General features: G+C 33.3%; 6 protein-coding genes and 1 pseudogene across 7 annotated transcripts; 4 read left to right on the plus strand and 3 right to left on the minus strand.

Annotated features, from left to right (window-relative positions):
* The window catches only part of LOC132727710 (uncharacterized), a 2123-nt pseudogene extending 1047 nt beyond the window's left edge, over window positions 1-1076 (plus strand).
* Window positions 1077-12879: 11803 nt separating this feature from the next.
* On the plus strand, window positions 12880-14586 carry LOC132727709 (uncharacterized). Its single transcript, XM_060713278.1, has one exon. The coding sequence runs from the start codon at window positions 13955-13957 to the stop codon at window positions 14444-14446; it is 492 nt and encodes a 163-aa protein (XP_060569261.1). The 5' UTR covers window positions 12880-13954; the 3' UTR covers window positions 14447-14586.
* A 17616-nt stretch (window positions 14587-32202) lies between these two features.
* On the plus strand, window positions 32203-38767 carry LOC132727704 (uncharacterized). Its single transcript, XM_060713272.1, has 7 exons — window positions 32203-32553; window positions 33367-33379; window positions 34064-34134; window positions 34827-34871; window positions 35501-35657; window positions 36182-36304; window positions 37186-38767. The coding sequence occupies exons 1-7, from the start codon at window positions 32330-32332 to the stop codon at window positions 37213-37215; spliced, it is 663 nt and encodes a 220-aa protein (XP_060569255.1). The 5' UTR covers window positions 32203-32329; the 3' UTR covers window positions 37216-38767.
* Window positions 38768-43251: 4484 nt separating this feature from the next.
* LOC132727707 (uncharacterized) lies at window positions 43252-50094 on the plus strand. Its single transcript, XM_060713275.1, has 5 exons — window positions 43252-43376; window positions 44180-44212; window positions 44502-44607; window positions 45437-45564; window positions 49904-50094. Exons 1-5 carry the CDS (start codon window positions 43328-43330, stop codon window positions 50005-50007), a joined length of 420 nt encoding a protein of 139 aa, XP_060569258.1. The 5' UTR covers window positions 43252-43327; the 3' UTR covers window positions 50008-50094.
* An 872-nt stretch (window positions 50095-50966) lies between these two features.
* On the minus strand, window positions 50967-55503 carry LOC132727708 (uncharacterized). Of its 2 annotated transcripts, none has more exons than XM_060713277.1 (3): window positions 55273-55503; window positions 52569-52625; window positions 50967-52000 (listed from the first exon to the last, which is right to left on the minus strand). In XM_060713277.1, the coding sequence occupies exon 3, from the start codon at window positions 51974-51976 to the stop codon at window positions 51032-51034; it is 945 nt and encodes a 314-aa protein (XP_060569260.1). In that variant the 5' UTR covers window positions 51977-52000; window positions 52569-52625; window positions 55273-55503; the 3' UTR covers window positions 50967-51031. The 2 variants fall into 2 exon arrangements, with proteins under 2 accessions (XP_060569260.1, XP_060569259.1); XM_060713276.1 differs by having other exon boundaries at window positions 50967-52003; window positions 55273-55502.
* A 3205-nt stretch (window positions 55504-58708) lies between these two features.
* On the minus strand, window positions 58709-60427 carry LOC132727705 (uncharacterized). The gene has a single exon (XM_060713273.1). The coding sequence runs from the start codon at window positions 60425-60427 to the stop codon at window positions 58709-58711; it is 1719 nt and encodes a 572-aa protein (XP_060569256.1).
* A 5974-nt stretch (window positions 60428-66401) lies between these two features.
* Window positions 66402-68847, minus strand: LOC132727706 (uncharacterized). Its single transcript, XM_060713274.1, has one exon. It carries the CDS (start codon window positions 68737-68739, stop codon window positions 67009-67011), a length of 1731 nt encoding a protein of 576 aa, XP_060569257.1. The 5' UTR covers window positions 68740-68847; the 3' UTR covers window positions 66402-67008.
* Window positions 68848-72089: the final 3242 nt, after the last annotated feature.

Raw genomic sequence — 72089 nt, forward strand, 5'->3', positions numbered from 1 at the left:
ACAGCCCCTATAAATCAGTCAACAATTGTCGATTGGTTATAAAACTATGTGTCCATTTATATATATATTTATATACCTTCTATCGCAGAATGATTTGTTTTGTGCAAATTAATTACTGTACAATGAACTGTTCACTTACTCATATGCAATACAGTGTTCAATTATTTCTAATGTACCGCTTATGGGCAACCAAAGAACAATGTCTTATGGGCATCTCCACAATACTTAAATACTGCTGTGGCATGTTGAAGAACAAACATTAATCACATCATAATTATTTATTTTCAGGAACACATGATAGTTTTCGGTCACTAGCAGACAGGTTTGGGGTATCAACATCTACCGCACACACATGCTGTGGGAATATCGCACGGAAAATAAGTTTGCATTTAGTGAAGCGATTTATAAAGTGGCCACGGAATGAAGCCCTGGACTCGGTAACTAAGGGATTTTTGGAAAAATGCAAGCTTCCGGGTGTAGTTGGTGCAATAGATGCATTACTGTCATGTTCGAATTACAGCTCCTCAAATTAATCCAGAATCCTATTACAACCGAAAGAAATTTCATTCAGTTAATCTTCAAGCAGTAAGCGATAATCGTCTCTTGTTTCTCGATATATTTGTTGGCTGGCCTGGCAGCAGTCACGATGCACGAGTTTTCAAAAACTCGCCACTCTTTTTAGAAATGCTATACCCTGCAACAAGTATATACTTGGAGACGCAGCATACCCACTACTACCTTGGCTGATGACACCATTTAAAAATTACGGAACTCTATCAAGAGAAAAGCAAAACTACAACAAGCAGCACAGCAGGGGCAGACAGGTTGTAGAACGTGCATTTGGCCAACTGAAAGGAAGATTTAGACGTTTGACACTGTTTTATGTACACAAAATAGAGCTGATAGTTTACTGTATAGTAGCTGTATGCGTTCTCCATAATGTCTGCATCCTTAACGACGATGAAATAAATGATTTCTGTGAAGAACCCGATATAAATGTGTATGATGAACTAAATGAAGACAGAGAAAGTGGAGTCCTATTTAGAGATGACCTTGTCCGATATCTTTCGCAGTGACCATTTACCATTTTACTAGAACTATAGAGTAAATTCTTATTAATATACTTTGAACGAATGTGTGAAATAATTAAATCAATTGGTTTATAGCAATACGCTTAATGTATATCCACCTGTCGTATTCTGATATGTATTATCTGATATTCAATATTAAAGTTCTCGTAACTAAATTTTAATGGTTTAATAAAATTTATCTTTTGCTCAAATAAAGAATCATCATTGTTACGAAAGCATTTTAGTAACACAAACACGCACGCAAGCGCGCACACACAGAAACCCCCCTCTCTCTTAAGTGTATTTATATTCCTTAATTTTCTCAACGAAAAAAACATTAGGAGAGAGATGACCTTGTAGTAAAGATGTCTGCTTCTCAATTAGTTGATCGAGGGTTAAAGCCCTACCGAGGTCACAACCATGTTTCTTTTGACACGGTCACACCAGTACCGGATAGTTCCAGGAAGTGGATTCAATATGTTCAGATAAACTCCGAGCTTCCTTTACAAGCAAACTGGATATGTGGATTAATAAAAAACATACTAACACGTTTTATTACGCCTTTTTAAACTATTTCAATTATATAGGTGGGAGGTTTCCTAACCATCATTCCTGGAGAGTAACACAAGTACTACAATCATATCTTGTACATCAAGGCATCTCTCAGGAATCGAAACCATGCCAGAGAAGACGTCAGCGACTCTAATAACTAGACCCCTGAGTCAGTATAGATCATACATGATCAGTATCTCAACAACTTTACCAGAAATACTTCAGCAGGACTTTCACAAATCCCGCATAAAGTGTGGAGCGACAGACAGGGATGTGTTAGATTATAGATGTATTCCATGCCAGAACCTGCAATTTCGGGAGCAAGATCCTTTAGTCTTTTATACAAAGAATATTGCAAGGGTTGAAACAGAATTTATTAAGAAGTTATAGAACATTACAATAAAACATGATTGTAAAAATGAAATAATTCAGGAAGGCATTGTTATGCAATGAACAAAGCTGAAAACAATGGGACCATTGGCCCCAGGTCACTCAACTGAGTACAGAATTATAATGGTGTAAACAAAACCAGGCCAAAACGTAGATCTAAGCTCTAGACCAAATACTTTCCAACAATAAGATTTTTGAAGTTTTTCCTATATTAGTCTATGTAAAATCAATTGACTTCCCAGGCGAGGCCAATATAGACCCTTGGGCCATAATTTGTATAATGTTGGTAGAGGTCCACTAGAGAATGCTACACACCAAATATCTAAGCTCTAGGTGAAATAGTTCAGACAAGATTTTTCCTATTGGTTGCCATAACGACCAGAATTTTCAATGGAATTTATTTTTTTTTAGGATCATTTCTGTAAAGTTTGTTTACAATTGGCCACGTGGTTCAGGAGGAGATGTTGTTTTAACAAATTGTTGATGACGGACGACGAACACTGAGCCATCACAATACATCACCATGAGCACGTTGTGCTCAGGTGAGCTAAAAATATAGCAATTAAAGCAGCACGCCTTAAGATTTATTTCAATGTTCATATAAATATAGTGTTAGTGTTCAGTAAAAATGTTTATCAAAAGTACAAATGACAAAGGCCAACTTACACAGAAATTACCTTAAATGTATCAAAAATACTTATTTAGGCCTTATTTTTGCAAATAAAGCTGAAAATTAGGGTGATATAGAAAAATTTACTTTTTACTTACTACAAGTAAAGTATTAGAGGCCTTGCAACAAATTCAAGACAATTTAAAGAAAAATGTCACTTGTCCCGATTACTTTTCAGCAAATGAAACCTTCCTTGAACAAAAATAAGTAAAAATAACGCATTCTAACAAGGGATACTCAAAATGTATTTACATAGAACCTTTCCAATATCCACACAGATTTTCTAAATTACGACTCTGCATTACATTTCACCTCATCTTCAAACTGTGATAATTTACAATTATCAATACATTTCTTCAGAGGCTTGATTGTTCATATTTTGATATTTAATGAAAAACAGAAGCCTTCCTGGCAAAACAATTATTTACACAAAAACTCTTGTAATATGTGTTATACATATATTAAAAAAGCAAATAAACAAAATTCAAACATTTACTTTTTAACCTTTCCAATAGTTACCGTGATTTTCTATATGGGACACTAAACCTTCATTACAAACTGTAGTAGATTTACAACTTATCAATAAGTTTCTTCAATAAATTGTTTTGTTCACTGTTCATTTTTTCGATTACAGACAGCATTCTCTGGTCTCTTTCCTCCATCAATTCCTTCAACACATTTACCATGCTTTTTCTGCGTAGACGCTTGGATTCAAAGGCTGGTGAAGAAACATCTGAACTCTCACCAGTTTCGTTGGCATCAAGATCAGTGCCTTCTACTTTATCCCCTAATCCAAATGTGCAAAGTTTTTACTTTCTATTTTTACTTTTTATTACCGGTTTTACTGCCGGGTCGTCCCCAATAAGAGCATGCATCTCTTTTTCATATTTTAAATGAGCACTTTCCACTTCCCGATTTCTTATTTTTATCTACATATGCTTTGTTTGACCGTTTCATATATTTGTAACTGTCTATGCATTGTGTAACAGTAACATTGAAACCATGTGTTATGAGAACTTCCGCAATACCTGTCCATACTTTTGTTTTGTTTTTAGCCCCTTTCAGTTTTTCCATATTCGCAGCAGTAGTATCAAGTAGTAATTTAGTCTCAGAATCATTCCATTCATGACGTTCTACATTGCTGGTGACTAAAACAGTAAATAAACTTCATTTGTGGGGTGTAATAAAACATAGGACAGCTGAAGAAAATACAGAAGGAATTATGTATAACTAGGAAAGCATTAAAGTTTAAGTAAACGTATACAGTTTTAAGTGAATTAATGTTTCCAGAGGTATAGGAAGCAAACGAAAACAAAACAAGAGAGATCAGTGATCCAAAGTGTCACCTGATGATAGCTTGAGGGGTGATTGGACAGTTTGTTGGATAGGTATCTTGGCTGTATGACACAACAATCATTAACGGGCAAAAACGCCTTTTCATCCATAGGCCATAATTCAGCTAAAGATAATTTCAACCAAAAAAAAACAGTTAAATAAGTGCAGTACCTGAGGTACCAATCAATCCAGTAACATTTCATTCACATTGTGTAAGAAATATTAGTAAGTAGTCCAGAAAAAATGAAAAAATCATTAAAGGGCCATAACTCTGTCAAAAATCATTAAACTTAAAAATGCAGATACTATGCACAACCTATTTCCATTCTCGTCAACAAACGCGGCTTAGGTTTCCGTCGATTCCGCCATATTGAATCTGCAAGTGGCAATATATTCGGATAGAATTACCCACTTTCCCGGCTTCTTGAGGTGGGTAGAATTTTGGTCACACGAGTAACATTACCCGGGTAACACGAGTTGTACTAGAGCATTACCCGTGTTAACCCGTGTTAACTCGAGTAGGTATGCCGAATAGTATCTCAAAAATGAGCATCGGTAAAAAATATATGTGAATTTCCGCTGCACCAGATGTGAAGCATAACACCAGACGTGATAGTAAAAATAGGTCAATTGCAGGGTATGTGCTCATCTTTTTAAACATTTATATAAAATTGTTTGTCGTGTTGGACTTTCTTTAGGAATTCTGTTTTTCTCTATTTTATGTACTACTAGTATTATCTGGAACATCTCTGATAAGCTTTACACTTTCTCAGTGATTGGGTAGAGTAGACCCTGGTGAACACCACGCCGCCCCGCTTATCACTAAAACTTTTACGCCTGAAATCACTGACTTTATCTCCATTTTTAAAAAAAAAATCTGAAATTATTCTTATTTCAATTCAGGGCACATTATGCTTCAGAAACTGTGATGGCTGATTTGTAGCACTTTTGTGCGTCGTGTTGGCGCAAGCAACAACAGGACAAAGCGCCAAAACGGCGCGAAGTCGGACTTTTGACTTGTCGACATGACGCCAAACGGCGCGTTGTCGTGCGATGAGTTGTCGCGATGTCACCTTGTCCCTCGCTTCAAATCGATGGATTGGCTCAGAAGCCAAGCGACAGGGCTACAGCGTGCCGTTTGCATGGTTTGGCGTGCTTCGCTAGCGACAGGACGATAAGACGACAGCGAGATAACGCGCCGTTTGGTGCTTTTTCGTGCAAGACGGAAATGCGATAACGATATAGGTTGCGTTGTCGCTATCGACAACGCAACGCGCAATGTACCAAATCAGCCACCATAAGAAACAAATGAATTTCTACTTCTTTAGAAAAGGCAAACATGAATTTTATAATATTTAAAAAAATGATTTTATAGAATGTTGATGCTTGTAACGTGCAAAAAGTAGCGATGAATATGAAATACTTTGTCATAAATGTAGCTATATATAGATGTTAACAAAGTTATAGTTTTCTTCTTCTTATTTTTGTTAATACAAAATATTAACTGTTTTAACTGTTAAAAGCAACAAATGGAAAAAAAGGTTCTGAAACTTTTTGGATACAATTATTTAAGTACATGTACACCAAAAGCATTTTTGATGCATAATGGACCTTTAAGCAATATGTTTTGTATACCAGTATTACAAAAAGTTAAAACAAAAACAGGGTCATAGCTGTATCTAAGTATAATGAAATTCAAAATGTCTGATACTTATGATTTAATTAATAATGTATTCCAATAAAAATTTGGCTTACCCATTCGTCAAGTTTAACTTTCGAAGCTTGGTATCTTTTTTCAATTGCCGATATGAATCTGTCTGAAAAGTAAAAAGGTTTCTTGATAATAAAGAAGAATAAGGCAATAAGAGATATTATAATTAGATCTAGGCTGTAGCCTAACGTCAAAAGTGTCGAGACTCAGTTTAAGTCGCCCTGGGGTCATATAACAATAACATATAACTCTAGATATTGCATTATTTTGCTAAATATTGTTAAGTATACTGAAGTGTATCTCAAAATACCGGATTTTGGAGGCCATCTTGGCGGCCATTTTGAATTTTCGCCGCCTTTTTGATTTTTGGGCCGGGGTCTTACTCCAAAACAGCTAGACAGACTTCAAACTAAGGTTATCCCTAGTGGTTTGCTTTTAGAATCAATAGGACGATATATGAGCCGTGCCACGACAAAACCAACATAATGGGTTTGCGACCAGCATGCATCCGCGCAGTCTGATCAGGATCCATGGTGTTCGCTAACAAACACTATAACAAGTAGAGAAACTGATAGCGAACAGCATGGATCCTGATCAAACTGCGTGGATGCGCAGGCTGGTCTGGATCCATGTGGGTCGCAAACCCATTATGTTGGTTTTGTCATGGCGCGGCTCATATGTACTTTGACTCAACTAGTTAGAGTGCATCAGAGGGTTAAATAAAAGAATCGTTCAGATAATTCGACAAGCAAACCACTTTGTATGTTAAAAGTCAGATATCTTACCCATCATATTTCATCGAGACCCGAAGCTCAAAATAAATTTTGTTCCCAAAGTTCAAAATGGCCACCGAGATGGCGGCTGAATTTTATTAAAATTCACATACTTGTATATCTATGTTAAAACTACCAAAAAAAGGATATTCTTTTTTTTTTTAAATATAAATATTGTTTATGGACCGTTTTTCTTTAAACAAGAAATGTTTTTTTTCTAAGTCGGTAAATAACGCTGATTATTGAAATGTTATTCAAATTAGTTCTTATGCATTAAGGTGACAACAGACACTTTCCGTGGTACTCACATAAATATCATTTAAACCAAGTTATTTTAGTAATAATTGTTATTTATTTAATCTTTTTGCATTAAATGCCGTTGATCATCATAAAAAATAACATATTTGAAAAAAATGCCTTTGTAAATGATTGATTTTGAATAAAAATCCTAAAATTTTAAATCGTCATATCAAAGTCATTATTTATTCTTTTTTTCATTAAACTTTTGGAAAATAACCATACTTATATTATCTGGGGAAATGTGTCTCAAATTTTTTTATCTTTTCTCAAAAAAATATTACGTAACGTCAAACATTTTATGCGACTTTTTTCACCATACATATTACGTAATTAAAGATAATTAAGTCGCTGATTGAGCAAACAAAAATCCTTGACATAGTTCCCTCCGTAAATGAATTTCCTTTCATGTGCTTTAAACCGCATGTTAATTGCTTGATTATTAAAAAAGTTATGCCGATTCAAAGTTAGTCCGACCCGCATCAAACGAAGTGTCATAAATCGGCTGTTCTCTCTTGGACCCCTACGTTTCACGCTAAATAATTGCATAATACACAAATATCGCACCAGAGAGGGTCACAAGTTGCGGTAACATACTCTAACAACATTTTATGACCCAGTGACATCTGACCAGTTAAAAAGCTTCTGATTAATATCAGTTTATAGCCGAAATTTCTTCAATTCTTAACGTGATCTACTGTCCGTCTGGTATCTGTCGCACATGTCACGTGACTATCGGTAAAATTTGAGGCACTCGGTGGGGGGAAATGGAACGTATTTGCGCGCCGCTAGCGGGGTATTTAATTGTTTCACTTTTATAGTTTATTGTTATTATCATCAGCATTATTATTATATAATACCAGTGTCACTCTGTCTGTTTATTCGTGTATGAATTTCCGTTAAAATATAAATTAAAATAACAAAAAGACTGGGCTTCTGACAGTCTTTTAAAGTCCATGGTAGATGTACAAATAAGAACGGGATATTATATATTTTTCCTCCAAATTGATATAAATGCTTCACATATTTTAAAAGAAATAAAAGGTATCACTCGATCATTATGATCTGACCTTCTTGACTTCTATTAACATGAATATCATCTATGCACGACATAGAGATCCAGTTTCTACTGGGATATATACAATAAATTCCATACATTAGTACTGTGTTCGATTTACTGGCGAACAATTTATTAAAAGCATTCACTGATAATATATTTTATTATCATTTTTTATTGATTCATAGAGAAATAATCATACTTTGACAACCTAAAATGGTTTAGAAATTTGTCAGAGACACCTAACCATAAGTCATATAGGCGTTCACATAAAAAAATTTTTGTCTGTTTTTGTTGTTGTTTTATTTGACATTGTTAGAAAACGAGGTTGAATGTAAAGCAAGCCCTTGAATCCGTACAAAAGTCCATAAACACAATATTATATCTATCAGATTAACGGGACAGACAAATTATTTTCACACATTATGGATATTTTAGCAACTATATTTTTAATCAACCCCGTGGTCGTGCGATTTGCCGCTATGCTTAATTATTTAAGTTTCATATATTATGTTACGTTTATTGGCCGACAATTTCTTATTTTATAAAAAAGGCTAAATAAAAGGTAGTCGATATTCATAAAATATGTACGGTATAAAATTTGCACGATACATGAATTTCGAGTATGGACCGGTAATTCACGCATATATGGAACTACCGATTTCCCTCATTGATGCCTCAACAGGGGGCGGAGCGTTATCGGTAATTGACAGGTTACGCGAATAACAGATAAAAATGGTACAGGTACCGTTTTAATACGTTTAAAAACACATTTTTGGACTAACTGCTTCCAAAATTAAATCACGAATGTGTTCAGAAAAGGTTGATAAATCTACTAAGCAAAAAATCTCATTTTAGGTATTTTCAGTGATAATTGACTCCGTTGTCACCTTAACCTTGTTTAGTAATCATCATTTGTTATTTGCCCATCGTTCATTTGTAAACCTTGTGGCCGAGGGGAGCCTTTAATGGCTGAGGCTCATAACTTATCCCTGCATGACCGTATAGAGGCAATTAAATGGGGTCTATATGCAGTTTTAAGCTCTGACGGGTGAGATGGTTTTGGACCCTTGATGTTGCTATCCGAGGAATACCAAAATTATCATTCCTGGCCATATAACCCACACAAAAAAACAAAACAATGTAAACCTACCCATCCAACCCTTTCCGGAGAAGAGAGCAAGAGAAATGCGTCGTGTTTTAATGATTCAGAAGTCCCTTACATTGTAGAAAATTGTTAAACCGGGGGATTGGCAAAGAATTTACCATTTGATTGTCATTTGTCGAGCAAACATTTTATCAGGGCTTTTCTAGTCCACAATGTCAATGGTAGGATACTACGTCATCGCGCACCTGCTAAATGCTCCAACTTGGACCATTTTTTCGTCGACTCGAAGGTAAAATACAATTTTATTATAAGAAAACGTAAGAGTATTAAAAATCATGTAGCGCACCAAAGAATGGCTATAGTACTTGAGATAATTGTAAAAAACATTTATAGATTTATTGTCTGGTTTATTGCTGAAAACGGGATAAGTGTTTTTCTCTGAATGCTCCCACTCGGATTTCTCCCGAAACATATATGAAATAAGGTTGAAAACCTTCTTTAAAATTATTTTTAACGTACCGGAACATAAACAGAGTCATGTATACCCATTATTCTATATTAGTTTCAAATGTTTCTATTCAAAAGTCAGTTTTTCTTAATTCTTTTAATAAAAATGGAAAATGCTCCCACTCGGACTCAACTTCAGAGATGCTCCCACTCGGACCTAAATAGATACAAATTTTGAAAGCACATTGTTGTCTTAAGATATTTTTTTCAAAATATCTTTATATTCACGTTCATATATTCATATAAGTAGTATAGGCGCCTCTTTACCCCCACGACTGCGCATGCGCGGCGCCATATTGGATTCTATTTTTAGAATGACATTATCGTTCTATTTTTAGAATGACATTATCTGTCTATTTTTAGAATGACATCATCGTTTTATTTTTAATCTCCCGGAAGTATACGGAGCTGACTTGTATACCCGATTTAGGGCGTGAATCGCGGACATTGAGGGTCAGGTCCTCGGCCCAAGACAGGGAGATAAAATTAGTATCCAAGCATTTTAAAATTGAATGGCAAAAATAATGATTCACTTTGTTTTTATATTTCCCACACTGCGTACAGTGTACTTGACAACTGATTTAATTATTACTTTTAATCAATGTTCTCTATAATACACGTTTAATTTAACTCAAAAAACTAACATTTTAAATGTATTTTTTCATATTTTAAATATCACCCTTAATACATAATTTATTTTATACATTTTCAAATAAGGTTATTAACATATTTATTTTAAGTATTTCTTTATAAACATTTAATAAAAATATTACCTCTTTACTCCTTAAGCTCCAGCAACGAAATGACTCCAATAATAAAAATACTATCCTTTAATGCGCATGTTTGGATCTGATGACGTCACCAATGCAATGAAACAAGCTCAAACATGTCGCGCGTCTATTTATTTAAGGCCGACTGGGCGGACAATTCAAAGTAAACATGTCAAATTTGATTCTTTTAAAGTCGCCGCACTGTCTGGCGTGTGTTTATTTAGGGACGGATACATTAACAATGGTCTATTCAAGTGCCAAGGCTAGCTTGTTTACATTATTTGGCGTGTGTTGATTTAAGAGCAGATGTGCGGACAAAGGCCCATTCAACTGTCAAAATTAATCCCATTGAAGTTACCACGAGGTTTGGCGTCCTGTTTATTTTAGAGCAGATGTGCGGACAATGGTCCATTCAACTGTCAAAATTAATCCCTTAAAAGTAGCCGCGATGTTTGCGTCTTGTTTATTTAGGGAAGAATACTTTAATAATGGTCTATTCATGTGCCAAGGCTAGCTTGTTTACATTATTTGGCATGTGTTGATTTAAGTTCGAAAGAGTTAACAAAGGTCCATTTAACTGTTAAAATGAATCTCTTTAAAGCAGCCGTTCAGTTTGGCGGGTGTTGATTTAAGTTCGGAAGAGTTAACAATATCCTATTCAACTGTAAAGTTATTCCTGTTCGTGTAACCACAGTATTTCATGAACCGTTGAAATTATGCACAATGATTTCTTTAAATGACAAAGATCGTGTTTAATCAAGACAAACAATGGTACATGTGATGTATGTAAATTTAATGAATAAAAATACTAAACTATTGCCAATGAAAAAAAGGTTAAAACAAACATCAGTATAAATAAAATTCTAATGAGTTCTAATGAATGCTGTTTAATATCTACAATTTATTTTTTGATTGATTCAAGCTTACATTTTTTTATCCCCAACATATATTGAGATCATGGATACATGGATAACTTTTCAATAGTAAACGAAGTAAGGAGAAATATAACCAAAACAGTTTAAATTTGTTTCTTTCAAAAACTATGTAATTCTTTTACTTCTTGCTTTTCCCCTACATCTTTTATATTACTTCCAGATTTTGACGCACAAAACTGCATGTTTCTCATTACTTGGTTTTCTACAAGGGTCATTATCATACTGCATGTAGTTAAAAACTTATATCCATGATCTTTATATATGTGGGAGTAAGAAAACGAGCCAATTCGTGTAAAAACGTTCCAATAACATCACTTTCAGATGCGTGCTCATTCTCATAAATTACAATGTCTGTCCCCTGTTGGTAACCTTTCACTTGTATCCCATCTACTAAACCGTTGCCTCTTTTCAAATCAATGTTGATGCATTTGTACTCCACACGTTATGTTCCAACAGGGTCATTAGAATAGCCATAATCTGTTACAGAAATAGAAAACAGAAACCTCTTTTTTTTAAATTGTTCAGTTTAGAAAATGCAAAATATTCATAAATTTAATACCACAACACATTCAAACATAAACTTACGTATTAAACATACATTACTTACTTTTTTATTGAAATTGCCATTCTACCCCTTACGAAACGGTGCATGTGTTCGGTTTCAAAGCATTTGCCAAATCGAACTCTCATTGTCACTTGATCTGCCGGATTATAGGACATTATCTCTAATGGCTTAACTACGCGTGTTTTACTGCCATTTCGTATTGTCACACGACATTCTCCTGTAAGAAAAAAAATGTTAAAGACATGTCATTTATTTATTAAGTTTTATTCACATTTGGTAAAGGGTTATGGAGATATGATATAAATAAATTATGTTACAGACAAGACGGACATACTCAAATCGGTGCAATAATGACAACAACTGCTACAGGTGTAAAAAAATGAATTTATATTTACAACTTGAAAAAAAAAAACAGCGAAATTTTGTATATTTCAAAAAGAATGAACTAATTCAAAGAATACATACATAAATATATCTATATACAACTCACCAAAGTGATATGATCCCGTACCATCCATTACCAATAAATTTAAAACATCACCGAACTTCATCGTAAAACAAATTATATTTGTCATACAGCTTAACATGAATGCTGCAACTTGACCACATATATAATCCAAACTCATTGTTAAAATGAAAAAAAAATGTAAATAATATGAATTAAACGTACTGTTAACTAAGGGTCTCAAACAAGACTGGACAAGTTCTTACAAGTTTATACATGAAATTAACATTTTAGGGTTTACTTATTTTTGTCATTGTTCATCAGCAAACAACCTTAGCCGGCCGAGGTGTTATTATTTACTTTCTGGCCAGAAAAGGTGTTAGTATTTACTTTTCGAGGGTCCCGGTCAGCGAAATGTTTACTTAATGCAAACAGACTACTGAAATAAGGATTAAAATTTGTAGAAAATGTTGCAACTTATAGAATTATGACTTATACCTAATACTCTTTTATTTTTTAGTCTACAAAATGCTGTTATTTACACTTTGAATGAAATTGTATTCCCTTGCTTATATTTTTGAGCAATTTCATTCAATGAAATTAAGCTACAAACCGGTTTTTTCCTCTTTAGGGCAACCGTTTACGATATGATTTTTTAATTTTTTACTACCAATTGAAAGAACATTTCAGTACCATTCATTTACACCCCCATTTGTTGATTTGATTTTTATCTGTTTTCCACTTATGACGTAATTGCGATTTTTTAAATCAATTTTCTAAAATCATTCTAGAGTCTTGGGACTGATAACATTCGAAAGATTTTGTAACCGCAATTTTGCAAATATATACTTTTATGGGTGCATCTTTTACCATTTCTTAGATACTGGGGTTTAGAATTTAGTACTTTACCGAAAGAGTTTTGTCCGTTTTATTGAAAGTTATTTCCCTTGTTTGTAGTGATTAAAACTTTGAACCGCCAAAACTTAGTCATTTCTTTACTGATTTTCATCATCTTTGTGTCTAATCATATTAATTTTTCCTCAGCAATCCATTAAAGGGTATATTGAACGCATTTATTTATCATGGTGATTGGAAATGACGTATTTTGCAGTTTTAGCTACGTTTAAGCCTGTTCGTAACACGTATTAAGCTTAATTTGTGATTGGTTAACTTGAAATCCGCTCTGATTGGCTAACCAAACATGACGTTACTGATTGGTTTATATTTATAAAAGACCTTCTAGGGACGAACACTTATTCATTTTATGAACAACTTCATCATGAAACCTACGTTTACACTTTCGGCACATACCGTCGAAAAACACTTGGATGTATATAACTGGAGTGCCTCTGTGTTTTTTAATGAATATGTCATGTACAGTGCTATTCAAACGTGTTTACATAATCCTGACACAGAGAAAAAGCATGGCAAACGTTTTGAACTGACTAAAACTTTCAGTTACGATATTTGGGGCATACCAATAAACCAAGCAATAAGATCAAAGTGATATTTACGAAGACAAAAAAGGTAATTTTTGTAATAACTGCTTATCCAGTTGTCTAATGATTTGATTGATAAGACATGTTTGGACATGATTTTCTATAATAAGATCATGACGAAAGTGATCAACCAATCATGTAAAAGATTGCATCATACAACAGCCAATCAGATGCAAGAGAAAGTGGACCAATCAGAAGAGACTTTGATCTATAAAAAGACGGTGTAACGATTACCAAGGTCATTAGAGTTCTGACACTCGAACAAGAAACATGGCAAGCTACAGATGCAAGTACAGTCTCGGTAATGAACGTTACGTGCAAGTGAATGAATGGAAAGGTGAGCTGAGAGTAGACTTAAGGGAATGGCAAGGAGATAAACCGACGAAGAAGGGCATCAGCTTAACGTTGATGAGATGGAAAAATGTTGTGGACGCAGTGGAATTTGTGGATCAATCTCTAGGAAATAAACAAGTGTACAATGCTCATCTTGGAGGAAACGTGTACATGTCGATTAAAGCTGGGTGTGTTTGCGTTGATATTCGACAATACTGGAAGCCCAAGGACGATGTTGTGCCAACTAAGAAAGGATTGTGCCTTAGACCAGCAGAGTACGTGAAATTGAAAGAAGTAATACCTGACATCGGTAAAAATCTACCAGAATTGGACTCTGTGGTGCCCTGTTACCTACAAAGCGATCATATGAATCAGATGGGAGCGTTACAGTGTTCAGAATGCAACCCAAACGATTTCATGAATTGGTAAAGGCACGTGATCGTGTTCTAAAAACATTAACCAATGACAAACCGTTTCTAAAAATAACCACCAATCACTAACATTGAATACGTTTATTAGGAAAATTTACACACACACTTCATCAGAAGACACCAAACGAATAGCATGGACCAGAGCGATTCTATCATGACTAACCGATTTAACAAGCCAGACATGATGTTTTATGAAGATCGACTACACACGTTTGAACATTGGTCCAAACAAATTAGACCCAGTAAAGAAGCATTGACTAAAGCCGGGTTTTACTATACTGGCACTGCGGACAAAGTGATTTGTTTTGCTTGTGGTGTGAATCTGGCGTCATGGGAACCCACGGACGAACCTTGGAGGGAACACGAAAAATGGTCACCAGCTTGCATCTACTTGAAAATGACTGGTTACGATAAACTACCAACGGATGTCCAAGATAAACCCTGGTTTAATTCCAACAGCGTTACTGGAGCCAATTTGTTTCTTGGACGTCGCTGATGATAATGTGTGCATTCATATGTGTGATGCTATCAATGATTAAGGATTTAGAATGGTGGCTGAGATGTAGACAGTTACGTGTTGAAGCTAGAGAAGGTGCAGATAGACTAGTAGATATTTTAGATACGTATATAGAACAAAATAGATCTTCATTATATGCTACCATGTTGTAATATTTTTGTAAGAATATATATATATTTATATATGTGTATATGAAAATAAAAATGTCAAACTGGAAACAGTATTTGTCTTCTTTGTATTTTAATTCCAAAAACCCTGCTAGTTTCTCCGGTCCAGAAAAACTCTATCAGTATGTAAAAGCCGATGGCCAATACAGCATCGGTAGACACAGAATACGAAAATGGCTACAAGATCAAGAATCGTATTCCCTTACTAGGGGCGCTAAACGCCATTTTAAGCGTTTTAGGATCATTGTTGAAGACATTGACTGTTATGGGACATGGACTTGATGGACATGACTAATATTGCCAAACAAAATGACAACTATAAATACGTGTTAGTAGCCGTAGACATTTTCTCCCGATACGGTCATGTCCAGCCACTAAAAAGCAAACGGGGAACAGATGTTATAGATGCCCTAAATAAAATGATGTTGGGTGCTAGACAGCCAAGTACAGTACGCACGGATATGGGTATGGAGTTTAGAAGTAAAATAGTTCAGAAATACTTCCAGACACAAAATATCCATCATTACTATGCGTAAAACACAGAAACTAAAGCGAACTACGGGGAACGCCTAATAAAAACGATAAAGCACCGGCTCTATCGATACATGATGAAACAGCGATACAAAGACATTATATTCTTACATAATTATATTCAATAATATACATTTATCACACCACACGTGTCAAATAACAGAAAAAGTAATGACACAAATTGAAAAAACAAAAACATAAATAGAAACGCTAGTGACAAAAACTGAAACGCTAGTGTCAAAAACTAAAACGCTACTGACAAAAAACTGAATCGCTAGTGACAAAAACTGAAACGCTAGTGACCGTGGATTCCCATGACACCAGATTCACACCACAAGCAAAACAAGTCACTTTGTCCGCAGTGCCAGTAAAGTAAAACCCGGCTTTAGTCAATACTTCTTTACTGGGTCTAATTTGTTTGGACCAATGTTCAAACGTGTGTAGTCGATCTTCATAAAACATCATGTCTGGCTTGTTAAATCGGTTGGTCATGATAGAATCGCTCTGATTCATGCTATTCGTTTGATGTCTTCTGATGAAGTGAGAACATCGTGTGTAAATTATCATAATAAACGTATTCAATGTTAGTGATTGGTGGTTATTTTTAGAAACGGTTTGTCATTGTTTTTAGAACACGATCACGTGCCTTTACCAATTCATTAAATCGTTTGGGTTGCATTCTGAACACTGTAACACTCCCATCTGATTCATATGATCGCTTTGTAGGTAACAGGGCACCACAGAGTCCAATTCTGGTAGATTTTTACCGATGTCAGGTATTACTTCTTTCAATTTCACGTACTCTGCTGGACTAAGGCACAATCCTTTCTTAGTTGGCAAAACATCGTCCTTGGGCTTCCAGTATTTTCGAATATCAAAGCAAACACACCCAGCTTTAATCGACATGTACACGTTTCCTCCAAGATGAGCATTGTACACTTGTTTATTTCCTAGAGATTGATCCACAAATTCCACTGCGTCCACAACATTTTTCCATCTCATCAACGTTAAGCTGATGCCTTTCTTCGTCGGTTTATCTCCTTGCCATTCCCTTAAGTCTACTCTCAGCTCACCTTTCCATTCATTCACTTGCACGTAACGTTCATTACCGAGACTGTACTTGCATCTGTAGCTTGCCATGTTTCTTGTTCGAGTGTCAGAACTCTAATGACCTTGGTAATCGTTACACCGTCTTTTTATAGATCAAAGTCTCTTCTGATTGGTCCACTTTCTCGTGCATCTGATTGGCTGTTGTATGATGCAATCTTTTACATGATTGTTTGATCACTTTCGTCATGATCTTATTATAGAAAATCATGTCCAAACATGTCTTATCAATCAAATCATTAGACAACTGGATAAGCAGTTATTACAAAAATTACCTTTTTTGTCTTGGTAAATATCACTTTGATCTTATTGCTTGGTTTATTGGTATGCCCCAAAAGTCCAATATCGTAACTGAAAGTTTTAGTCAGTTCAAAACGTTTGCCATGCTTTTTTCTGTGTCAGGATTATGTAAACACGTTTGGATAGCAATGTACATGACAATATTCATTAACAAAACAAGAGCACTCCAGTTTTAATTTATCAACATCCGGTATGTGCCGAAAGTATAAAGTAAGTTTCATGATGAAGTTGATTCATTAAATAATGAATAAGTGTTTCGTCCCCTAGAATGTCTTTTATAAATATAACCAATCAGTATACGTCATGTCTTGGTTAGCCAATCAGAGCGGATTTCAAGTTAACCAATCACATAAATTATGCTTAATACGGGTTACGAACGCCTTAAACGTAGCTAAAACTGCAAAATACAAACATCAATCACAATCACCATGATAAATTAAATGCTTTCAATTATACCCTTCAATGGATTGCTGAGGAAAATTAATAGATTTAGACACAAATATGGTTTATGCTACAAATCGGTGATAGAAATAATCCAAAGTTAGGTGAGTTTTCCACTCTATATATTATCGATCTACAATTACAAGGGAAATATACCTTTCAATAAACGCACAAACTCTTTCGGTAAAGTCGTAAATTCTAAACCCCAGGTAGCTAAGAAATGCCGCGTAAAACGATTGCACCCATAAAAGAGATATTTGCAAAATGCCTCTCTCAGGTTTACCAAAATCTTTTCGAAGTTTATATCAGATCCCCAAGACTCTTAGATAATAATAGAAACTTTGACATTTAAAATGTAATTCGCCTAAAATGACGTCATATTTAGTGAAGACAGTATATAAATCAAATCATTACAAGAATGGGGAGTTGTAAAATCGAAATCGATTTACTGAAACTTGTTTTTCTTGCATATTGGATTATAGTAAAAAATTAAAAAATCATATCGTAAACGGTTGCCCTAAAGAGGAAAAAACCGGTTTGTAGCTTAATTTCATTGGATGAAATAGCTCAAAAATATAAGCAAGGGAATACAATTTCATTTCAAAGTGTAAATAACAGCATTTTGTAGACTAAAAAATAAAAGAGTATTAGGTATATAAGTCATAATTCTATAAGTTGCAACAAATGTTTTTACAAATTTTAATCCTTATTTCAGTAGTCTGTTTGCATTAAGTAAACATTTTCGCTGACCGGGACCCTCGAAAAGTAAATACTAACACCTTTTCTGGCCAGAAAGTAAATAATAACACCTCGGCCGGCTAAGGTTGTTTGCTGATGAACAATGACTAAAATAAGTAAACCCTAAAATGTTAATTTCATGTATAAACTTGTAAGACTTGTCCTAAGTTAAGAACCCCAGTACGTTATTTACATATCTATAATTATCGATAATTCTATTTTTTTTAAGTAAATCATGCTTAAAATTGAGTTTGATTTCATATAGAACTAAATGCCCCAAGCCATACGTTATTTTTTAGCCTGTTTTATGACAAAATAAACGTTATACGAGTTGTGATAACAGTCTCTGAAATTTTAATAATTATAATGTAGGTTAATTTATATATGGTCAACTAGTAATTTCAATACTACTCCACTAATTTGAGTGTATTCGTATATACCAATTATAACTGTGTAATCACTACTCCATAATGATACAACTGAGATCTATTCTATTTGATCAATTCACTACAAAATATTTATACCTTGCATTTATTTTACTCAAGATGCTTAGTGGTATAATATAACTGATATATCTCCCTAGTTTTTTTACGTCCAATTATAGCAGTTGTTGTCAATGGACTATTACACCCTAATAGTGATGCATGTCGACGTTCTCTCAAATTATAAACAGTCTACATGTACTATAAATCATATCATCCTACTATAACCTTTATACCAAAACAGAGTATGAATATATATAACTGTAATGAATATAATGACATGTTCTTTAACATTTTTTTTTCTTTTTTCTTACGAGCTGAAGAATGATTAGCTCTATATCGAACAAACGATTGAATGCCGCGTAAAACACGCGTAGTTAACCATTAGAGATAATATCCTATAAATCCGAGATCAAGTGACATAGAGTTCCGAAAGTTGTCCCAATCGTTTAAAAACCCGAAACAACAATGCCACCCCAAAATATCTTTTAAAGCTAGGTTAGTTCTCGTAAAAGGATACACTCCCAGCAAGATTAAGATATAATGGCCAATTTCAACTATCTTCATGTTAATTTTTTGAAAAATAATGTACTTAAAGTAAATTAAATATTTGTTCAGGTAAAGATATTATAGCATAAAGACATTAACAAATTGCTAAATCTAGGCAATACTACTAATTCATTAGGAATACCAAACAGAGCAAATTGGCAGCGAGACATTATAATGCCCGAAAGTGATTTTTTTTTAGTAAGATGAATACATTTGCAATAGAACTATTAAAAAAACATAGTGTACATCCTTCAAAAAGCAATCCTCCAAAGTTTAATATTGTGCCCAAAATGACTTAAGTTATGCTCCAGAAACTGTTTTCATAAGAAATAATATGTAGAGTAAGTAATGATGTTTAAACCGTAAGTTTATGTTTTGAATGTTGGTTATAAAGTTAATTTAGAGTACTCATGACCTTTGCACTCTCTAGAACTCTGATACTAACACTTCTGTATATAAAAAAAAGAAGGTTATGGCTGTTTTCTATCCTACTTCTGTAACCCAGATTACTCCATATTATATTTGACATATTAATCCAAACTACCTCTGTTGGAACATAACGTGTTGGGAAGCGAGTATCAAAATGCTGAAATACAATCTAATTGTGAGTTTCCAAAAAGAATGCAAAAAACGGTTTAGCTCTAAATGTTTAGCTGCAATACGAGAGAAAGTCACCAACAGAGTTGGACCAAATATGGTGAATTATAATATGAGCACGCATCTAGATAGAGGTAACGTTATTGAACGTATTGGTACCCGGCAATTGATCCGCTCGATTTCTTTACTCCCACAGGTATATAAAGATCATGGACATAAGTTTTTATACTACATGCAGTTATGATTAATACCCTTATAAAATAACCACAAAAAAGCCCAAGTAAAAATGCATGTATAACATGCAGTTTTGTGTCGTCCAAGATCTCAGAAATATAAAAAGAGTCGAGAAGAGTAAATGTAAAAGATGGTAGTCGGGAAAAAAAGACAAAATAAGCTAAAAAGAATTCACATACGTTATTGTGAGAGACACACAATTTAAAACTGTCTTCGATATTGTATAATTTCTTCCAAATACTTCGTATTGACTATTAATAAAATATACATAGTGCCCATAATAATATCACTCATAGGTCTGATATTAATATGTTCGGGTATACAAAAAATGTACGCATGAGAAAATTCCAAAATCTAATATAACATAAATTTTGAAATATTGAGATACTAAATCTATGGTCATTACACTTTGTATCATTCATCACACAATAAATACAGTATATATTTACATTTTTCTTACATAGTTTGGTTTATTAATCCTTTTCTCATGAAAATCTTGCCCAACCTATGTTTATGTATTTTTCATTCAGTAAATTTATCTATAATCTACACATGTACACGACTTGATTTGCTCTTAATTTATTAATACGAAACGATGCACTCGTCATATTTAATAACAATCTTATATTGATGATCGTATCCATCTTCTAACGGTTCCCTGATGAAACTTACTGTGTTACCACAAACAGGCAATAAACTACAGTGAATTATAGGATTATTGTTGAACTCTTCCGAACTTAAATCAACACCCGCCAAACTGAACGGCTGCTTTAAAGAGATTCATTTTAACAGTTAAATGGACCTTTGTTAACTCTTTCAAACTTAAATCAACACATGCCAAATAATGTAAACAAGCTAGCCTTGGCACATGAATTGACCATTATTAAAGTATTCTTCCCTAAATAAACAAGACGCCAAACATCGCGGCTACTTTAAAGGGATTAATTTTGACAGTTGAATGGACCATTGTCCGCACATCTGCTCTAAAATAAACAGGACGCCAAACCTCGTGGTAACTTCAATGGGATTAATTTTGACAGTGGCGCCTATACTACTCATATAATCAGTAATAATTCAATGAAACAGCATTTTTAAAATATGATTCTAATATTTAAATTAGTCTTGTAAATATGTCATCTGAGAGGATTAGTATAAGGGAAAAAAGTTGTGTTGAAACAATTCTTCGTTTAAAAGAGTCGCTTAGATAAGAAACACAATGTTTATACATTTTAAAAATGTAATAACGTTTTGTTTTGCAGAAAGTATTTGTATTTGTGACCAGTATGGGAAAAGGTATAAACCACATTGCTACGTAAGGAAGCACATGGCAGGACATCTTGGCACGGCAAAGCTGGGGCAAATATTTTAGATACCAACAGTGGATATATCTCATTGAGGAGGAATACTTTAGAAAACACAAGAACAATAGTTCTTTGAAGTACAGTGGAACCTGTCTAATCCGAACTCATCCGGACCAGAAGAAAAGTTCGGATTAAAAAGGTTTCCGGATTAGAAGTTTTTTTTTACATGTTTGTTCATGTTATTGGCAGAATAGTTTAAGGAAAGAAAACTGGAATGCATTTGAATTTTCAATATCAATATTTTATTTTTTCAATCTCTTATCGTTCATTAGACATAAGAATTATGTTTATTAAACATGTGAATACAAAAATAAATAAATAAAAAAAGATAAATAAGCAAAGATATAATATCCTCCAGGGTAAGTTAATCTAGGTTGTTAAACAGAAGGCTGAGACATAATTAAATATTCGTACCAGCATTTGTCAATTGTTGTTTACTCTTACCCGATTCAGTGATTATCCGAATTCACTGACAGTTTCCATTAAATTCCATTACCTAATCAAATGTCATTAAATTTGTTACAAAAGATTAAAAGATATTTCTGTTGCATCATATCTAAATATTTATTGAAGGTGGCGGAAAAACAATCAATTAAGCAATTAGGCAACTTAAGTGTAATTTTCACACCTTCGCAGATAATACGTTTCACCCATTAATCAAGAGAAATTACTCTTATCAGTTTGGTGTATGTTTACACCTGCAAGATGTGCGATTTTTTTGTTATTTTAAATGTAGGTGTGACATTTGGCAAAATATATTCAGATCACAGAGGTTAATTTTAGAGTAATATAAGAACAAAAATCGAAAAACTCGTCCGGAATTCGGAGTAGACAAGTTCCGGATCCGAAAGGTTTTTTACTATTGAAAATAGAACAAAAAAAATTGGGACCGGACACTTTGTTCGGATAAGAAAGGATTCCGGATTAGAAGGGTTCGGATTAGCAAGGCTCCACTGTAATTGTCTTTTGTTCAGTGTTTTTTCGTTAATTTTTGGACAATGTGTCATAAAGGATCAATTCATCTGAAATTTCACTGGGGAATAGATTTCAATAAAGTAAAATACCGCAAACAAGAATGACAACTCTCCAGTTTTGGAGTTATTGCTCTCTGTATTCACTATGATAAGTTTGCAAGGACCATACCTCTAAAGTTATTGTGATATAAACTTAAAACTTTATATCGAACATGTTTAATAGAAGTGAATAGCAGAGCATAAGGACCAGACGTGTTCACTTAATGCTTCTTTGTTGTTTTTTTTTCATTGGAGTGTTATTTTTGTCATGATTTATTATGTCTAGGCTATAACTTTTCAATAATTTTCACGAGTATCATTACTTGGAATTTTTTCACGTATGTAATGGTTACTTCTCCTTTGAATGTACTTCCTCTTTATGGCGGGGATTTTGCTGTCTGTGATTCCTTCTTGTATTATCGTTATTATTTTAACGTCATTCAAATATCCTGAAATCATTTTTCTATGATTTTATTCATAAATATAATGCTCAAATGAAGTTTTATCAATATTGTAGGTTCCGAAAAGCATTATTTGTAAAGATAATACCGAATTTACATTTCATAAAGGGAGGTAATTAGAAATATATTTGCTATTAAGTGTAAGTTGAATCTTTCAAAAAGAAATGAATGCATTATGCATACATGTATATTTTAAAAATGATTACATATAATGTGGACAAGCATTTGCAGTACGTTTTTTACATATTCCTTTATGTTTGAAAATTGTTTTAGTACCATAAATATTAATACTACATTTAATTTATAAACAATTTCAATTGGTAACAGCCTGAAATATAACTTACATGATCTTTAATTACCAAAATATGGTAAAGACTGTGATAAAGAAAAAACTATGATCTTTGTTTTCTTTCTTTCTTTTTTTATTTAGGTAAAAATACGTACACATGATAACTTTCATACTTAAAATTGTCAAAGTTGTTAATAATTATGACACCGTAGTATGGCAGTACATTGACTTTTTAACCAGTTCATGACAAAAATGATTTACATGTTGTTCTTTAATAAACAATTCAAATCAACCGATAGATATTGACTTCTTCTATATTTTTTAACAAACACGCAAACCATTAATTGGGTTTTAAATTATTAACAAGATATTAAAGTCAGCAATTATTGAATAAATGCTGGCCTCTAATATGTGCACGAGTCCAACAGAATCTTATTACGGTATGGTACTAAACAATGTATAATGACTTCTTTGTAAAACACCACAATTTTTTACATCTAAACAAAACTTTATTCTTGAGATCCAAACTGCCCATTTAAAGTCTTATAGTCCTAGCTTGTTGTTGGCAATAATTTTGAATTATCCCTTCGGATACAACACAAGCCAAGTGCACCTTTTTGTATAGTGATCCTGTCAGTTGAAACTTTGCCATGGCACCTTGTTCCTGCCCAACGACGTCATTCTACAGAATCAAAGAAGTGATCTCTGTAAAAAGAATGAAAAGTTAATGTTGCCAAACACAGTAGTTATTGACAAAATGGTGTTAAAATTGTGAGAATAATCCATAAAAGCTAACACAGCAATGTGCTTTCAACATGTATAAATTTAGGTCCGAGTGGGAGCATCTCTGAAATCTAGTCCGAGTGGGAGCATTTTCCATTTTTATAAAAAAAAACCTTTAAAAGACTGACTTTTGAATAGAAATATTTAAAACCAATAAAGAATAATGAATATACATGACTCGGTTTATGTTCCTATACGTTAAAAATGATTTTAAAGAAGGTTTTCAACCTTATTTCATACATGTTTCGGGAGAAGTCCGAGTGGGAGCATTCAGAGAAAAACACTTATCCCGTTTTCAGGCATAAACCAGGCAATAAATCTATAAATGTTTTTTTACAATTATCTCAAGTACTATAGCTATTCTTTGGTGCGCTACATGATTTTTTGATACTCTTACGTTTTCTTATAATAAAATTGTATTTTACCTTCGAGTCGACGAAAAAATGGTCCAAGTGGGAGCATTTAGCAGGTGCGCGATGACGTAGTATCCTACCATTGAGTATACCGGCCACGGACTTTAATTGTAATTTAAATCCGTGATACCGGCGAAATAGCTAGATAGCTTATGGAGGAGCGGGTATTTCTAACGGCGGATTTCCGTCATTAGAAATTTACATTGAATTATATAGTAACGGCGGAAGGGTCCCATACCGCTTTCCATAATCTGTACCTGAAAAATACAAATGAAATGTTAAACTCGAATTCAGAAAATAGAATTTAATAAAACGTGTTTATAGTCGTAGAACTACAACAGTACGTTTACAAAGTAACACGTTTAAAATGACAAAAGTAAATTCACAAAGTTAAACGATTTAGTCGTGCATGACGCCCGCCCCTCTCTGAGTACTTACGATCTTCTATTACGGAAATGTACGGACAGGTAAAATACCCGTCGCCTCTCTCCTAATTCTCATTTATGTATAGGAATACACGGCGTCCATTCTAAGATTTTTTTATTTCTATAAAAAGTCAAATACTTTTGGTATCAAATGAAAGATTACTCCACCAGCTTTATATGAGTGCCTCAGAAATAAAAATGAATTAAATAGATGCATGTATTGAAATGTTTGTTTCAAAATTTATCATTTTTACCTCTGAGAATTGGTAAGAAAAACACGGCGTTCCCTCCAAACTTTTTTTATTTCGTAATCAATTTTGATTATTTTGGATTGATATAAAAGTGTGCTTCATACGATTTATGAAAAATGATTATATAATGCCTAAAAATAAAAATGAATTAAATCAAAATGAATTAATTTTTCGTTTTAAAGTTTATCATGTTACTTTCTGTAAAATTGAGAAAATAATAATCCATAAAGAACGCTCAAAACGACAATGTTGCAGGCTCGGTTCGATTGAGCCTGTTCATGGACGGTAATGGAAAATTCAAGTTACCGTCCACGCCCCCTAGCACCGGCTTAAGCAAAATTCAACATTTAACATGAACTAGTACAATTTTGGATTTTGAAACATCAGCAGATGTGTTAATATGGCGATCATAATGGAACCTTCAATGTGACACGTAAGTGCCATTCCATTAAAAACGGCATATGGTCCCCAAGTAAGAAAACAAAACACACTCAATTCAGTAAGAGAAACATGGCGTCCCCTACTTACTTTTTATTTCTTGGTCAATTTTGATATTTTTAGACTCAAGTAAAAGAATCCTTCATGAACTTTCTAGTGATACATGTACCTTAAAAATGAAAATTAATTACGTAGAAGTATTAAACTTATCGTTGTTTATTTTTTCTCTCTTAAAGCCACACTCATATATTCGGCAAGAAAATCACGTCGCTTCCTTTAGATACTTTATTCAAAAAAGAAAATGAATATTGAATGAAAGTTAAGACCACAAGTTTTGAACAAGTATATTAAAATCTGGAAACAAAGTGATCCCTCGGAAGCATTAATCACAACAAAATTACATAAGAAGTTCAGGCTCGATTTGATTGAGTCTGTACATGAGGGATAATGAACAAGTGCAACATCCCTCACGCCCCCTAGCACCGGCTTGAGCGGTACTCAATTCTCAACACTTAATAGCGCTGGCATCAATGATCCCGAAGGACCAGAAAAATATAACAACACTGAAGTGAAGTACGGGCTGCCACACGGCACTTGACACCTGCAGTTGTGAAGTATACAAATCTTGAAACAAATTATCCCTCGGAAGCTGAAACCACAACAAAATTACATAAGAAATGCAGACTCGGTTTGATTGAGTCTGTACATGAGGGATAATAAAAGTGCAAAAAGTTTTTATTTATACTGAAAAAACCCTTATTAAAGAGTGTACATATGTGCTATGGATAAGTATTTGATTTCGGAAAGGAAATCTCGGTGACCACTTTAAAATCCTATTTTTGCAAATACTTGCATAGCTTTTGTTGAAAATGAAATTTGTGCCAATACATTTTTCAATGATACCAATAAAAATATTGGATGGTCTTTAGATTATCAATAAAATTACTCCCTTAAAGTTGGTCATTGTTTCCCCTAAAAAATTCCAAATCGCCGATGTTTCTCAGGAAAACACGATGTTAAATAATAAGTTAATGCATGGGTTATCTTCATCATAAATGGTAAAATCAGCAATTTTCAAGTGATGTTGCTAGTGACAAAACTTTTGTAACAAATTTAACAAATATATGTTGCATGTATGGAAAATTCGGTATGTGGTCCCATTCGGAACTGCCTCGGCTATTATCTTTAATATTAATCTCGGAAACAATATGGATTGAAAGTAGTTGTACCACGTTGTTTCAGATGTAAACAGAAACAGAGATGATGTAAAACAAATGTATATATTTGACATCTAATGCCTGTTCCGGTACTCTTTTGCTTGAAAATATGTCTGACAACAAATTGTAATTTAAATATGACCACTGATGTTCAATTTCAAACAAATCCGACGAAATGTCAACAGGTTGGTTTTTTGAACTTTCGGTTTCTACAACCATAATAATAAATATATAAATAATGAATTGTTTGCTTTTGTACATATGATATCACTTATTTTAGGTGAACCTTTACATCATATATTGGAAATAAACTTGTAAACAACTCCCAGCTTTAAATTACTATTTGTTTACATGTTTAGTTTCTTAGCGTAGGTTAGACCGAAATACCGCATCCGTTCTGTGTATTCATACTTTTGTGTTCGAGGTCCTTATCCGAAGACTGACGGAAAGGGCCGAGTAGTTGCGATTGATGTGGTCCTTCAATTTTATTTAGAAATATGGGAGAGGCGCCGTTTTATACCTGTCCGCAATAGATGTTCGTAAATACTCCGAGAGGGGCGGGGCGTTATGCTTGACTTAAAATCGTTTAACATTGTGAATCTACTTTTGTCGTTTTAAACATGTTACTGTGTTAACGTACGCTTGTAGTTCTACAACTGGTAACATGTTTTCTTAAACTCTATTTTCTGTATTTAAGATTTACATTTCATTCGTATATTTTAGATCTATAAGTGTGCAAACATGCATATGTATTGCATGCTATGGAAGGTACGAACTTGAAAATTTGTTGTCGGTTTAGATGTTAGGTCAGTTGTTACGATCTAAATGTAAACTTGTTATATAAAGGCGGGAACCTTCAATCAAAAGTTTGAATTAAGAGGCATATCATGTGCTATGCACGGGTAAAATAAAAAAATGGTAGGCATAAAAGTTTGCATTTTCAAAAGTCATTTTTAAAAGGAAAACTTTACATGTCTGGAATTTTGGCAACGAACGCCCTCCATAATTTTCATGTACTGCAACTTCACAATAAGCTACAAAAAATCGACAGGTCTTGCCACGCCCATTACCTCGACATATTTTTTCGGGCTGAAATGAACCTGTGGCTTGATTATATATGCATCATACATATTTAATATGTTCATATACATATCATCTTCGAACAAATGACAGTATATTGTCAAAAATAAATGAAAAATTCATAAAAAACACCCTACTTTCGGTTTTGCAGCGGCACGGGCTACCTCTCTTCATTTGAATTTTTATATCACAGGTACCCTCTCATTTTTTAACACATAGGTACCTTCAAAGCACGACATATGATTTTATTTGCGTTAATCGTTAAGTATGCATGTAATATTTCTTACTCCTATGTAAATATTTTATATTCAGCGATTAACGCAAATAAAAGCATATGTTGTGCTTTGAGGGTACCTATGTGTTAAAAAATGAGAGGGTACCTGTAATGGTATGTAATGGTATGTAATGGTATGTAATGGTCATAAATTGTCTTTTTTGTTGTGTTTGTGTGACTGACAAATGACCGAATTCTCCTTAACAACAAACAAAAAAGATTACAGGGAAAGGCCACGCTGACAATCTCCCCTAGGTCAAAGGAACGCAATTCACTACCATGTTACATATCAAGTTAGAAAGTTAGAGCAAGTTCATATGGCAACTTAAATCTGTTATGTTTAACAGACGCTTTGCAAAATGTAGCACTGTGGAATTTATACTCACAGGTTCGTCAGCTGGCTCTATTGGCGGCAGTACTGGCTTTTTGAACATTGATGTCTCAATAACAAAAGATTCACCATGAGGAGCTTTCCAATGTTGATATTAGACTATAAGTAAAAACATTATTCAGAGTTCAACAATACTTCCTGCATTATATCGTAATAAATATTAATGACTTACAAATGTTTTCGGAATACGTCATCGAATATCCATAATGATCATCCGGGGTTACAAGGACGCTTTTTAACTCCAATGAGTTTTTTACATGGCTAGACTTGTATCTTCTTTTCGAGATTTTATTCCATTTAATGTAGGTCTATAGTCTATACCAGCAACTTGTATGCATATTTTCAGATTATTCGCTAACTTCGTTTTTGGGGAATAATCATTTTTATTGGACAAAATGACATAAAAAGAAAAGATCTGAAAAACGCTTTTAACTAAAATTTTTGCAAAGAATCGTACTAAATTTCATATTACTTTTTTTTATCTTTTTCATACTTTTTTTCGGTTTAAAATACCCTAGATTGTCTGTGTAAGATTTTCAAAATGCATATTTTTATGCGTTTTGGGATTAGTGGAACTCTTTTTAATGGTATATATGGATTTTCTTGTGGTAGATGCTTATTTGGTCTAAAAGGTAAAACTATTAGAATGGAATCGATAGGGTGAGCGTCTAGGTATAATATCTACAGGAAGTGCATGCAACAATTTAAACGACTTCGCAAAAAATACTTAGAGCTTTTTAATATTTTCAAAAAGCAACAATAAAGTAAGTGGTTCAGTAATTGGCAATAATTCAAATATCACACGGAGCTTTGATTTCATTAGGAATAACGCGGGTTCGTACTCGGTCATGCGCCCTTTTTTCATATACCGTGAATTTAAAGTGGATTGTTCTACATGGGCACAGAATGTTAATAGACTTCTTAAGTGATTTAGTATGAGAATATATGTGATGAATAATAATATTTTGTTCTGGAATACTTCATTATCTACATATTGATATAAAATGTCATATCGGATTATGTTACCAACACTTACCAACAACATCTATATATGTTTCTGTCGTGGTTTGTTTTCACACGGAAGTGAATACCATCAACATAATTATTTTATGTTAAAACAGATCTTCTATTTTAGTTACCTCAATATATCCTTCAATGTTAAACTCCCATAGGCCGATTATTTGTTTTGATTGAATATCACCCTTCTAGGATAAATTCTCCGGGGAATATTTATTATGTCACCCAGGGGGAACATAACTCTTGCATCACTCGATCCATATTTAGAAAATTTTTAAGTTATTATTGAACTGCTTTTGATAAGTTTTTTGTTTTGAGCAAAATTAAACTGTTAAAATAATGATGTGTATCTATTTATTTCCTTGACTGCATACTTTATAAATATTGTAGAGCTCTGGGTGTAATAAAATAAATAACACACAGCTTAATATACTAGTTTTCGGGTTGACAATTTCCTCTATCACACCGACAGACATGTTATTTATATAATATTCTCCAATTCACGTGGAAGATAGCAAAACTTACTTCATCTCAAAAGGCACATTATTTGTCAGAAATAAATACATTTAAATTACTTCTTAAAAAAAAAGATGGACTTTAAAACTAGACAAATTAAAAAGCTTTTTAGAAATAAAGATAAAAGCATTTCTGAAGCATAAGGTGGCTTTAAGCTTAAGACCCGGAATTCTAGCATTACGTGTTTTTATGATATTTGAGCGCATTTCTATTAAATAGAAGGCTATATGTTGATCATATTAGTTACTTTAGTATTATAAATATGACTAAACAAGGAAACATTTGCCCCACTCTATTTGCCAGAAGTCAAGTAAGATATATTGATGATTATATGGTAATATTTTAGTCTAATTCCCGGGAGTCATCGATGTTTATTTTACAGTCGAAACTATGGCGGAACTATGGAAAGCCGTTTCGGCGTAGATACTACAACGTGCTGTCTCTTAATTTCTAAGATTATTTATCCATACAAAAATACTGAATAAAGTATGATTGTTACTGAGCAAACAAAGTTACTTATGTACCTTAAAATATATCAGCTAATTTAATTATTGTTAAAGGAACTCCATCCACTGAGGTTCAAAAGCATAAAATTTAATTTTGTACACAAATCAGCTAGTGTATGTAAAACAGGAAGACATGCAAAAATAAGAAAGAAATATGCTCAGAAATGAATTGAAAAGCGTATTTGGTGCTATTCTAATATGATTTGAGTGAAAAGCGTTTCAACGTTTTTCAATTTTGGGTCAATTTGAATAATTATTCTGGAAAAAAACGCGAGAGCGAATGATCTAAAATTTTGCACACAAGTTACTGAAGTTACTGATCTAGACCTACGTTAAACTGAGCATTATTCTCAAAAAATATTTCCAGTCTCGTCATGTCAAATTATTAATTAATTACATTCGCTAACTTTGGGATCAGAACACAATTTAACGTTAACAATTTAAACTAAACGACGAATACCTTTTTTGTCACAGAAATGACTAACTGCCTTGTACTAAATATGGCAGCTAAATCAATCTTCATACTTTGATCAGATACGATATACGTTATAATGTTATATTACTTTTAATGTTAAAATAAATGGATTAAGTAAATATTCAGTTACTGAGCCCTTCAAATTGTAATAATCATTTTTGTGTTTGTTCAAACATCATTACTCTCTGTGACATCAAAGCATTAAGGACAATTATTAGATTTAAAGCAAATGATGCCTTATTATAATAGATATAAGATTGAATCTCTATTATTACTGTGGCGTCTATTGATTTAATAACATACTTACATAAAAAGGGGAATTTAATTTTAATAATGTAGTCAGTGTTTTGGGAAAGAGTGTGTCAATGGCGTTCCATAGTACATGAAAAATGATATTATACACGTTCTCTATGGAATCATCATTAAATAATTCATTCAATAGTTACTGACCATGCATGGTCAATAAAGAAGGAGAAATGACAGATAATATGTATGCCTATTACATGTTATTGACTGACCGTTTATTTTTATCGATTATGTGCCATATTTAGCCCTTACCGAATCCAGCGTTCACCATCTATAATAGTATAAATACATCCGCGGTACTATATTGGGACGAAATCAAATGTGCTTATTTATTTAATATACGGATATTCCAAATTAGATGGATTAACTAACAAATTATAGGTTATATAGTAATGTATAGTTCATAACTAGTTTATTTTTTCTTTATAAATAATGTTTAAACTATATATTTATTGAAGTAAAGACTGTTTTACTTATAAAAAGAATTACCTATCATGTCGTAAGACTTATTTTGTTTTCTTTTTCAAGATGTTTCAAATGACTAAGAAAGTCTTTAAGTTCTTATGTAAAACTTTATTCCTTTACATTCGACTGTATGTTTAACTGTGCATATGTATTTGTGAAGTTTTATTAATATAATTCATTAAAAATATCTATTTGAAGCAGCATGCCTTGAGATTCATGCTTATTTTTCATGAAAATTTGAAAATGTATTTAAAAGCAAAATATTGAAAACATTATTATTACTATTATTTTTCTTCAAATAGTTTGGCTCACCCGGAGGAATGCAGCTTCAAAGATCTTTATGAAATTTTCCTTTATTTTCTTAAAATAACATTTTTTCCAGAAAGCAGATTTTAATTCTTGGATTTTTTTAGCTCATTAAGTAAATGAAACATACATGTATATAAGCTAGTAAAACTATAATTTTTATTTTATTGACAATCAGTTTTGTGACCAGTTAGAAGAATTTGATTATTTGAGGATAATATAATCATTAGAATGAATGGCGGTAAACCAGTCACCATGTCTATAGAGGCACAAAGTCCGATATATCCTGTTCTAACACAGCCTGGAAGCAGACTGGGACCTCCGCCAGGGGCATTTCCGGAAAATGGCGTATCAGTTCGGGTTTTGAGAGACACAAAGGAAGATGCGGAATTTGCAGCTAAATTAACTGTCGAGGCTTTCAGGGGGAAATATGTTCATACTATAACAGAAAGAAAGTATGTTTATATGTTAATATTTAGATATACTATGCTCATCATTGAGTAAAATATTTTAATCACAGAAATTTATTAAAAATCTATGAAAATTTCTTTAATTTAAAAATATTCTAATTTGGGAAAAAAACGAAAAGTTACCCATTTTAAAGGGGAAACTGCTTTTCCCCAATCGTGGGTAAAAGTTAATTTGGTTTTTTTGACACGTATATTTTTGATTGTGACCACCCATAGTGTGAAAGGGTTTTAAAAAAAAAATATTTTTCTTTGGTTTTAAAAAATCAAAACATAATTTTATATATTTTTACAAAAAGGGTGGTAAACAATTGTTTAATTTTTTTCCTAATTTAAAATTTTGGGATAGTAAATTTTCTTTAATGTTGGGCGTTTTTTCCCCCGAAAAAGATTTGAAAAAGCATATATTCAATCTTGTCTAAATTTAATTTTTACCCTTTTTTTCTTCATTAATTTATTATCAAAAAAAATTTCATTTACTCCTTTTTTTGGTATTTCATTTTAATACAGCAACTTTCTAAAAAAAAAATGACGTGGACAATCAATTTTTTCAGCAATGTAAATGAAAATGTTAAGAGACTACCCTTTAAAACGTGTTTTTAGTGTTTAATTACAAAAACTTATTTATTAGTTTTCTTATATTTGGGGGCCTTTGAGATAGTTCCCAAAAGGGTTATGGGACTTTTATTGGAAATTTTAATTATTAAGTTTTTCTTTAAAAGAAACAAAACTCACACATCAGTCCTTTTTAGAGGGGGGTTTTTAAATTAAAATATAAATAAATGTTTTTAATATTGACAGAGAAGGCAATTTTGTATTTCCCCGGCAGATTTTCACGGCGGCTTGATCAAAGTTCAAAAAATTAAAATTTCGGGGTTTTTTTAGACTAATGTAAAGGGTGTTTGTTTTAAATTTTTTTTTCGTTGCTTGTCAGGTTTCCCAAAAAGCAAATTTTGGGCATACTGTTAATAAACCCAAAGGGGCATAAAATTTCCCGGAAAAAACAATGAAAATTGTAATGTTTTATTTTTAGTATATTTAGCATTTTATATCAGAAAACATTTCAAATTTTTATATTCAAATATATCTTGAAAATATTTTCCCCCCAAAAAACAACACTTTTTCAAACGGCCCTTTTAATTTAAAAAACTGACTTATATTAATTTGGCACACTTTCGCTTATTTACGTAACTTTTTTTTACCTTTGTAGACAAGATTCCCCAAAAATTTTTTCTGGTCCCTTCAGTCTTTATAATAAAATTTTCTCAAAATTTTTGAGGAAAAAAAAGCCCAATCGGATTTAAAATGGAAAACCCTATGAAAAAATAACCCACTTTAAGGGTTTAAAATGTTTGAAATAAAAACAAAAAATTTCTTTTACAAAACTTTTTTTTTGTATTTTTACCCAAATTTTCCAAATTTTATTAAAAACAGTTGAAAAAAGCAAAAACTTTGGGGTCCCAAAATCTTTGCGTTTTTCAATCGAAAAATTTTTAAGCGGAAATTGACGGAAGCCCTGTGGGCCCTTAAAATAAAAAAACTAAAATTTAAAGGTGACTCCGAAATAGAGTAAGTTTACTTAATATTTTTTAATATAAGAATTCATCTATTTTCATGTAATTAAATGATTTATTTTTCATAGAGCTAACTAACAGTCAGGGGGATTAACTCAGTCGACAGTTGCAGGGCAGATTTTCTGAGCAACAAGTATGGACCCTTAGGTGGTGAATTGCTTCAGAACCCGGCAATGACCGTCAGAGGGTGTTTCAAAATTTAAATGTCACATTTCAGTAATGTCGCATTATAAAGTTAAGGACAAACAAAGGAGACAACAAGGTGCATTTTTTTGCAAAAGTTAATTGTAACCAAGACCGATAACTCCTTATTCATTAATTGTTAACATAGTTTTTGCAAGGCCTTCAGCGCTATGGTTTATTTTTGGTTAGAAATATTTATGGGTTTGTAATTATTTCTTTGTTTGTTGTCTTAATAGTCTTGGTTAGTTCTGGAAAGTCATGTATGTGTTACATCTGCGCTAAAATAATGCTTAATCTTTAATCTGCTTTGTGAATATGTGGTATGGATTTGCCTGTCTTTAAATTAGCGACAGTCAATTTAAAGTTCAATATAGTTTGAAAGAAATGCACTAAAATTGAGCGGCCAACGTTAAACTGAGAGGGCGTGCTTGCTTGCCTAGCTCTATACTGGCGCAAATTGCCAGTTCCAGCAGGGTAAGAGTTAATATCTTATTTCCATTGCAGAAAAGAGGATCATTTATCGGATCTGGGATGCTGGCATGGATGTAGGTGAGTCGTTTTCTTTGATCATGAATTCTAAGAGAATGCGTTTTATAACTTTGTTATTGGTCCTTTTTCTGAAAGCGGCATCTAGAAAAGTTGCCGTTCTCTCATCTAGACCTTTTTATGTTGAATCGTCCACAGTGTGACTCTCTCCAAGAACGTTATAATCTCACTGTTTAAAGACTGGCATTGTCAGTATAGAGTTATGCATTCAACGGCGGAAATATTTGACTGAAATAACCCATGTACCCCAATTTACTTGGACATTCATTTTAGTTATTTATTTAGGTATTGAAAATTGAAGAGTAGCATAATAACTATTTTTTACGCCATGTTCGATAGATAAAATAAGGACGTTTTGGACTTGTTAACCTTGAATAATGAATTGTAAGATCATTTAAGTCTTTCGTATTTACAAACAGTTCTATACTTTTTTTGGAAATCATTCAACATCACGGCTGTAGTTTTCTAAATCTACATTTACTTTTTGAATTCGATACTCAAATTCCTACTGATTTACATGTATTCACTATTCTAAAATGATAATTGTTTCCTCTATCGCAGTAAATTTCTTCTTAAAAACATGCATGTAACTAGCACAGTTTACCTCTCTTTTTTCCCTGTTAACTGTTTAGATATGGATGTTTTGGTATTGCCACGTCTGTGCATGTAGATGAAAGTTTCAAGTGTTATGTGGACCATATATGTGTTGATGAAAGCGCACGCGGAAGAGGTGTTGGCAAACTGTTAATGAAGAGAGCCGAATTCGAAGCTAGAACGAAAAATTGCTCAGTAAGTAAACATGTGAACGTGTCTTTGAGAGCGAGGCGACCGTGGCCGAGTGGTTAATGTCGTTGACTTCAAATCACTTGGGATCGAATCCCGACAGGGACCTTGGATTCTTTCATGTGAAATAGCTATCCAGCTAGCTTACGGAACGTTAGTGGTTCTACTCAGATTCTGTTCTTGTCTGAAATAATCCAGGGAGGGGCACCTAAGGCCTTCCTCCACCAGTAAAGCTAGAAAGTCGCCATATGACATATACTGTGTTGGTGCGACGTAAAACCCAACCAAGAAGAAGCGTCTCTGAGATGCTAAAATCAAAGATAAAAGCAAAAAGTGACATTCCGTATTTCTAAATTATTTTTGTAAACTTTTAATCAAGCTGCGGAATGACAAAAGTAAACTGAACTGCAATTTTAAATAAATACTTTATATACTTCAGATTTAAGGGTTTTTATTTTGAGATGAGATTTTTCATATTTTTATAGTTTTTATAATATCATTTATTTACGTGTTAATTTTGTGACAAATAGCTGGTATACCTTCACGTAACAACGACGAATAGAGCCAAGAACCTTTACGACAGAGAGGGATTCCGTGTGGTAAAGACAACAAATAGATGTAGTTGTGTAGGGTGCTGCATAGGTCCACCAGGGGTAAGATTTTAGACACATGTTTTTTTACTTTAAAGGGACTCGATTTTTTGTTGTTGTTTTTTTTACATTACGGGACTTAATTATTATTTTTGAGATTAATGTTCCATTTGATGTAGATCTAGACCAATAACTTGTGTGCAAAATTTCATGTCATTCGCTCACTTCTTTTCTTCTTTTGACCTTTCTGTGTAGTGCACAGTGCATACTCTGGTAAGATCACGGACGCAAGCATAAGATAGTTTGGTTAGCATTTAATATATTAGGGTTTTTTTTGTTTTCTTTTTTGTTAAAAGTTCATCAAATAAAATGCGTGTATCAAAGGGAAGTTATCGTTGTGTTTTTGTTAGTTGCACTGCTCAATAGTTAAAATAAATGACCAGACCAGTAAAAACAAACGTATGATAGCCAAGATTGTCAGTGATACCGATTAAGGCACATTATGTCTCAGTAATGAATTAATATTTTCTTCTTTAGAAAGGTCAAACATAAGTTTTAAAACTTTTTAAATGCGTTCAGAGCATGTTAGATGCTTTTTATCTGACGAAAATGGCTCTAAATGTAAAATATGTTATAAAGTAACAAAATGTAAACAAAGTAGTATTTTGACTTCCATACAAAAATACTAAATTACCATAAATGTACTTATTGCAAAAAAAAGAAATAAAATAAAAAAAATAACAACAGAGGAAGAAGACAGTCCTGGTAATTGACCAATGATTAACTTGATGGAAACTATAAAAGAATGCAAAAAAAAACACATAAATAAATAAAATAAATAAAAAAAAGAGAAATAAAGATGAAAGCATTTGTGCGGCTCAATGGGCCTTTAACCTATTTAATATATGCTTATATAATACATGTATACAATTTTATCACTGCAGAAACTACACGAAATGGAGAAAACCCTTTAACAGAGAATGAAAAGAAAATAATGGAACGAGTGCGACAGATGTTTTTAAAGTATAAAGACTTAAACATGATAATCGTCAATCATCGGGAAGTTTCGCCAAATTCCGGAATGGGATAAGAACAGTTCTTATATAATATTGCCGTGTAATGCAAATTAACTACATTCGTATTTGTAATTTGATATAGAAAATTATGGGCGTTGCACTTGTTTTAAATCGAATGTATTCAGAGCTCTTTACCAGGTCTCAAACGTTGTTATGTACTTTGATCGAATGTTTTCATTTCCTGATGAATTAGAACTTTTATTCAATATAATCATGATATAGATAAAGTATACCTCATTATAATACAGTGTTTGAACGCACTTAAGTAAAATATGCTTATTGAAACAGGCTAGTCACATTTGAAGATTAGTTTCTTTAACCGACTACGTTTTGCTAAGATTTAAAGAGATAGCGTTTGCTTTACCAAGTAAGTTATGTATTATTATAATACAACTTCAAACAAAAGATGTCATGGTATTGCGTAAATTTAAAAAAACATTTCCCTGCATAGGCTAATTTCGCATTTATTTAAAAAGTGATATTTTAACAATGTCTGAATGTCAGACTGAAAGATGTTTTTTGTTTGTATGTATGTAATTATTTTTTCCTGTTAAATTCGATTTCGCCAAGATTGATGAAAGTTCAAAACATTGGAGCCGCGTCACGACAAAACCAACATATTGAGTTTGCGACCAGCATGGATCCAGACCAGCCTGCGCATCCGCGCAGTCTGATCAGGATCAATGCTGTTCGCTATCAGTTTCTCTACTTGCTATAGGGTTTGTAAGCGAACAGCATGGATCCTGATCAGACTGCGCGGATGCGCAGGCTTGTCTGGATCCATGCTGGTCGCAAACCTATTATGTTGGTTTTGTCGTGACACGGCTCATTTAATGTTAATTATGTCAAATAAATGTTGTGAATGGTATTTTGTATAAGCGAATAATAAAGGGGCTATCAGTTAGTCCTATCGCAAATTGGTCGGAAGGAAAATAACAGAAAGGCCAGTTATATGAGTTATATATGTCTTTATACCGAGTTATTATGAAACAATTCTTTATGAATATGATTAGTTGTTATCATTTTAGTGTACGTAATATATAGAATAATTAAGTGAGCAATCAAATTTAATATAAAATCATTCATATTATAGACAGCAAGCAATATCACCTATCAAATTTAACATGAAACACAATGCTAAGGTACTTTTATGTTTGTTGTATGTGTTTTCTTGGCTTTTTTCTTGTTTGCATATTGTTTTGTTGGCTAATCATCGGCTGTCATCAAGTGAATTGTTTTTGTTTTGTTTTGTACGCTGTTCCTTTTTTGTTGCGTTACAGTGTCTTTTTGATGTTACACATGTATTGCATATGATGATGCCTTTTAGATGTTTTTATTATTTGTCCATTCTTATGACTTTGAAAAACGTCATTTATAATAAAAATACTGTGCAATGTGTGTTAATCAATGTCAGTTTACGTACTATGTGTTTTTATGTATAATAATAAATCTTCAAAGAACTACTAAAATTGTTTCAGCTGTTTATACTATTATTAAGATTCATCTTTAGCCCATTTACTGTCATTATTTGTGTCACTGGTAGCCTACATCGGATTTGGTCCAGTTATGACGTCACACCCTGATCCCTGGGATCGTCTGTTTTATATATAGTTAGTGTTTTAATAACTTTCTTTACTCTCGTATAAGGGTGTCCTTAAAACACTTTACGATTGGAAAGGAATGAAACTTGATCTATTTGAGTAATCTTCCTAAAAGGCAGTAGCTTTTGATAACAAAATTTCTCGATATAATGCTTCAAATGAAACTTACTGTTAACATTATAATAAAGTAGAGAGTGATCGCCCTTGATTAAGATTTTTTCCCATATTTGATAAATGCAAGTATCTGATACTCTATAGGTGATATTGTTGATTTCATGTTTTCCGAGATAGATATACACTCGATAACTTGATAGCTTGTTGATAAAATAGTAGATATGCCATGCTCTGCATGTTTCGTAAAAAGTTCATAGTCTGATTGTTCTTTACTAAAGGTACAGTGAGTTGGCCAATAACGGATCACTAGTGAAACTTTTAGTGTTTACGAACGAATGATTTTTAAATTCTTAAATAAATGTATGTAGATTTGAAGTATTTTTATTCCTCTTTTACTGTATACTTCTTGTGACTTTGTATACTGAATGCATCATGGTGCATTTACCTTTTTCAAACATCTAGTAAACATGCCAATAACGGGTCAAATCAGCCATTAGCGGATCACGTGACATACGAATGGGGGATTGTCTCAAAACACGAATTTTCTGTCTAATTCGTCTTGAACAAAGAAAATATTGCACAAATATATGTCACCCCTGAATATCAGAGTGTAAAGGGTACCACTAAGTAAAGAATTCAAGAGTCAACTGAATGATTGTGGTAAACATAGTAATGTTATGATTGTAATAATGGTGAACTAGATAACTGCTCTCAATGATTTGTGTAGGCAACAACCACAAGACAAATGGTTGACATTAAATGCATATTAATTTTTTTTTTCAAGATAACAGGGGACAAAGCAGCTCATGAAAACACCTTATATGTAAAACTTGATTAAAGTAACTGAAACCTTAATGTGTTGTTGTTGTTGTGAAACATAAGCTTTAAGTGCAATACCTAGAAATTTTCATGTTCATCTATGTGGTCAGTATGATTAGGATATACTAAATGTAAGAATAACAAAAAAAAATTTCAACATATACTGCTTTACTCCTCCTTAGAAAAATCTGCAATAAAAAACGAACAAAATCATAACAAAATACATGTACTAGTGTAAAGCAATTCTGACTATCATTCATAAAAGGCAATGTAATAATGCATTGTAGTTCTGATTGTGCAGACAAATGGATATGAACTTCTATGTCACAATTAATTGTTATAAAACAGTAGCAACAGCTTCAAAAATATGTAATTTAAGTAAAAAAGAATTCTTTATTGTTATATGTTACAGACATGTGACTGAAAAATTGTATTTTGTTGGGTTTAACGTCACACCAACACAATTTTAGGTCATAGGGCTGGACTTCTGTGTACAATATTTTTTTTTTCCTTTGGCCTTTGGAAGCATCATAATCTTAAACAATAAAACAAATTAACATTGAGCTAGCATGGATTCATTAAGTATAGTTTTACTATTTAATACTTTGACCCATTCTGTTGACCCATTCTGCATTGAGATGTCTTTGTTAGCATATGAAACAAGAGCTGTCAGAGGAGACAGCTTCACCCGACTAATCAATTACTGGACACAATATTTAAAGGAAGACAAGACTATGGACAAACTTATCATATAAATATATTTCTGTATCAACATCAAGAATCCATGTATAAGTTCAATATTTGAGTGACATATGACATGCAAGTGATCATGTCAGACAATTCCTATGCTCTAATGGAAAAGACAACAATTCGAAATCTAAAATTAATCCCTCCTAGTCCAATAAAAAGAATGATAAGAGCTAAACTTATGTGAAGTTTTAAAAGAAAATCATAGTTCAAAGAGGAAGTAACTCTTGAAATAAAACGTTGAGTAGTGACAAAGAACTGTCTGAAAAATTATCTAAAGCCTATGGGAGCGGGGGGGGGGGGGGTAAATTACAGCAATATCCATTTTAGAGTAATAAAATTAAGTAATAAAATAATTTAGTTTTATTAAATTTTTAACAAAATTTTAAGTTAAAGCATACTATATATACATGAATATACATTTGTACATTTGAAGTCACATATTCTGTAGGAATAATTCTGTAAAAAGTCTTTCACAAATCATGTTGGCGATGATGTAAAGGAACATATATTTAAAGTTTGAAGTGGATACATTGAGAAATAAAGAAGTTGCAGTAAAAAAATAAGATTTTTAATGAAAAATCTTAATCCAAGGGGAGATAATTATGGAAATAGTTTTGCCAGAGTTATCAACCTTGTCATATCAGATGTGGTTGATGATAAGGAACATTTTGATTTGAAGTTTGAAGTTGACGCTTTAAGAAAAAAATGTATATGTAAAAATATTTTACTGTAAAATTACTGCACAAAAATCTTAAACTGAAATCAGGACACAGACGCTGGGTGAGGACAAGTCTCAATATATATGTCATATAAATAGCTGAATATGAAACAAAAATATGTTCTTTGTATCTGATTTATTTAAAACAATCATTTATGATTTTATATAGTCTGGAAAAAAACTGGATACCTATATATAGCTACGTACATGTAACCTGGAACAGTATTTCACTGTTGCAGCTGTTTATACTGCATAAAATACTTTTTTTTGGCATGGACTGCATAATTCAGTTGTAATAATAACATAAATCATTTAAACTTTATATTATTTATTCATTTATTTGGTCTACAAACCAAAATTTTCTTTAAAAAATATTTTCTATAACAGGTTGGATAACTTTGAGGCGGTCCCTTCCTATAAATTGCATGATTCGCTATTGGAAAACTCGGTGCAATTCATTTGACTGGGGCTATCAAAATAATTCCTCAAGTATTTTTTAAACGGTTGGTGTTGCAGGTAGTTAACATATTGGGCATCAAATATCTACCAGCTTTGATCCAATATCTTTCGAGTGTTTATGATAAATAAGGCAACAATTTCAAACATGCGTTCTCAACGGCGCTAAATTTCACGAAAAACGGAAACGCTTGGTTAAGCATCTGAGTGAATCTGATATCAATTACACGGATGTTTACATTTTTTGTCTGCTGTCAAGTAGCTAACATCCTAATGTACATGCCTGTTTGGTAAAAACATTTTTAAGCTCAAAGTGTTTGAAAAATATTTCGTTAAATTACTGACTGATCCGTTATTGGCTATGATCCGCTATTGGCTAACTCACTGTATTCGAATTACAAAAAGAGGAGCAGATAAGGGACGAAGTACTTTTACTGTAGATAAGAATTTAAGATAAGGTTTCATGACTACACTTATTTACAAAAGTTGTAAGCATTCTAGTTTTCTAATTCTTGTGAGAACAGAAATATCTTTAATGTTCTTGTTTTAAAAATATGAACACGTAGATCAACAAGAAAGGTAGGCATTTAATGAACGGACCCCCCCCCCATATTGCAACAAAACCCAGTAACGCAGGTTCACCGGAAAGGAATCCAAACAAAACCCATACATAGCAAACTAGAGCAAAACACAAACGGGCGTTATAATAAATAATTTTATTGGTGAAATCATAAAAACCAACCATAATAGAACTGTCATCACATGAATTTTATTGCTACTTTAGTTTAATTGTCACTTAGGTCATTTGGCGACCTCTGGTGTCCTTCTGTGCATTATTTCAGGCACGAACGGGCACCTGACTGAGTAGAACTGCCGACATTCCTAGCTTCCTCACATGAAAGAATCCAAATCCCTGATGGGATTCGAACGCACAGCGATGAGGGACAAGTGGTTTGAATTCAACGACCTTAACCACTCGGCCACGGACGCCCGATTTGGCGTTCTATGAGTAAAAGACCTTCACACTACCATAATCTAAAACACCATTCGAAGTGCCATAAGTGTAATAGGCTGGTTTAGCGTCGAATCGGAATTTATATCCTTTATTCAACATAATGACACAAATATGACTAAAAAGCACAAATGAGCCGTGTCACGATAAAACCAACATAATGGGTTTGCGACCAGCATGGATCCAGACCAGCCTGCGCATCCGCGCAGTCTGATCAGGATCCATGTTGTTCGCTATCAGTTTCTCTACATGTTATAGGGTTGGTAAGCGAACAGCATGGATCCTGACCAGACTGCGCGGATGCTCAGGCTGGTCTTGATCCATGCTGGTCGCAAACGCACTATGTTGGTTTTGTCGTGACGCCGCTCAAATGTGTTATATTCAAGTCTTGGCTCATTTGAAAGCATTTTGTAGGTGAGTGTACTTTGTAGGTGAGTGTACTTTGTAGGTGAGTGTACTTTGTAGGTGAGTGTACTTTTGGCACCATGTATATTGTTAGACTAAGTGAAAAACAAGATAAGAATCAACTCGAGCAGAAGGATGTATCTGTTTTTAACTCTTTTAACTTTAAGTTTCGTAGGAATTAATGGTTTGTAAACGTTCCAATTGTGATAAATTATTTTTAGCTTTCAGCCAAGATACAGCACTAAATCATCTTTTGATATCGATTGTAATAACGTTTTTATTCTGTTTAAATAAAACCGGCGATTTTTTACTGATTTGTGTTCTGTTAAAAAGTTGATTGTTTCTATCTTTCTTAAGAACAATGATGAATAAGTTTTAATAATTTTGTTCACATCTCATTTATACTTTATGGCCGATGAATGAAAATGAAATATTGGTGCTTGAATTCAGGACACACACATTTTATTTAGGGTCCAAAGACCATTTTTTCACGAAAAAGTGTCGCATTGAAGGTCCACAATGATTACCCTATGATCATATCTGCTGATGTTTTCCAAAACTCTTTATTTTGCTATCTATTAATTACAATGCTGAAAGGAGTCCAACAGGACAGATGCAGATACAATAATCAAGCCGAGCAACTTTCCAATTTGGTCTTGTTGGGTGTTCTTCAGGATTTGAAAAAGAATACTTCTACAATGCTCGTGCGAAAGAAATATACAAGTGTATTGTTTTAAAAGCAAATGACGCATACATCAAATCATTGCTAAACAGTTTATACCCTACATAATATTTTGTTCTGAAAATTTTTATTTTGTTTACGTACAAAATTCATGTCCGTTTAAATTGACTTAAAGACATTCTTCGAGAATCAATCATGACATTATGGAACCAATATAATTTTACGGTTGATTTATTTTATAAAACTATTTCATTAAATATAGATTTATACAACGGTTTATTTAAATAATATTTCTTATTCCGTAGGATTTGTGGACGATGTAAACGCTGATAGAATTGGTAAGTGTTTCAAGCATAAAAGCAAGTTTATTTTAGGATTGTTTCTAATGGAAAATAATATCATGTTATATTTCTCACATTTTGCCAACACTGCTTTTAATTGATTCATATTCCGAATGTAGTAATGTCTTTGATATAATCACGGTAGAAACGGTCAAGCGACGGAATGCTGATGTTGCTTTTTTTCGGAATTTCCCCCAAAGTGCCGCTTAACTGTTTTCGGACTAAAATATCCTAAGTTTGCCCAACAGTTATCATGTTGATGTCAAGAAACTTACTTTATTTCTAGGACTTAACCTGCTACATAAATGTTTGATGAGTTATCAAAACACAGGCAACAATGATTTCGCAACATGCATGGCACAAACAAGTATGCCAGATATGGACCTTTGCGAGTAAGTCAATAATATGCATAGTTGTATTTATAAACATATTGTTGAGAATCTCTCCGAATATACACAAATTTTTCCCTTGGAATTAAGGAGCGTAATTGGGAGCGTAATTAAGTCCTATTAATTTATATGGTTTAGGAGTATATATAGGAACGCTGATCTCGGATCACGTGCTCCTCACCTTGTAGTGTTCCAAGTAGAATGAGTAACTTACCATTGTAATTTTGAGATACTTCACCAGCAGCGAAGCTAAAAAGTCGTCATGTATTGTTAATATTTTTGTGTGACTTAAAGGCACATTATGCCTCAGAAACGATTATATTTTTACTTTTTTAGAAAGGACAAACATGAATTTTAGAATTTAGAATTGGTTAAGAATTGGTTTTAGATCATGCTAGATGCTTTGTTACTTGAAGAAAGTAGAAAAGTGAAATAATTTGTCTTAAAAGTTGCGAAATGTAAACAATTTGGTATTTTGTCTTCCGTGCAAAATACTTAAGCTTATTGGATGAACAAAATCAATCAGGTCATTGGCCATGAGTAATATATAGGAAAGTATATAAAAAATAAAAAGTTTTTGAGAAATAAAAATGAAGTCATTTTTTAGGCATAATGGACCTTTAAAGGGCCAATAAGCCTAAAAAAACGCTAAGCTTTTTACTTTCGTTTCCAAAAAACATTACTCATAATTGTATACATGTACACAAATAAAACTTCACTTTACTGTATGTTACATCCTTAATTACAACATACAGGATCTTTAAAATTATATCTGATATGCGTTTAGTGAGATTTTACCTCACTGTGAATCCAATATTGATATTTTTTTCAGATTAACACTCAATGGTTTCCAATGCAATCTTGACTTTATTATGAAGACATGTCCCTCAAGTGCACTAGTATACAAACAGTACAACTATCACACTGTCAGAGCGTGTAATTCAACGTTCGATCTTCCAGGTAAGTCAGCTACTTATCTCATAATGAAGAAACGCCTTGATTTACTACGTCACAATGTCATTCTTTTTCCTCGTCACTGTTCTTTAAGATGTATAATCATGAACCTTGCCGTCAACAAGCTAAAGTTCATATTCAGAACGTATAACCGTACCGGCGATGACAGACTGCTGCAGTAATGACAGAAATCTAAACTTTACTGATTACTACATGTCTACAGGTTATAAATTTAGTAAGTACATCTATATTACACAAATAAGATCAATTTTATTCCTATAGACTTACAATTCATTAACTGGAGAACCTATACGGTAATATTAGGCTCGTTTTACTATTTCATACAATACTTTGAGCGAATTTAACATAGCAGCTTCGGAATAATTGTTTTTATCAAATATCTAATGTTTGAAAAACATGAAGGCAATTCGTGTTTTACACATAATCATCAGTTAGTGTATCTACCCAGTGTGCCTTTTTTGAGAATGTTATAGGCGTCCAAACTAGCCCGGTCGAAGTGGAAATGCTACAGTTGCAGGCAGACATGTATTTTCGATGCTGCCGATGGCCAATGAAAAGCTCTGAAAGTGGTTGACATTCTGAAAGAGAATCAAGATCACACTTTTATTGATTTATTTATTCGTACCGTGCATTTTCCACAATTGAAACATTAAACTATTACTTTCTCATGACAGACAAGATAATTATGATAGAAGCATCAAATAAGCTTTTTAATTGAATCCTAGTTATAGAAAAAGGTTAACTACGACCCAATTGTATCATAAATAGAGCAATTAACATGAAAATATTTAATTTCCTGTGTATAAAAGTAAGCCTTAATTTTTTATGTAACTCACTGTTGAGTTCATATACAGAGAGTTATTTTTTTATATTTCAATGAATGTAATGTAAAATCGCGATGGACTTCGTTTGAATTTAGAGTGTGTTTACTGTGTGTTATTAAAAAGCGTTTCTTCATGCACTTATTGCATTGATAACTCTTCAATCTTGAGAAAATATTAAAATGAAAGTTTAAAGGCTTATGCTACAGTTACATATACATATAGGTATATTAAAAACTGTATTATACACAATATTTTGAAACTTTGAATGACCTTAGAATATATCTATTTTAAACTCGAGATATTTTGAACAAAAGACAACAATTTTCACAGAGTTTTTCCGATGCTGCCATTTTTAACACGCTTTTAACATTTTATGAAATTACTTGATATTATTCCAATTTAAGTGACCGTGAGTCTGTAACATAGAAATATTTGCATAAAATAAATATACCAAATAAGTTTATTACCAAGCTGTAGTAATCAGTAGGTCATCATTGCAGCAATCTGTCATCATTTGCGCCTGTTATACGGTGTGGTCCGACGTGTTTGACCGGAAGTTGTGTAAATATGACAACTCTAAACAACATTGCACCTTTACTCTGCTGAAGCCGAGTCAGGCTGAACATCCGTGCAGTCTGATCAGGCTCAGTACTGTTGGCTGACTAACTCCTTAAAATTTCTATCTTCATATTTTAAGATTGATATTGGAGAGTTACAAAAATGAAGGCTTGATAGTCCATTTCACAAATTCAGTAGGCCAAACATTAGGCTTGGAAATTTTTCTGTCGTACCAGTGTCAGCACTGTTGGCTTCTCAAGTTTAAATTATTTTCTGCCTTGCAGCCCATCACATGACCTTTACGGCAGTTTAGAAATTAAATGCGTAATTTGGCAAAAATGCCCCCAGGTTAATATTTGCAAAGTGTGAAATATATCTGCATTTTAAAAAAACGTTTTTGAAACGTTCGTGTTTCCCAGAAATGAAGTTATTCTATTATATACATTAATTGAAAAGTAGAAAATACTTTAAACTCAAGATTTTCCTATAAATAAAATATGATTATTTTAAAACTTCAAAGCGAACTTAAAAGGACGAAAACTGATAACCCGTTTGGTTTGCATTACTGCGGCTGTATATAAACCAATTCAAAATATATCTGTGAAGATTAGCCTCCTTATAAATTATGATAAGGAAATGGCATATTTTCAAGTCTGCCCTTTGTTAAAAGGGCGGACAACTCTTTGTCCCTTTCTCGTATGAGAAGGGGAATCCTGTGATGCGTGTATGTGGTCGCACGGTCACTTTCCTCTCAACACTTCCTCGATGCGTGTATGTGGTCGCACGGTCGAAATCTCTTTTACTAAAAAAAACACCAAAAAAACTTTTTCGGCCAAATCTTAGTTTCAATTGTATTCCTATTAGATACAACTAATTTCGATTTTTAATTTTCTTTAGGACAGGCACGTTTACAACTCTACATAAAGAATTTTTAAAGCCTACTTAGGGGAAATGAAATTATTATTAGGACTATATGTAAGCTTGCAAAACCTTATTAGGAATAAAAGAAATCTTAATTAGTACTATGTTATAAAACAAGGCACTGATTAGGTTTTTATTTCTTCTAATATTTTTTTTTTAAACTTCTAATTAAGACATGCAAAGTCCTACTTAGTTTTTTCAATTAATTTCTCCTAATTTGTAGTTAAATTCAAATAAGTCTTTAATTTCTCTTGATTAGCCTTTATAAACCCCCTTATTGTGATTAACATACTTCTAATTAGGATATTTAATTCCCCTAGATAAGGAGAAAAAATGTTCTAACTAGGTTAAGGTCAATGACTTCAAACCACTTGCCTCCCACCGCTGTAAACCCGAACTCCGACAGGGACTTTGGTTTCTTTCATTTGAGGAAGCTATCCATATTGGATCTACTCAGGTGCCCGTTCGTGTCTGAAATAATGCACGAAGGGACATATTGAGGTCTTCCTCTCCCAATTAAAGCTGAAACGTCGCCATATAACCTATTCTGTGTCGGAACCAAAAGGCTAATTTAATTTATAATAAGAAGTTCTTTTTATTTTCTTAGAACAAATTTAATATTCTATTTAACGAGTTTAATTAGATAACTACCCAAAACAAGATTATAGGTGTACCGATTGACAACTCGGGTTTCTACGCCATCTCCGTGACATGTGTCATCTCTCAACGTTTAACCGTTGGTGACCAGATTCATTTTCTGTATGATATTCAATTATTCTGCTATTTAAACCTATTATACCAACGCAATGAATTGTTAAAACTGAGAAAGAAAGAAAAGAAAACATACAGAAAAAACATTCTTGTATAAGGAATTGTATGACTAAAATATACAGTTGAATAGATATGTTTTAATATGTTGACAGGTGCCAACGTGGTCTGTGCATAGTTCACACACTAACGATAAAAACTTACGATGTCTGCCACTTGTACTTTCAATTCGCTGGTCTTTCAAATTTAAGAAACTTATAGAAGACATAATTGAGCCGCGTCACGACAAAACCAACATAATCAGGATCCATGCTGTTCGCTTACAAACCCTATTACAAGTAGAGAAACTGATAGCGAACAGCATGGATCCTGATCAGACTGCGCGGATGCGCAGGCTGGTCTGGATCCATGCTGGTCGCAAACCCATTATGTTGGTTTTCTCATGACACGGCTCATATTTAGTCAAGCTGTAAATCGAATGATTTTGACTGTTTTTATCATTTTCTGTACACAACAAAAACATTGAAAAGCGGATTCTCCAAGAACCGGATCCTCTGAAAACCGGAATCCTTCAAAACCGGACGATTATGAGAGTCTCGTATATATCTATGTAGTCGTAGGAAAAAAACCCTCGTTGTTATGTTTGTAAATGTTTGTAATATGAACGTGATGTATCATCAAAGAAATGCATTTGTTTGTTATGTAGTCGAAGACTGTTCATGCATATGATAATTAATATTATTATTATTATTATTATTATTATTATTATTATTATTATTATAAGATGCCAATGTTTCATGTCTTTATTTAAAAAAAAAGCGAAACAAACACAAACACAAACCTTAGTATGATGAAATCAATCGCATCTTTTCGGCCCTTTCCATTATTAATAATTGTCGAAGTGTTCCGACTGGAAAGCTATATCATAGATATGTATTGACGCAATGTCTCTACGGCTATTTTCAAGGGAAACGTATTATTCCTTTTATTGTATTTGAATGTCTTCGCGAATTTTACAGAATGTAAAAGGAAAATTACACGAGTGTGGTGGTATTCTTGTGAATTAAATCAATCTCGTTGAACTACGTGCGTCTGTGGTGCAACTTTAGCGATGCTTTCGATACAACCAATCGGAAATATTACCTTCGTTTTATAAAAGTATTATCGTCTAATATATAAACTTAAAATCATAATATTACATACATATTTTATCGAAATCATACATCTTTAAGTTGTATTTTTTGTCACTTCAGGAAACAATTACCCAATTGTATCTTCAAGCGAAAACAACAGAATATCTGTCTACGCAGTTGGTCTTGCTTTGATGGTATCTCTTGTGCACATTGTTTTCCTGTAAGAAATACTAGCGGTAACTTATGAAGGCGTGACGTCACCGACTACAATGTAACGTCATTTAAAATAAAAATATATTTATCTAATAATTCTTATTGTTTTATTTTGTTTTGCTTATTGTAAGAGAAGGCTCGAGCTACAGTCTCAAACAAGTCTAGCTGAAGGCCTAATAACATCTAAAAATTGAAACATTATAAAAAAACATGGATCGACAATCCAAATACACAATCTGCGTGTTTAGACTTGGACGTCATATAAATACGAAATGAGAAATAGAAATATACAAATAACAGTTTCAACGAACTTTGTAACAAATGTTTATTTCAGTTAAGTTTATCTAGGATTTTTCCACATATATGCTACCTTAAATGTTATGTCGGTCATGCGTAATATTAATGTAAAGCTGAGCTAATGTACGACGTCTGACGTCTTTGACTGTTGGACATTTAAAAAAAAGGCGATACACTTTGCAACTTAATTACATTATTTTTTTAAAGGTGATTTTAATAGGTAACAATAGGAATTGTGGTGTTTTTCAGCTTAAAGCTGCATGCCTCCAGATGAGCCAAAATATCAAAAAAAAATAACTTTAGAAAAAACTGCTCAAATTTTATGAAAAGTAAAATGATTCAAGATTCAAGTAATAATATTTATAAGCACATTTGTATTGTGTTTCTAGCCCAGTCTATGTGCGCATATATTAACCACTGATTGGTAATTTATGTGAAAAAATGTGCCGTTTGCAATGTTTAAATTAGTTTCTTTGTTCACTTCACATAATTGTACTTTTATATACATTTTCAGAATTTTCATGAAAATTAGCGTGAATCAGGAGGCATGTTTACAATATTCCCAGACAACAATATTACGAAACTGCGATTTGCACCACCTTTAAAGTTAGAGTTTAAACAAGTTTTAAATTGTGAACTTTTAAAAAAGAACACAAAGAATACATTATATCAAAAAATAATCTCTTTAATAATCAATACTAATATCACAGATTGCCATGCATAATGTTTTGTTATGGATCATAAAATGTTGCATACGGCGGATGAATGTGAGTTAATAGGGGTAGAACTTGGCACTCCTTGAATTTTCTTCACAGTGTAATCCCCTGAATATTTAAGAAGGTGAAGCACATGTTTATGGCCGTACTTTAACGCTGCACCATAAAGAGTCAATGGACAATATGGTTCGAAAAAGTTTTCTCGATGGGAATAGTCTTTTGAATCTAAATCAATACTAAAATGTTGAAGCAGAGAATACATTTTCTCAGCGTCACCTGCGATGGTTGCGTGCGCAAACTCTATAGTGACCTCGTTGTCTATTAGCACTTTTACTATTTTATCTTGAGCACCTTTTTCTTTTGCATATTCTATCAATGACTTGTTGTTTTTCTGTATATTTATTCTTGCCCAGGATTTTACTAGAACGTTAACTTTAAATGCGTTGTCTTCTTCAACTGGTGTCCAGTAACCTGGGGCGAATTTCCGGTACGCGGCTCTGAATTCATATTCGACTGGACCGGAACAGGAAGTTATGAGATCGAGGTCATTTTCTATATCACAGGTGGCGCCGCACTTTATGAGCGCGATCATGAGTTCTAACAAGTGCATTTTTATTGACATATGCAATGGAGTAAGTCCAGCTTTATTCACTACATCTAAATCTATGTCAGCGAAAGACAATTGGTATACATAAGGTACATATTTTGCCTCAGTCATTGGACTAGCTTCGGCCATTATCACATGTAACAAACAGTTGCCGCTCTTTTCACATTTAATGTTTGGATTGCATCCACTTTTTATTCTATTCAATGCTCGTCCTAAGTTTCTTTCACAAATTGCCATGTAAATTCCATTCTGACAGAATTCAGGAGACAAGCCAAGTTTATCGCTGGGAAAATCTCTGACAATGAAATGGGTTGGCTCCCGATTTTTGTTATAAATGGCGGGGACTTGTACCACCTCCATTTCTTTACCGCGCCTCCCTGTCGTCTGCTGGAAAAATGAGGAAACCGCATTACATAAAATTATATCATTTTTAATTTCATGACGGGGCATACTCATATTTTGTAAAAAAAATACCAAAATCATTTGCTTTTTATGGTAATGAACTACCATATTTAATTCATTAAAAATGAAATTTCTCTTGTTCCAGATAATTTCATCTATAGACAAGTTTGCTTAACGTTGCTTTAAGATGTCGTAAAAAACAACAACACTCGTTTCATAGTCAAAAAATTGTTGTTGTTTTTTTTTAATTATTGAGAATGGATTTGTTAAGTATTCTGTTGACGGTTTTAGTGACAGCACAGCCCTGTTTTTTTTTCCTTCAGAACTATATTTTTGCAGATATTTGCAAAAATGGACAGTAAAGAAAAACGACAGGACATTTGTTCATTCAATTATGTTATTGAACGCAGGTCCATGAACAAACTGACAATGAACCTACACAATAACGCCAATTAACCGGCTGATAATAAATTATTCATAATGGTAAAATAAACTGAAAAATACACATGCTATAAATAAAAGTACAAAAGCAGAAGGAAAAAACAATTACCTTAATGATTAACTATTGTGCATTTATTCCACGAAACATGCCAGCATTTCATTTGCCCTGAAATAAATACAAAAATATATTCTTCTATAAGACATATTATCCTAATGGGAAAAAATCCAGATTCGTTACAATGCTCAAATGTAATCCTTCAGGATAAATCGGATATATCCGACCATCTTCGTTACTTTCCGTTAATATTCATCTCTTGGACCCTTATATGATTTTATAAATAATTTCATGGAAATTGCCGTAAAGGGCCGAACTTACAATACCTTAATTTTATAGCCCTTAGTTTACACTAATATCGATTTTGTAATTTTCTCAACGGGACGTTGGTGGTAGGATAAAAAGAAAATTCTATAAATATTTTATTAAGCTGAGAAATTCCTCTTGTACCGTTTCCTTTCATGTTGTGTTTCTTCTATCTTTTGAAACAAACATTAAACGCTTAATAAAGGACATGTACTTCAATACTTGAATGGAATAACGGCATTTAATCATCATATTGAATCATTGATCTAGTTATATTTATAGTATGTAAGTGTCATTCTAAAACAGTTATGTTTTCTTATAAAAATAATAGAACTGTGATTATTTTCTTTACATATTTGAGTTATAGCACTCATTATAGCACTCATTTAAATATTCGATCCCACTTCGGTTTTGTCCGTTTATTTTACGAGAATTAATATGGAGTATATCACTAACGTTTGGAAAACTACCACTAACTTAATGAAGGTTCTCGTAACAATCGCAATAGCACAGTCGGTTAAGTGATTACCTAATGCATGAGAGGTCCGAAGTTCGATCCCTTCTTTTGACATTCTTTTTAGACTTATTCTCTCTTTATTTTAGGTATATTTTAAAGAAAATTGTCAAGCGCTTGCAAAATTGTCTACACGGAATGAAACAACTAAGAAACACTGAATTGTTCCATTTTGTATTTTATTTTACTGCACAGAAATTACATTTATTGATTATAATCCGAATGAATTTTCAGTATCAATTATATACAAAAATATAGTATTTACAAAAGAGTACAAAACATATTAAAAACAGAACAACCATAACTTCAAAAAATTTGAAAATAGTTATGAATAAGAAAAAAAAACAAAAAAACACTGTACATACAATGTCTCGATCTTACAACATGTAAGACATTTTGATATTATTATATACCCGTGGTTTACCCTATTGCGCTATAACGGTCAGTATAACTAATTAATGGAAACTAGATGAATTTAATCACATTTTACTGCGTACCTCTCACGGAATTTACCGAAAATTTATCGAATATTAATATATTCTGTGCATTGACCGTATAATGAGTATGGAATTGACAGGTTAATAAAATCAAACAATACTATTTATCTGGCTGGAATGATTTGATTATACATAAACAAATGGTGATGATGTTTTGATGAAGATGATGATGAGGATGATGGTGATGATGGTGATGATTATAACAATAAGGTTATGTTAATTATTATTATAAGGATACTAGATCTACAGTGACTTATACACAATAGCAAGGATAATGAATATCACCGGCGATGATAATGATGATGATGATGATGATGATGATGGCGATGGTGATGATGGTGATGATTATAACAATAAGGTTATGTTAATTATTATAATAAGGATACTAGATCTACAGTGACTTATATACAATAGCAAGTATAATGAATATCATCGGCGATGATGATGATGATGACAAACGGCAACGATGGCAACGAAAAGTATTATACAAACATTATATCAAAGGAAGACTTACATTTGAAAAACAACATTAAAATCGTTTACTTAAGAGAAATACTTAAATCCGTTTATACCTAACTTCGGTATATTTTTCATTCTTTAATGGAAAGTTAACCGTAGAATAAAACAATGGGTGTTTACATGTATAATAGCTATATAGCATATATTCTTCAACCACTAGAAAGCTAATTGAATTAATTTTGCCCTGGCACCGACCGCATGTAGCGGATATTTGGTCAATATATACAAACATTCAAACTTCTATATACAAGTAGGTCAAAATATACTTAAAACGATTTGGATCAATTTCGTTTTATCATTTGTGACAAACTTGTTCACAATCAGGAGAGGATTGTCTGGTCTTTTTCATCCAATGTAGATAACAAAGGCCATTTATTAAACATGTAAAATCTATAATTTTATCTTATCCGATTTGAAACCGTTTGTTTACCTTAGTCAGACTCGACGCATTTTTTAACAGAAATTTGCATATTGTACTCTTTGAACAACTTTAAGCAAATAATTTCATTAAATTTTATGGGTAAATGTATATTTACAATAACACACAAAGAGATACGCCGAAAACAAAATATAAACAATGGAGTAGAACATATTTCTCATTTACTTTTTTTTAAAACAAAAGAGTGAAATATTCATACCCAAAGTTAATACACTAACTAAATACAACGATATATAAAAGTTCCATTGAAGTAATGTTTTTGTTATATCTTTAGATATATTGGTTTTTTTTTAAAAAAAGATAGAAAACATGAAGCAAATGGTTAAACTAAAGTAACTAAAATAAAGGTTCTCTATGATTAACTGTTTTCTTATGCGTGGTTCAAACGAGGTTATCCGCGTTTATCATCATATCTTTGAGTGGAAATGTTAATCTAAATCTAATCAAATTCTCGTGCTAAGTGTAAAATGAAATGATCTTTACCTTGTCCGACTTCCTTAAATAACATTCCAAAGTTATATGCATTTTGCACTCCACCATATATATATTTAAACCGTATTTTCCCCCACCTATTGATAGACTTAACACGTTGAAATACCTTGGGATCCAATAGTTATTTCAATGTACGTTTATACAAAAGTTTATTGAAAAGATTATTTAAACTTAATTTGTTCATGCCAAAACTTGAACGATTTCCAATAGTTAAGCTTACTTTGTAAACGGAATGTATAAAAAACACGATACCATACCGTACACAATTAAAACGCGGCGGTAATTGAAGAAAATAAAACCATGCGTGTTAAAATGTTGTTCTTTAATCTATATATTCAATGAATTGTGAGAGTTATACATCTAACAATGGCAGTTTTTGGATATAAAGTCATGAAATCAATATTTTGTAAAACATAAATACATTGACAATTTATGTGTAACCTTCAACCAAGCCATCACTTTTATTAAAAAGGACTCGGAAAACTCTTTAGCCTCGATTTATTTATCGTCAAAACATATGTTAAGCAATTATGCAAGTAAAACGATAATGAAGATAATAACCATGATTAACGATAAAAAAAAGTGATGATGATGATAATGATGGTGATGATAATGGTGATGATGATGGCGGTGATGATAATAATGATGATGATGAAAATGATGATAATAATGATAATGATGATAATGATGATGATGATGATGATGATGATGAAAATGATGATGATGAAACACTTATCACCCGAGTAGGACCAAGAGATATGTCCGGCGAGCCTATTCGAACACAGCCGTTCTGCCTACAAGTAACCAATGTTACAATAACCATCATTAAAATACCCTTCGCTCCTTAACAAAAAATGTAGTATACAAAAAAGAGTCAATCTCTCCCCTTTAACTTAAATTAAAACAAACTATTAATGTAACCCATCACGCAGACTTTTTCTCAATTGCGTGAACTTCGCATTAAACGCGAGAACGCTATTTTAAGAAGTAAACATAGCTATAGTATTAAAAATTACTGACCACAGAAGTCAGATAATATGCACAAGATGGAGCTGGTAAAAGAGGCAAGTTTATGTCATGAACATTAACATCCCTAAATTCCAACCTGGATTCAAACTCATGACCTCCCACATCCTAGGCGAGCATGTTAGACTTCCAATAAAGTTATAAGGAAAAAAGTCAGGAGCAAATGGCATGGCATGCCTTACGCCAAAAATTCAAACTTCAGAGAAAAAGTGTCCTAATTTTTTTTTAAGTAAACAGATTCAAGATTCAAAATCCAGTACATCAGAGTTTCCATATTTCAAAAACTGCGAAAAACAGCACGATCTATTACTCAATAACGCTCTATCACATTTAGATAGTATATGATGAGTGGATTCCATTATGATTGTTCATTACTTTCATTATATTCCTACTGACAAATTGTAAAACATGTATAATTATAAAATGGAATTCTTTTCTTTAATGTAAAAAAGGGGCACAACTCTTGCTGCCATTTCGGTTATATTTATTAATCCTTATTTCCCTTCTCATGAATATGTTCCGAAATAGAAAAAAAGCGATTTTACAGTTATATGAACCCGGACGAACTTACTGACAGACGGCCGGACGGACGGTCGTTGCAACATTTTGGGTTTATGTGGCCTTACTTTCTTTGTGTGTGGCATGTAAACTACTTTAAATTACCAATTCAACCGACGATAATTTATTTTAATATCCCCCTTCTTAAATTAGCTTTCGGTGGATGACGCTGACATATCAATAACAAAAGTATGCATAAGTATGAAAGCAAAATGTTTAGACCATCCAACATTATTTTGGTGAAAACATATAGACTTTTAACGAATTCGAATTTTTGTTGTTGTTGTTGTTAATTTGTTACATTGATTTTTTATTACATGTCTCCTTCATAAAATCGGATTTGATACAATCCGTAAAGACTTAATCTGTGTTTAGTCAAACAATTATAAGTATCTTTTATAAATGCTTCTGAAGTGTTTGTTCAAATAGCCATTTTAGATTTAAAAAAATGACAAAAGAGCGCAATCGAATAATTTTGTAAATTTCAAGACATTTATTAAAAATGTAAATATTTCTTAATTAATATGATGAATCAATTCACTTATTTTTAAACAAGGGACACATATGCCCCACTCCCCCACCCCCTCCTCTATATTGTCACAAAATAGCCTACAGGTACAGTTCCTGGTGCACTTACACAGAACTGTTACACTTTTGTAGTTATTCGAGATAAAAGTCTAAATATTGTCATTCGCTTTAAAGAGACTCCACTGGGGTTTTTGAAATGACGGGACAGGAAATTATTTTTCGAGATTTATCCTCCATTTGATGTAAGTCTAGATCAATAGCTTATTTGCAAAAGTTAAGATCATTCTCTAACTACGCTTATTTTTTCTCCAGAATAATATTTCAAATTGTGAAAAATAACTTAAAACTGAAGAGCATTGCAACGCTTTTCACACAAATCGGACTAAAAATAACTCAAAAATAGATTTTCAATATATTTCTGGGTATATTTCTTAATAATCTTTTTCAAATCGTTATGTTAAGTGCCCAAGCCGATCAATGTAAGAAATTCATATAAAATATCATTAGACCTTAGAACCTCAGTACGTGGAGTTCCTTTAATTAATTACCTAAGGTGCAGAAATTTACATTATGCCAAATCTTCATTATCAGTAGTCGTAAAAAATTTAATGGCTCTAGTCTAAAATGGACTTTTTTTCTATAATCATGATACATTACTCTCAATAAATTTCCGTCAAAATTTTCAAAGGATATAAGTTCACATTCAGGCAATTATTCTGAACAAGGCTCATGCTTTTGTGGTCACGCAACCGAGTTTAAAAATGGTAATTTTGCCTGATGCTAAATCAGGGGATAAAACTAAATATATCTCCAAATATATCGCGTTGAAACACACAAGAACGTAAGTTCACATGCAAACGATTTTGTTGAAAGTTCAATTGTCACATGCCACACTGATCTAAACATAATACAAACATGTATTGATTTCTTTATAAGGGGATAAACCTCAAATAGATTTAAGTCCAAAAACTCAGGTTTGTAAGCTTAAATGCTGACAACTTATTAGACAAGATTGCGTGGCTAATACGCATCATAAACCTTTCTAAACGTATGGACAACGTGGGACCGGGACGGACGGACGGACAAGAACGAGTCCACAGTATTGTATTCACAACAAAAACTGAGTCACCTATACTCTATTTTATTTAAATTTCTATCCAATAAATGGCTTATTTTTTAAATTCAAACGAATGATTTTTTCAAATACTTTATTCAACTATTTTTACCTATACACAATTTCTTTCTTTTTTATTACACAGTGTCCATATAGTTAGGTAAGAAGAGAAAATAAACGTCAGAAGACTGGTTGATAAAGTTACGCCTGCTTGTATACTAGTATAGAGTTTCCAACGCTACTTAGATAGAAAGTGGAAGTTGCTTCATTGAAATAGACAGACTGCAATTGATCCAGTCTTCCCTCCTCAAAAGGCAGAATTTTAATCTGTCTGCAGTCTTGCGATATCAAATGTATTGTATCATTTCCACTGCTGCAAACGAGAACTGAACCATCTTTGCATACAGTAACTGATGTCGGGGACTGCAAACTTTTGTCATCATAAGTTGCAAGTAACTCCCCGTCAAACGCGAATTTCTTCACTTCACCTTTCGTCAAATCCGAAAAGAAAAAATAATTTCCACAATTGCTTACTTCCAAACAACTGGGCCAATCTAAAGTGTCAGCTTTGATACTGCGAATGACCTCTCCGTTCATTTCTATGATATCAAGTTTCGGTGGTTCAACAAAAGACACGACAAGTGTGTTCTGATGGTAAGCTATCCCTCTACATTGTCCGTTGACTTTTATTTCTCTGATTGATTCGAATTTGTTATCTATAACTGAGAGAAATTGAATTTTTTCGATAGAAGGTAATGTAACTGCAATCTGATCTGAGGCTACAGAAGTTATATCCCATGGCCAAGATTTTAAGACAATTTGTGACGAAACACATTGTTGTATTGTGTCTACCACTTTAAGAGAGTTGTTTCCACTATCTACGCACACAATTACATCTGATGACAAAGGAAGCATGTTTGATATTATCGAATCTTCTCTGTCTGAACTTGACTGAACATTAATTTCACAAGCAAATACCAGTTCCAACTCGACAATGCTGCATTTCTTTGGAGGATAACAAGACAGCCGTGAACAAAGTTTTCCAAGATTGCAATTTTCAGAAATCATTGCTTCCAAGTTCCTATTACGTACAAACGTAAATTCAGAGAGTGTCACATTTTCATTTTGTTTTATGTCTTGCTCTAACTGATTGAGGCGAAGTTTTGTTTGGTTTGTTTCAACAAACAGATCAGAGGTCATCTTTGACTGAGACTTTAAACAGTCAACAATGCCATCAAGTTCAGACTTAATGAATTTCAACAAGACCTCATTTTTTGCTATAACTTTTTCATTTTGCTCTTTGAGACGTTCACATTCTTTTATTATCAAATGTTCAATGTTGTCTAAATAATCAGTAATATCTTTTTTGAACTTTGTTATTTCTTGAACTGCTGTATAATATTCGTAAGCACATGCCTGCATACTATTCTCCGCTTTCATTATCATGGATTCGACTTTTGATTGGAGCTTCTTTAGTTTAGCTAGAATTGCTTTATATTCCTCTCCTTTGGTGAATTCGTCAGCTATATCTGGGATAAACTCAACCTTGCATGCCTTGTGGTCAATTACCATGCAATTACCACACCCAACTGTATCATGAACTCTGCAGAAGTACTTGATTATCTCTAATTTGTGTTTCTTGCAGGTTTCAGTACACAGTTGTTTGATAGTTTGCGGATCGACATTCGTCGGCATGTTACCCTTATCCAAAATAGTATGATTCTTACTGACAGTTACTTTGCGATGATATTTCATACATGTTTTACAAAGATACTCCTGGCAGTTCTGACAGAAACCATCGGCTTCTAAACTCTCACCGTCGGCTAAACAAGGGTGATATAATAATCCGTAACACTTAGATGATACCGAACATGACGTAAGATCTTGATCTCTCTCTTTGATTTTTCCAGATACCTCCATGATTGTATTTTAAACCCACTTTATGCCTTCCAATACATTATTTCATGATGGGGTCTTAAGACGACCTCAATTGTTATATCCCGTGTATTTACAATATTTAGTCCAAACACCGGATATAAGTCTTTTTTTCTAATTAAACCACATTTAACTGATATAAAGCCTGCAAGTGTTAATATGTAAATATTTATTTATTTATACGATGATTTATATTTTGCAAAATACGGCATTAACATATATTTTCAATATTTTGCCGTTAATGTCATGCAAGGTAAAAAGCACGTTACACCCCTTTCACATCAAACTTTGGCTAAATTATTATCGTCTATGATGATAATTTTTGTTTACATAATGATTTCAGTTACTTGTATTAATTATCTCTGTATTTAATAAGCTGCTGCATGATATCTTACCAATCCTTCATTGTTGAAAATGTAGTATACGTGTAATACTTATAGACTATGAGAGTGATGTTGTCTATACAATATATGTATTAAAATGTAAGTAAGTAAGCACGAGGACTGATCAAAAAGTTCTCAGGCCGATGTACTTCCGGTAGATAGAGAACCCAACTAATGGTCTACGTTTTCAATATAATCGCCCTCTACATCAATGCACTTCGCCCACCTATTTAAATCTTCAAAATAGAACTCTCTATTTTGGTCCTCTAAGAACCTAATGTCCGCCTCCATGATACGTTCAAAACGTCTACCACGGAGCTTGGTTTTCATTGAGTTTCGGAAACAGGTCGAAGTCAGAGGAAGCCGAGTCCGGAGTATATGGGAGATGGGGTAGAATTTGAAAGTCGCAGTTAGTTGCAGCAGCCATCGCAACTTTGGATGTGTGAGCTGGCGCATTGTCAGGCAGAAAAAGAACGCCTTGAGTCAATTTGCCCCTCCTTTTACGCGCGATTTCTTGACGCAGACGTCTCAATTCGTCTGCATAGTACGAACCGTTTATGGAACAACCTTGCTCAAGATAGTCAATCATGATTGTCCCCTGACTATCCAAAAAATTGAAGCCATCATCAGCCCTGCTGATGGCACCCTATTGAATTTCTTCGGAGGGGATGAGCCAGGGTGCTTCCACTGCATGTCCTGTTTTTTGGATTCTGGATCGAAGTGATGAACCCAAGTTCATCCTGAGTTACGATCCGGTAGATAAAATCGTAGCCAGACAATGTCCATTTGAAATGAAATTGAATTGAACTGTCCAGCCAGGTCCGTTTCTGGTCGTCAGTCAACTGTCTGGGGACCCATCTAGCGAAAACCTTTGACATGCCATAGACACCAGTCAGATTGTCTGAACTGAACCAAAGCTTATACCTACTTTCCTAGCAATGCTTCGCAGGTCTCGCCTTCTATCGCACATGACCAGATCGTGCACAGCTTCGGGAGTTTCATCGTTGGTGGCCTCTTTTGGCCGTTCAGGTCGCTCATCATCTCCAATGCTCTCGCTGCTCCTCTTAAATTCACCAGCCCATTTTTTCACAGTGCTTTAGGAAGGGGACTCCTTCCCAAGTGTATCCATGAAGTCTTCATGGATTTCCTTACGGGGGGGGGGATCCGCTTCTTACAGAGGTACATAATGACGACTCTGATTTCAACTTTCTCCATTTGGTCTAAATGACACACCCCTCTACTGGTGTCGGGAATTGCGCTCAGTGTTTTATATAACTTAATCTGTGTAAACCGCGTGTTACTCGGTCGTAATCTTCGATGAGATATCGATATCGGTATCGACGTATCGTCCGTAAATGTCAGTGTAGTGGCTAGAAGTATATCGAGCCGAGAACTTTTTGATCATATCTCGTATGTACATATTTGACTCTTTTTTATGCCCCCGCCATGAAACGGCCGGGGCATATAGTGTTACCCTGTTCCGTCCTTCCGTCATTCCTGTCCTTCCGTCATTCTGTCATTCCGTCATCATCAGTTTCCGTTCATTATCTTAGTAAAGGTTGCACACATTCAACTCAAATTTGACATGTGGATATGTCATGAGAAAATACAATTCAAGTTCGAATTTGGTCATGGTTCGATGATTTTTTGCAGAGTTATGCCCCTTTTACTTTGAAAATAATATGAAATTTTCAGTTTCCGTTCATTATCTCCCCAACGTTACAACACATTCAACTCAAATTTGACATATGGATATGTCATGAGAAAATACAGGTCAAGTTCGAATTTAATTATGGTTTGATGATTTTTGGCAGAGTTATGCCCCTTTCACTTTGAAAATAATTTGAAATTTTCAGTTTCCGTTCATTATCTCCCCAACGGTACAACACATTCAGCTCAAACTTGACATATGCATATGTCATGAGAAAATACAGATCAAGTTCGAATTTGGTCATGGTTCAATGATTTTTGGCAGAGTTATGCCCCTTTTACTTTGAAAAAATATGAAATTTTCAGTTTCCGTTCATTATCTCCCCAACGGTACAACACATTCAACTCAAATTTGACATATGGATATGTCATGAGAAAATACAGGTCAAGTTCGAATTTTGTCATGGTTTGATGATTTTTGGCAGAGTTATGCCCCTTTTACTTTGAAAATAATATGAAATTTTCAGTTTCCGTTCATTATCTCCCCAACGGTACAACACATTCAACTCAAATTTGACATATGGATATGTCATGAGAAAATACAGGTCAAGTTTGAATTTGGTCATGGTATGATGATTTTTGGCAGAGTTATGCCCCTTTTACTTTGAAAATAATATGAAATTTTCAGTTTCTGTTCATTATCTCCCCAACGGTACAACACATTCAACTCAAACTTGACATATGGATACGTCAAAGGAATGTGCAGGTCAAGTTCAAATTTGGTCATGGTTCAATGATTTTTGGCAGAGTTATGCCCCTTTCACTTTGAAAATAATATGAAATTTTCAGTTTCTGTTTATTATCTCCCCAACAGTACAACACATTCAACTCAAATTTGACATATGGATATGTTTTTGGAATGCCCAGGCCAAGTTCGAATTTGGTCATGGTTCAATGATTTTTGGCAGAGTAATGCCCCTAACACTTTGAAAATAATATGAAATTTACAGTTTCTGTTCATTATCTACCCAACAGTGTTACATATTCAACTCAAATTTGACATATGGATATGTCAAAGGAATGGGCAGGTCAAGTTGGAATTTGGTCATGGTTCGATGATTTTTTGGCAGAGTTATGTCCCTTTCACTTTGAAAATAATATAGATACATCTTAGGAATAAGCAGTTTAAGTTTGAATTTGGTCGTGGTTCAATGATTTTGGACAAACTTATCTTTCTTGAATGCTGGAAAAATTTTGAACTTTCAGTTTCAGCACTCATACTTTTGTGGAAATGTATGTAACCATTATTTTGGCTACAAATATGAAATATGCTATTTTCAAAAGGTTGAGACTGAATAATTTCAGTGCCTTGAACATTGTATGAAAATGGTTTGTGTTAACATTGAAAAGTTTTAAGGGCTTTGAACTTAAAATGAAAACAATAATTTGTGCAAAATAAATTGGAACTAAATATTATAACATCTGAAATTTTGGCTGCATGCGGGGGCATCCGTGGCATGATGACACATTTGTAGTTTCTTAATTAAAGCGCATATCAGCGATAATTAAAGTCAGAACATTGGTTGATGAAGACATCCCTGCTTGTAATCTAGTATGGACTTCCATAATAATAGTAAGATACAAAATGGAAGTTGTTTCACAGAAATAGACAGATTACAATTCATTTTCTAAAAGAAAATCTTTCTCAATTTGCAAGATTTGATTCGTTCTGCAATCTTGCTAAATAAGCTGTAAAGTATTAATTACCCTAATATTGTTACGCTCCTGCATTTGATAGTATCCTGTAACTGTCCCTCTTAAAAGACCGATCTCTTGTAAGGTGTCGCGGTGCTCCAGGTGGCTGGCAATGTCTCCAGATAGCACTCTGTTTCCTGTCTCAGTCTGTCAGCTTCTCTGTAGACTGTAACTCTGCACTGTAGAGCGCAGCTATCCTTTTTTACTGCACCCCGTTCTTATGTTGACAGCAACTGCACTTTCTGCTCTACGTGACTGTGTGTTGTTATGATGTAGACATCAACTATCCTTTCTAACTGCTCTCCGCGACTTAGTTCGGTCTAATGTAGTCAGCAACTAGCCAATCTGACTGCTCTTCGTTATTTCACGTCGTCGTCCCCGCTGAGCATTCAAAAAGTTTGAACTTCAAAATAATAATTAAGGGGAGGGGGTGGGAAATGCGGAGAAATTACAAATACCCTTTAAAGTTTCTAAAGTTTTATTTCTAAATGTAAACACACATATATTTAAGTTAGCTGTAATTTATCTAGATCGTTGTGTTACATCAAAATACTGTTTGAAGTTACAAGCTTTTAACTTCCCTCGCTAAAGTTAAATTCCTATTCTTTAATAAAATCGTAGATCCCAAAAGTAAATTGCCCTTATAAAAAGTTGTGTGCACCAGAATAATTTCGAAGAAATGCCAAAGCAATGAGAATTTTACGGAAGAAGCCAAAACGGTGCATAAACAAAATTTTGGATGTTGAAGCTTCCAAATGAGGGAAAGCTGGCTATTTATATGCCACAGTCCCCACAGTATCCACAACTTTTAGGGAAAGAACGATTCGCAAATATTCTGTGTGCTCCATGTTTTTTTTCGTGGGAAGACATGCCACTTATTTTCGTGGGCTCCACAATAATTTTGTGGGCTATCTTCTGCGCCAAAATAAGCATCTTATCAACAAAGTATTTACACCAAAACTTATTATAAGAATAATCACCTTTAAGTATAACATTTTTTAAAATACTATTTAAGTAAACAAATTATTATAATCGGATGAAGATCTATCCCTTGCACTCGCTACGTTAGTAGAGTAGGCGTATTAGCCCAAAATAGCCGACATATATGATACATGTGCTTAACAACTTTCGTAGTTATACAGTGTTTACAATTGACTTCAGATGGATTTGTATGCAAAACTATATATTAAATGAAGCTGCATCATATACAATCAAACTTAAACATCTAAATTGTAAAATAAAGGAATAAGCGATTCATGAAAATATATTAAAGCATAGGATTTTAGCTTTGATAACATTTAGGGAAAAGCTTCTGAATCTGGAAGTATTAAATTGCTGACACAATACGTGCAGATTTACGTTCATATCGTGTAAAATATGATAAACAAGATCAACAAGGAAAGGTGGCGTTCAATGAACGTAACCCCCATATGATCCAGCAACAAGAACCAGTGGCAAGGAGCCCAGGCGGACCCCAAACAAAAACAGGACAGGACAAAGACAGAGCACGGACAGGTAAATCATTAAATGATAAATAATTTGTAACTGATTAGGAATTCAAAGAAAAGAATAATAGACCCACAAAGGGGAACGGGACAGGAGACCGGGGGAAGGGGGGTTAATTAAAGAAATAAAAACTAGAGGCAATGGGGAAGATACTTACCGTGGACGAGAAAACAACAAGGGACACAAGCAAAAGTGTCACCAAAACAGTATGAAACAACATAGACATACATCTAGGACATAGACATACATCATGTAAGTTTCATTAGGACACCACAGGATTAACAGTTTTGTCGCCAGAGAAAGCTTCACAAAATGAAATTTAAGGTAGATTATGGGTAATGCATTACCTCCACTTTGAGTATTCAAATAGGCTAGAATCGCTTGCAAACTATATTGAAATTGAGGGGCGGGGGTTCAAACCCCAGAAGGGGCAACTTTTTTTCTTTCTTTCTTTTTCTTATTAACATTATTTATGTATCTCTCTGATCCCTTATGGAAGACAAAAGGGTTTGATTTAAATAATATAATTATTGTAGGTATACCAGATATTTTCAAAGTTTATTAAAATAAAAACTACACGGTAAAAGTATTTTATATTTCGCATGATCAACCATTATACCAATATACCTTTAAGAAAATTAAGGCAAACTTTGAAAACAGCCCCTCATTATGGTAAATTTTAGAAATATTTTGAATAAGGCATTTTAGATAGGGAAATGGTAAAATTAGTGTTTAAAGTGGGTTGGGTAGGGTAACATTTTTATACATATTAAGAACATTTTGTTTAGAAACAAACATTTTGTGTAATTTGTTACCTGAATGTTATTATTGTTTCTTAACAATGGGCAATAGAAAAACATTTTTATAATGATGATATTACAGATTATTTATAGTTTCCTCATTTCTGAAAATAAGCCCTTCTAATGGCAAAGTCTTAGTTCAGAAATATATCCATAACTCATAAACCACAAGGTAAATTTTATTTAAATTTTGCATACAGGTGACCTTGAAGACATATAAATATCCTATATTGTCAATTTTACAGTTCCTTATGGTTCCCATTACCCATGGGCTACCTTAATTAATTAGAAATAAACAAGACGGAAATCCTGTGAAATAACAAAGGTCAATTTTTTAGGGTATACCATTATTCTTTTCTAAATATCTGACACAAAAATGATAAGAATATGTAAGTATCTATAACTAACTGACTGACTTTGCCTTTACTTAAGAAAAGCTCACATGCAGTAGCGTAATCTAGAACAGTTGTCGTTAAAGCAATGCCTTCTTGTATACCAAGATGGAGTTTCCAGAATAGTTACTAAGATACAAAGTGGAAGTTGCATCATCAAAACAGACAGACTGCAAACAGTCGAGCTTATCTGTCTCAATCGGCAAGATTTTGATTTTTCTGCAATCCTGCGAAACTAGATGTAAGGTATTATTTCCACTGCTGCAAACAAGAACTGAACCATCCTCACAAACGGTAAATGACCTCGGATCCTGAAAACTTTCGTCCTGATAAGTTGCAAGTAATTTTCCATCAAACGAAAATTTCATCAATGAAGACTTTCTATAATCAGATACAAAGAAACTACTCCCACACACGTTAACTTCTACACAACCAGGCCAACCTAAAGTAGCAGCTGTAATATTGCGTACAACAACTCCGTCCAGTGTCAAAATTTGCAGTTTTGGTGGATCGACAAAAGATACCACCAATGTATTCTGGTAGTGAGCTATCCCTCTACATTCTCCGCTGACTTTAATTTCCCTGAATGGTGTCAGTTTCTCATCAATTATTGAGATAAGATGAATTTGTTCCAAATGTGGCAATGTAACAGCAATCTGGTTAGTGGCTACGAGCGTAATATCCCACGGCATACATTTCAAGATAATCCGTGAAGAAATACATTTTTGTTTCATGTCTAACATTAAAGCGGACTTGTTTCTATTATCTACGCATAAAAATGTGTCTGATGATAAAGGAAGCATGTTTGAAACAATGGCATTGTTTTTGTCAGCATTTGAATGAACATTTATTTCACTAGAAAATACTGGTTTAAATACAGCAATGCTGCATTCCTTTGAAGGATTGTAACAAGAAGTATGTGAAGAAAGTTTTCCCAGAGCCCAACTTTCAGAAACCATCGCGTCCAAATTACTGTTACATACAAACATATGCTCAGTGAATACCGTATTTACATTTTGTTTCATGTCTTGCTCTAACTGACTCAGTCGAGCTTCTGTTTGCTTTGCTTCAACAAACAGGTCAGCGGTTTTCTTTGAGTGTGACGTAAAACATTCAGCAATGTCATCAAGTTCATACTTGATAGTTTTCAGGAAATCCTCATTTTCAATAATACTTTTTTCATTTTCTTTAGTGAGACGTTCACATTCCTTTAGTATTGATTGTTCCATCTTGCTTAGATAATCTTCAATCTCCTTTCGAAACCTTTTGATTTCTTGAATTGCAAAAACAAATTCTTCAGCACATGCTTTCTTACTTTTCTCTGTTGCCATTATCTTGGAATCAACCTTTGCTTGGAGCTTCTCTAGTTTAGCCAGAATAGCTTTATATTCCTCTCCGTTTGTAAATTCGTCGGCTATATCCGGGATAAACTCAACCTTGCACGTTTTGTGGCCAATCACCATGCAATTCTCGCACCCAGATGTGTCATGTTCTTTGCAGAAGTACTTGATTATCTCTAATTTATGCTTATCACAGGTTAAAGTACATATTTGTTTGAAAGTGTGTTGTTCAACATTTGTCGGCATATTACCCTTATCAAGAACAGTATGATGCTTACTGACAGTTACTTTGCGATGATATTTGATACATGTTTTACAAAGATACTCCTGGCAGTTCTGACAGAAACCATCGGCTTCAAAACTCTCCCCTTCGCTTGAACAAGGTTGACACAAAACTCCATGACATTTAGACGATCCCGAAGATGACGTAAGACCTTGAGCTCTATCTCTGGTCTTTCCGGATACCTCCATGTTTTTCAATTGAAAACAACGTTATTCTTTCCAGTGCATTACTCCAATGCGGTCATAAGACAACCTTAATTGTTATATCTCGTGTACTCACAATAATTAGTCCAAACAGAGAAGATAATTCTTTTTTTCTAATTAAACCACATTAAATGATGTTCAATCTGCAATTGTTAATGTGTATTTTTTTATTTCTTGATACGATAATTTATATTTTTTGCAAAATACCACATAAACGTATCCTTTCAATACATTGCCGACAATGTCATGCACGATAAAGAGCACATTTCAGCCCTTTCCCATCAAACTTCGCAAAATTATTATCGTCGATGATGATTACTTTTGTTTATATAATGATTTCGACTACTCGTATAGATTGTCTCTGTATTTGATAAGCTACTGCACAGATATCTTACCAATTCTCCATTGCTGAAAATGCATTATACGTGTTATACTTATAGAATATCTGAATATGACAATGTTGTATATGTGTATAAGGTGAGATTATTTAGATCGATAAAGGAGAGAAAATGCCAGGAAACTCCATTTAACCTCGATTTCATTTTTGTGAGTCCAAAATTTCATATCAAATCCTGAATGTAATTTAAGTAACAAATTTAAGTATTGTCAAACTGTCAAAAATGGTGGTGAGTAAACATAAAATAATTATACGCATATGTATTGTCTTAAAGATATATAATGCTAATCTTTAGGTAAAATATTTTATTGCAAAACTGCATTGAAATCTAAGAAATTCTCACTGATAATGTCTAATTTGAAAAATACAATGCAAAACCTATGTTTGGGAATCTTCCTTTTACTGGTCAAGCTGAATTGGTTGTTATTGTTTTATTTTATGAAGGTGCCAGTTTTTCAATGGCACCCTGAATGCATTGTGTGTTTACCCAAAGTTTTAAATGCTACATTATATTCTTTGTTTGTACTCAAAAGATGAAAAAGAAAATTGCATTGACGAAGACATCTAGCCGAACGTCTGTATTATGAAATGAATAATTATTGAATATTTGTGATTATGTTGTTAATTATACTCGACAGTTGTTCATGTTACATTGAAAACAAAAAGAGACAGTATAGCAATTATCAGTACATGTATTTTCAATTATCAACAGTAAGCATAATATATCTTTAAAAGGCATATATCATAGTAATGATCACAGTTGAATAATTACAAAATACACAAGGAAAATAAAATGTCAGAATTGGTACAAGCAAAATATCACGTGACACGGACACCATTTCAAATTGTTACGGTGTTTGTCTGACAAATCACAAAAATGCATTATATAATATGGAATGAATTATCATAATCAGAAGTCTTGTTTTAGTGATAATTTTATGAAGTATGGTATAAATGTCTCACCATGCTTTAACTTTGCTAAATGAAAGTACATTTATAGTAAAATCAAAATAATAGATTCTTGCTGCCTCTATACAAGTATAGAGTTTCCAAGTTTTTTAGAATTGTTACTTGGATTTACAAATCCTTGACAGTATAAACACGGTGCATATCCATATCGGTACCCTTTTTGCGAAATCTGCTGAACCGGTGCCCTATTTGCACATGCACAGGTCATTCTCTGCTAAAAACAAACCAGCGATGGATAACAATCATGTAAAATTTCATTGTAATAAGGAAAGGAGAATGACCTGTGCATGTGCAAATAGGGTACCGTTTCAGCAGATTGGGCAAAGAGGGTACCGATATGGATATGCACCGTGATAAAAGGAACACAAAAAACAAGCAAGTCTAAACCCTATGTATAGTCCTACAGTTCTATGGGGAAAATATCGTTTTACTTCCACTCAAAGCAGCATACCTCCAGATTCCTGCTAAATTTTATGACAAGTTTGAAAATGTATTTAAAATTGAAATATAAAAATGTGAATAAAGATAGTGATTTACACACTGCAAACGACACCTTATCTGCGTAAATTACCAATAAGAGGTCAAAATATGCAAAAATAGTCCTTAATGCATTAGTCACGCTGTAACAAATTGGTGATAAAATACTGCAAAGTAAGTGCTTAATCACAAGCAACATATAAATTACTACTTGAATCTTGAAACATTTGACTTTTCTTAACAAAAAATGATGAAAAACCTTGAAATCACCCAAAATCTAGTTTTTCCATGGTAACATGTGGTCTTTTACCTAATTTTGGTGAAAAATTGTTGTTTTGTAACATTTATAATTTTTTTAGTTAACCCTTTCCCCCATGAGCATATTGTGAAAAATGGCCATTTTCACTGAAAAGCCTCCTCTTACAAGTTCAAACTGCTATGAAACTATGAAAAATGCTTCAATACTGATCAAACTTGGCACAAATGTTGACTGGACCATTGCCTTTGTAACGACATGCTCAGTCTTAAATTTCCTGTTACCATGGCAACGAGGGGACATCTCAAAATTGCCAAAAATCACTTTTTTGCCTCGATTTTTTCCATCAAAATTAACTTCAAAATGCTGCAACTTCTCAAGGGATTGAGATAGAGTCAAAGGCTTTTCAGCGTTGGTTACACGTTACCTTATGATCAACCTGGGGTCATTTTAAGCCTCTCACAAGTCCAAAATTTTCTTGGCGATGAGGGGGACTCCGCCCCCCTTCAAACCCCCCAAACAGAAGGGGGCACATCCCCCTTCTGGCAACCCCCTGATGTATTATTTGGATGGGGGACGGCGCCGAAAAAATGGTCACTTTTTTTAACAACATTTCTCAAACGAAAAACAGTGTTTGTGGTCTAAATAGGACATTTTTTCACTGTTTGAGGCCTCAAAAAAGGGGGGGGGGGGCAAAAAGCCGTCGAAAAACGCTTATATAAGGGAAAAGGTTAAAATCTTAATACATTTTTTCTCAAGTTTGATTTTCTTGAAATATTTTGGCTCATCTGGGAGCATAGAGCTTAAAGTGTTTATTAAAATAATCATCGTTTTAAAATAGTTTGATGACAATAATTATAATTAAAAGTATACACATTTGTAAAAAAATATAATGACATTTCTCTCTAATTTTCTCGATTAATTATTTTTTAAATTTTATTTTACACAGACTTCCTATATAATTACTTAGATACAAAGTGGAAGTTGTTTCAGTACATTCCAAATTATATTCACCAGTCATATTTGTATATGATATCAACTTTATTTTACGTCACGTTAACTCTTAATTAAATAGCTTAATGTGACGTCACATGGTGTACTTAAATTTACCACCCAGTCAATACAATTTTTGCAATTTATTTATTGGTATTATTTAATCTCTTTAGTATTCCGAAAGATCCTGATCTGGTTTAAAAACATATTTCTACAGAAATTACTTGAAATTGGATAAATGAA

The sequence above is a fragment of the Ruditapes philippinarum genome, unplaced genomic scaffold (assembly GCF_026571515.1).
Source record: "Ruditapes philippinarum isolate M1 unplaced genomic scaffold, ASM2657151v2 ctg11192_1_1_1_1, whole genome shotgun sequence".
Lineage (NCBI taxonomy): Eukaryota > Metazoa > Mollusca > Bivalvia > Venerida > Veneridae > Ruditapes > Ruditapes philippinarum.

Coding starts and splice junctions, on each gene's coding strand:
- LOC132727709 (XM_060713278.1), top strand. CDS start 13,955: ATGGCAAGCTACAGATGCAAGTACAGTCTCGGTAATGAACGTTACGTG.
- LOC132727704 (XM_060713272.1), top strand. CDS start 32,330: ATGAATGGCGGTAAACCAGTCACCATGTCTATAGAGGCACAAAGTCCG. Junction 35,658..36,181: donor CTAGAACGAAAAATTGCTCA/GTAAGTAAACAT, acceptor TGTGACAAATAG/CTGGTATACCTTCACGTAAC. Junction 36,305..37,185: donor GCTGCATAGGTCCACCAGGG/GTAAGATTTTAG, acceptor TTATCACTGCAG/AAACTACACGAAATGGAGAA.
- LOC132727707 (XM_060713275.1), top strand. CDS start 43,328: ATGTATCTGTTTTTAACTCTTTTAACTTTAAGTTTCGTAGGAATTAAT. Junction 43,377..44,179: donor AAGTTTCGTAGGAATTAATG/GTTTGTAAACGT, acceptor CTTATTCCGTAG/GATTTGTGGACGATGTAAAC. Junction 44,213..44,501: donor TGTAAACGCTGATAGAATTG/GTAAGTGTTTCA, acceptor CTTTATTTCTAG/GACTTAACCTGCTACATAAA.
- LOC132727708 (XM_060713277.1), bottom strand. CDS start 51,976: ATGGAGGTGGTACAAGTCCCCGCCATTTATAACAAAAATCGGGAGCCA.
- LOC132727705 (XM_060713273.1), bottom strand. CDS start 60,427: ATGGAGGTATCTGGAAAAATCAAAGAGAGAGATCAAGATCTTACGTCA.
- LOC132727706 (XM_060713274.1), bottom strand. CDS start 68,739: ATGGAGGTATCCGGAAAGACCAGAGATAGAGCTCAAGGTCTTACGTCA.